This window comes from Apis florea, unplaced genomic scaffold (assembly GCF_048593485.1).
Source record: "Apis florea isolate Af1SG1 unplaced genomic scaffold, ASM4859348v1 contig_3496_pilon, whole genome shotgun sequence".
Taxonomy (NCBI): domain Eukaryota; kingdom Metazoa; phylum Arthropoda; class Insecta; order Hymenoptera; family Apidae; genus Apis; species Apis florea.
This window is the reverse complement of record NW_028256773.1, coordinates 8,543,711-8,615,799: the sequence shown is the minus strand read 5'-3', so window position 1 is coordinate 8,615,799 and position 72,089 is coordinate 8,543,711. Positions and strand designations below refer to the sequence as shown.

General features: G+C 44.7%; 1 long non-coding RNA gene across 1 annotated transcript; it reads left to right on the top strand.

The window, feature by feature from the left end:
* Positions 1 to 40,465: 40,465 nt before the first annotated feature.
* LOC147656879 (uncharacterized) lies at positions 40,466 to 54,357 on the top strand. The gene is made up of 5 exons (XR_015293747.1): positions 40,466 to 40,914; positions 40,987 to 41,306; positions 53,552 to 53,690; positions 53,825 to 54,024; positions 54,148 to 54,357. It is a non-coding gene; the product is annotated as an uncharacterized LOC147656879 (long non-coding RNA).
* Positions 54,358 to 72,089: the final 17,732 nt, after the last annotated feature.

Genomic DNA, 72,089 nt, shown 5'->3' with positions numbered 1-72,089 from the left:
TGGCCCGGGCTGTTACGAAAGGCTGTCTTCGTTCACGAGCTGCGATCGTTTTACCACGAATCGGTATCGGTTTCGGGAGAGAAAAAAAAAAAAAAAGAAAAAATTTGAAAGAGAAATTCCTTCGATGAGAGTATAAAATCGTGTCTATCGAACATTTACGACGTGTTAAGTTAAGGCGTAGTGTTGTATACGCGGTATGCGACGGAGTAAATCCTCTCGAGATTAAGCGCGCGTGAACGCGTCAGAATTTAAAATTCTCAGCTATTAAATCGTGTGATTTGATCCGCAACGAGTCGATGATAGATAGATAAAAATTCCATTTTAACGAGGAGGTTAACGATCGAACGGAACATATTTATACGTCGATATTGGACGTCGTTGGGGGAAGTGATACGCACGCGTAGACACGTCAGAATTGGCGCGGCGAAAAAGTGCGTAACTCGATCCGGGGAAAAAAAGGTAATAATAACCCGCTCATGAATTTTAATTTAAAATTAAAGCGATACCGCGCGGGGGAGGGACTCGCGATATATAGCTCGTCCGAGAGTGGTTTCGCAGGTAGCTGATACACAGACCCCTCACTACCGCTTCTTCTTCTTCTCCTTCTTCTTCTTCTTCTTCTTCTTCTTTGTCGTTATCGTCCCTTTCTTTTTCTTCTTTTGTCCCTTTACTCCGGAGCTGGTTCTCTCGTTCACACGCCTCCTTCATTTCCGAACATCATGCAGCAAGTCTGGCATTCTGAGGGAAGCCTCTACAATGTGCCAGCCGTAACTGTTATTCTTGTACCGGATAATGAAAAAAGTAGACGGAAAAAAGTAGGAGGAGAAACCTTTGAGACAACACCATTCGGCGACGAAATTATTTTTAACGCGAGTTTTTTCTTTCTTTTTTTTTTTTTTTTCGGAAACTGAATAAAATTTCGAGCGTCAATAACAATAATAATCTCGAGAAATCTCCACTCGACGAAGCGAAGAGTCTATTTTAATCGAGAATCTATCGTTTCCTCCGTAAACCAAACGTGACCAAACGAGATTCCGTGATTGGTGACGACGTGTTCGGTCGTGCCAAGCTGCGAATATACGCGCGCGGACGCGTAAGATTTGTAAGAAGGAGGATGCTACCAGGAATTCGAAACTGCTTGCGGATGAAAATTACGAAGAGCGTCCCAACAGCGTAAGCGCGTTCGTAAGATTCACGTTCGTAAAGCACGGTGGTTTATGAATACGCGAATTTACTGCTTAATCAACCGAGGCGGCGAGGCAGGGCAATTAAAACTCCATTAAATGGCCGCATAAAAATTCCCTGTAAAATTCGGTGATATCGCGTTACCTTCCCTCCCTCCCTCCCTCCGGCTTGTATACGATCTATAATTTCCAGTCCCACAATCTTGATCGCATTACATCGTATTCCGGATGTAGTAGAACACTTGAAAAGAAAGAAAAAAAATTCGATTTCTTCTACTTATCTTCTTCTTCTTTTTCCTCCTCCTCCTCTTCCAATTCTTTCTTTTCGAATTAATCGAAATAACGAAGATTGGATCTCGAAGATCATCGAAAATAATCCATCGATTTAACGCGATCGAGCCTCTCTAATTGGTCCCCTTTGATGTTGGGCGGCCATTACGCGCTCCCAAAAATTGTTTTCCACCCGTTAGAAGATGAAGGTGGCCCGAGGGCAAGCTTCTCTCTAACGGTACGTCAGTTCATCGGGAACAGGTGATTAATTATTCGGACGGGTAGGCGTGGGACGTTATCGACAAATTCACCTTGAAGAGCAAAGGTATCGTGGCGGGGGGAACGAGCTCCCTCTCTCCTCCTCACGCTTCTCGTTTTATCCGGCGCGCTGCCGTTGTTCCTTCGCCGCCACCTTCTCGTAAATGAATAAAAGAGAAGAAAAAGTCGCGAGTCGAGTCGAGTCGAGCTCGTGTAATTTTCGAGAGAAATTGCTTTTTCTCTTTTCTAGAATTTCATTTCATTTTTTACCCCTCGTTTCTATATCCCCGTGGATAACGCGGGGCTGAGTAAGAGATCTACAATGGGAAGAAGGGGGGAAATGGATGGAAAATTCACGTCGTTCGATCGAATAATCGAAGTTGTCTCGAGATAATTAAACGCGATTCTCGAGAAGATTTTATCACCGTGTTCCGCGCGATCAGACGTCGCAGATAGATTCGTTTGGCTTGGGCTAGCCGAGTTTCGTGGATAATTGAAGGGCAATTAAAATTCCTCTACCCGAGCAACGAAATTTCGCTTTTGGCCGGCCATCGTGATTTACACCGGCGTGTTAATAGTGGCTTAATTGCGCTTTTTATAGTTCAACGAACCGTGTCGGACGAACAGCGACTCCTTCTTGTCGCGGTTATTATATAAAAAGGAAAACACACGTTCGTTCGATGTTTCTTTTCGATTTTTTTTTTTTTTTCCCCTTCTTTCGCGCAAATTACAAACGAGGAAACACGTGCCACGCGATCGGTCACGCAAAGGATCCACGTCTAATGGAAACCCACTTTTCCTCGATAGCCTCCTCCTCTCCTCTCCTGCTCTCCTCTCCTCCTTTCCTCCCTTCCCCTTCTCCTGAGTCGATCGAGCACCCTCGAGGTCATCGACTCGCGCCACGTTCATCCTCCGCAGCAATCAACGTCATATCTTACGGTTGGAGGAAGAGGCGAGATGTAAGATTTCTACGACTGCACAAAGATTTCCCCGATAACCAATCGATCTCGAACGGTGGAACGAGAGAAATGGATATCCCGCCGATGATCAATTATGAGCTGCCTCTCGCTCTTTCCTCCTTTTTTTTTTTTATTTACTACGACGACGTTCCTTCCTGGATAAAAAATTCTTCACCGATTTTTCGTGGCAATTAATCGCTTTCGTGTTAATTAATCTTTGGAAACTTTCGATTATCTTACATTTTCGCTTGTTCAACCGTCTCAACTCAATGTATTGGAAGTCTCATGCGAGATAATCATCGTACCGATAACGTCAAACGCGAAACATATTTATTGCGTAATTAACGTCAAATCGAAACCTCTCGTGTCTTTCCTTCCCCGAGTACGAAAAGAGAAGAATCGAGTTTTTTTCCTCGTTCGTTAATCGAACGTCGCGAGCATAAATCATCCCTGGTCGAGGATTTTTCCAGCGGGACAGGCCTGCCTGCGCCTCCGATTCAATCCTAATCTCTGCCTCTTCTCCTCGGTTGATGAGCTTTTCCGCCTGTCTTGATTGTTCCTCCTCGGCCGGTAAGCGGCTGGTATATAACAAGTCTCACGTACCGGCGCGGTTCATCAGGGCTAGAAAGTAAAGTGGACGATACCGCAAAGAAAGGAAAGGGGATCCGCTGATGGCCGCCATTTTTCCCTCGCATTCCCCGCGAATCGTTATCGCGTCGCGTCGCGGCAAAAAGCCTCGCTATTCGTTAGAAGCCTCGCTTCGTTTAACGTCTTCCTTTTTCACGTAATTTTAACTGTAAAAAAAAAAAACAAAAAAAGAAAAAGGAAGAACGACAACACGCGGGAAACGTTTCGAGAACGTTCAACGAGTTCAATCTCTTTCCGTATTATGCAACGAGATTGACTCGTGATGAGGATTTTGGCCCAAATAATAAACGAATAAAATTCCAATCCAACGTGATCCTTGCCAAAGAAGATCACGATTTATTAATTTTATTTTTCGAATAAATATGAATGCGTCTAATGCAGGACTAATTTTTAGGATAAGTATGTTTAGATATTGACTCGAGATGAGCATTTCTTGTTTTATTATAATATACTATTTATTTTTAGTTATTTGTCAAAAAATAATAGATTTATAACACACGTATAAAAGCAAAAAGAATTATCGTTTACCTCCACAAGAATTGTACCGCGCAAAGCAAACGGCTGTATCACCTTTCTATATTTCTATATTTATGTGTTCGAGTACATCACTCTGCTCTGTTTACCGCGCGTTCAGTCGTACTTTGGGCGCGGATCGAGCTGGTTTAACGTCGTTTCGAGTCCGCCTCGATAGAAATTCGTTGCTAAAAATCGGAAACAAGTGTGACGCGAAACGCGAGGAAAATGAATCATAACGGCATTATTAAATTAATTAATTAAGTGGATTTTTAACCAGTCGGCAAAGATGTTCGGATCGACGCGTGGACCCAATAACTGATTTATACGACGTTCTCAATTGGTTGCAGCGTAACACGAACCACCGCGATATATGTTACGAGGATCTTATTAAATCGTTTGCACGCGGTTGCAGCGACGTTCGTTATTGCCGTGCCGGTAGCAATTTCCCTCTTCTACGACGTTCGTTAAACATTCTAGAAAAGGAGAAGTACGAATCACGAAGGTCTAATCACACGCTGCTCGAATTAGCGTTATTATTATCCCCCTGCTTTTTTCACCTGCAATCGAAAGTTGGATTTATCCCTGGATTTCGCGGCTCTAATCACCGCGGCTGATTAAATACACGGTCGTGTAAAATCGAGAAAGAAAAGTCCTTTATCGATGGACAAACGAGAGAGCTAATGAGGCTGGAAGTAAAAAGGGATCGGGGGGAGGGGAAAAACGTTTGGATTAAACGTGATAGGAGCACGTTGGAGCGTCTCGATAAAAACTACAATTATCGAAAGCTGTAATTGAACGCGATCAACGTTCAACGATAACGAACGCCAGTGTGTACACGCGCGACACACTGGTCCCTAGGTGATCGGGAACACGAATCGATCCATCTTTTTCCGCGCGTTCGTGCGCTGTTTGCATTCCACGCAGGATTATTCGATTAATCGCTTTCTTCCGTTCTTTCAAAAGTTCTCTCGAAAGGCACACTTTGATCAAATTTAACGCGGACACCGTCCTCAATTTACTCTTTGATTTACATTTAAAGAAGGGGAGGAGGGATTGAAGGATGAAAAGAGGGGAGAAGAGAAAAACGCGGGGAAGCGTCGGGATTTTCGCACGAATCGACAAATCGCGGTTCTAATTGGCGATAATGGTTTTTGCAAGGCTGGTGTTACAAGTGTTCGATCCGCCTCCTCCCCTGTTTCCAGAATCCGGCCGTGGTGAACTCTCCTTTGAAGGTCATGCGCTCCGTTTCGAGAAATGAAATCGCCCCTCCGCCGAGATTCTAAAGGAATCAAATCGCATTCCCCGCGTTTCCCCGGGGGGGAGCCCGGTTCTCTGCTTGTCCCCGGGCATACAACCTCGATTCCTGGTACAATGGATTCCGAGCTTCCTACACGTCGCTTTCCTACACCGCGTGGCATCGCTAATCAAGATGAAGATGTACCGCGCCGCTTCTTTTTCTCTTTTCCATAATTTCGTTTTCGCCGATGTCAAAATTAGTCGGCCTAATTTAAACCGGACGATGCCTTTTTTGGAAGCTGTGTCCCAACTCGCACGTGACTCGCAAATAGTTTCAAGTATCGCGTCCGACGGCCGGAGCACGATCTTACTCGACTCGTAAATTGACTGCGACACTTGCTCCCTAGTTGATTGCCCGAACAGTTGATCGATGGTGGTCGATAGTTCCTCGAATATTGGGCCAGGTATCCGCGGAAAAATTGTTGAGGTAAAATTGGATTCCTTCCTTTTGAATCTTCCTTTTTCAATACTAAATGTAGCATAAAGTATGCGTATAATCGCGAACGAGAGATTGAATATGTTAGAATTTATATTTCGAACGAAATGTAACAACGTGTCTTTTCGATCCATTCTTCTGCACGCTCGTCCGCGTTCTCCTTCGCGTCCGAGATCGAGGAAACACGTACGCGTTGGAATATAACATTTTTAAAAGGAAATATAACAAAAAAAACCCCGATTGAATCGCCAAAGATCGAATACGACATTCGCATTGGTGAGTGATTAGATCGGTTAATAAAGATTGAAATACAACAAAAAGGACCGATTCTCTCCCTCCGTTCGGGATCAACTCGTCCGACGTGTGGGATCATTAATTTGCCCGATAGAAAAATATATATAAAAACACATCTCTGTTCGTTTCATTCTTATACTTCGTATAAAAAGAAAAGGGGGGAGGGGGAAAAAGATTCTCCTCCTTCGTCTGAGATCAACGCCGACATCGACGATTCGGTTGCCGGCCATCTTTTTTTACTTCGATCGAAGAAATATGTACACGCGTTAGAATTTTGCAACAACGAAATAAACCTCTGTTTTTCGTTTCTCGGGCGAAAAGAAAGAAGGAAAAGGGGGAAAAAGAGCGATCTCTCTGCACACGTCCGCCTCGTCTAGGATCATTAATTTGCTCGATAGAAAAATACACACGCATTAGAACGTGCATCTGTGTGTTCCTTTCATACTTATACTTCATATAAAAAAAAAGATTCTCTTCCTTGGTCCGAGATCAACGCCGTGGCTCGACGATTCGGTTTACTTTGATCAGAAAGAAACGTGTACACGTTTTGCGACAACGAAATGCAACGTCTGTTTTTTTCGGGCGAAAAGAAAGAAAGAAAAGGGAAAAAAAGAGCGATCTCTCCGCACACGTCCGAGATCAACGTCACGTCCGACGCCGGGGATCGAATATCATTGCCGGTGGGTCATTAGTTTGCTTTGGACGGCGGAAGCTGTAATTACGCGGCGCGTTCGTGTAATGATGATGGTGCACGAGTGTGTGCGCGATCGGCGGAATGAATCGGCGGAAATCGGCGGAAAGACGGAGCCGAGGTTCGTTCGATCCCCTCCTCCTCCGTGAGAGGACTCGGCGTATTAATCGGCGGCTACTGGAAAACGCGTACAATTAGTCGATGATTTGTAAACGTTGTTGCGTGGAGGAGGATAAGCGGGGAGGCTCTTTAAGTGGCTCTTTAACGGAGAGGTTTATTTGTCGAATGTGCGAAGCTCGGTCGTCCGGCAGAATTTATTGGTTGTCCCGGCTAGCCGCGAGCTTCGAGCTTCGAGCTCTTCCAGCCTGTGTTCCAGCGTTGTTTAACGTGGCAAGCGTTAAATTTACAAATAGTGAGGTAAGTATACAGGTGGGGGGATGCAATTGAACGAGGTGAGAATATAAATAAATGGGATGAATGGAAGGCAAATAAACAGGGAGGGAATGAACGAATGTACGATAGAAAGAGCGTAAATTGGAAATCGAATCTCTTTCTTCCTTTTTTTTTTTTTTTTTTTATTCCTCGTAAAACGTTCGCCAAGAGTCTTAAGAATTTTCCGTGGAAATCGTGGAAAAGGTTGTGCCTTAGCGACGCGAAATACGCGTGATACGGCCGTCTCGGTTTCCCTTCGTGGTTCGCCGCGTAACTAAAGTTAAAACCCGTAGCCGTGGTTAGACGCGTAAAGTCTAGCCTTGAACGTCTTCCTCCTCCTCGCATCTACTTTTTTCGTATTCCATTTAACGGGGAAAAGCGCGAAAACCGCAACCTCTATCCTTTTCCTTTCAATCTCGACTTCTTCACCAGAGTTGGTGGCCACCATTCAATCCAACTGAAAAAGCCTTTAACCCTTTCGCTATGCGGCAAGCTCGAGAAAAATCGTTGCGATTTTCAATTCGAGTTGTTTCGACGGTGTTTATTGAATAGAAAAAAAAAAAGATTGATGCTCGATCGATAACTCGTACTCATATCGTACGACGCGCGCCATCTTATGCAGATCACGAAAGGGTTAAAATACTTAAAATATAAGCTTAATCATAATCGATACACAGGCAATTCCAATCGTTGCTACGATTTTAAACGAATAAATTATTAAACTTATTTACTTATTTTGTATACCTGTATATTGTTGCACCTGTGAACTTCGTAAAAATTCAGATTCTAATATCGATCGCTGGACAATGAGCAAAAGGAGAATCACGAATACCAGACCCCGTCATCAGCGCGCATTATTCATTTACGTTGTTCGAGTTATATGATAATCCATCTGTCACGCGAAGCTAATCACACCGATCCGATCCTCTTCCAAAACTTCGGGACAATAATTCGTACGAAGGAATTAAATACCCTCTTCCTTTTCTCACTCGAAATCATCCGATCCATCAAGTTCGAGCGCCTATAAATCCGCGCGAATAGACGTGGGAAGGGAGGAGTTAACGAGGAACAAGTTGCTCTAAACTCGAACGAAGCCGGTAAGACGGCTACCGAGTTACCGGTGTTCCAGGAATAATAACACAATATAAGGGGGGGGGGGAGGGGGGGAGGGTATCAACGTGGCGGCCTCCCTCCGCCTAGGGGCTTACGTTTTCATCGGGCTGCGTGATAAACGGCGACATAAATCCAGCAGCGGGCAGCGTTCGTTAGAATGCGCCTTCTCTTCTCTTCTCTTCTTCATCTTCGTTTTGATGCGAGAGGAAGCGCGGATACCAGAGCGATCGCGTGGGCGTTTTACACGTTCTCTCGTTACGGAGGGGCTCTCTCTCGTGAGCGTGGCGAGGATCCTCGCTTCGAATCGATTGCTGAGAGATAGATAGGCCTACGTGCCCACCTACGTGGCACCTCCTCGCCTCTCTGAGAATTTGCTCTCGAGAGAGGGTAAAAAAAAGGGGGTTTTCGTCGCGAGAGAAGAGGACCAAGGCGAGTGCACGCGCGAAATATTGCTGCGGCTTTCCGCGGATGGAGAAGGCGAATAAAGGATGGGTGGATTCTCTCGATACGCGTTATACTTTTGTTAACTCGAGGCGAAACGAAGGATGATCGATCGACGTGGAGGATTAATTTAAAAAAAAAGGAAGGAAAGAGGAAAGAAGAAGCGCGAGTACCGTTACGTTTCTAATGCGTCGTCCGCTTGGGCGCCCTCGTTCCAACGAATTGATATCGGGCCGACTTTTCATCGTTGCGTTTCCAGCTGGGGCAACTTTGTATATTTATTCGTTCGTTAACACCTAGCAACACCGGTGATCGTAGAAGGCCGCAGATATTGGACATTTGAGAATAAAAGGGGGAAAAAAGGAAAGGATCGTGTTGTATATATATTACGTGAAAAATGTGACGATTGAATTTCTAATGGAGTGGAATAATTAGTTTGGAAAAAAGGAAATATATATGTATACGTGTCACTTTGCCGCGATTCGAACGTAGCATAAAATTACGTTGCTTCAAATTGTCGATAAACTATGATAATTGAGATTTCTTGAGCGGTTGTATAAAAGATTGTATCCACTTTTTCGTGGAAGATTAGAGATTTTTTTTAGATTCGTGTCCGAGGGACAGGAAGTCGTACACGCGCGAATCTCTGACTTAACTGATTAAAGGTTAACTAAACCGCTGCGATAACTCGAGGTTATAATCTAAGAAGAGAATACGGCGGCTCTCCCCTCCACTTGATAAATAATTTAACGCGCTTCGACTTTTTACGTCATTCAGAGGGCGCTCGTCGATCCCTCTTGCTAATTAATTATTAATAAGTCTTAATTATCGATGGAACACGATACGATTACCATTCCTCGAAGCCCTCGTTTAAAAGCTTCACTTAATTTTTGCGTTCTTAGATTGAATCAAGGCAAAGTTTATCTTACGATGGATTTGAATAATCGTGTAGCCAATGATTGTAAGAAGATTGTCATACGAAAAACGGATTAACAGCTACGAGTAAATGTTGTTTTAATAAATAACTACTTTTCCAACTTTATTCGTAACTCTGAGTCAAAAAGAATCGTTCGAAGCGATCGAGAATGGCGAAGAATCTTTTTTTGAACAATCGGCTCGCGCCGAAATCTCCTCCTCCGCGTAGGCAGATAATTGTTGCAATAAATGGATGAGCGGGGTTCCACGTGGGAACCATCCGTTTCCATCCAAGCGCTCGAGCTTTACAGCCGCCGAGTCGGAAGAGAGCGCTTATCAGCCGGTGCAATTGCAGCTCTCGATGCCACTGTGTTCAGAGATAGACGCGCGATTAGAAACGTCTTGCCTGGATGTCAGCCGGTAATTAACCGTGCCCCAGTGTGGTCTGGTTTATGAGAAACGTGGTCGAGTCGAAACGGACAGGATGACGTCTGATGCGTTTCTCTGGCAACTAAAATTCTTTTCGGCATGGATCGGCGGAGCTAAAAACCGATTGACGGAAGGAAGAAAGGAATCCGGGTCTGATTGTTTCAACGTGCAACGTGACTGATCCAAAACGACGTGTTAGCATAGAATTCTAGATTACTCTAAAAAATTTTTATTTCTCATAATAATTAAGTATGATTTTATGTAACGATAAATGTAATTTTAATTATTCGAGTAGTAGTATCGAAACATTTCCAGCTCCTAGTAACTTCACGATTTCGAATTACAGCTCTTCTGTATTGTGCAATACAGCCGACATTTTTCACGAAAAACTTTCATGAAAACGAATCCATTCGCCGAATTTTGGGAATCGCGAGGAGGCACGAAGCGGGGAAAAAAGATGTCTCGAGTCCCTAAGATTCCTTTCTCGTCCCCATTATCCACGACTCCTGATGAAACTCGTTCGTTTGATCGGCACCGCTCACGAATCTCCAGCCACAGGACGATAATTGTCATCCTTGCGTAACCGCCCTCGAGGCGACAAACGAGAATAAATATTCGAGGGGGTAGGAAATGTCGCCAATCATTTGTTAATTAATTATACGGTAATCGAGTTTTTGTCTTGCGAATTGAAAAATACGATGAAACGATCGCTCGTCTGGAAAACCTGTCGCGGTGTCCGAACCGAAGCTATTATTATCCGAGGATAATAAACCTGTCCTTGTAGGATTGCACAATCGTTCGTTCACGAACGAATGCTGGCTCTACTGGAACGATATTGTATTCTCTATTTCTGACCTGGAACGTCTCTTGGCTTCCGTTGCTTTCGAAACTAAGAGAAGGTTAGAGGGGCAAACAGTCGCGAGAACCTTAAATTGTTAATCAAAATATTCTGTTGAAAATAAAATCCAGCCTTCACGAGGATTTCTTCGATTTGTGACGCGAGTAATTAAATAATTATCCAGGCTTAAAATTAAATTTAAGCGAAGCATTTGTATATACGAGATTCTCCTTTTTATGAAAATTCGTGGATGACGATACATTTTTGGAAAAAAGAGAAACAATTTATCGATGCCTGTTTTAACGAAATTTACGAATCGTTATAACCGCGATTGGCGGCTCGATCGGTGCGCTTATTGAACGATAAGTTTATCGGATACTGGCGCGCGTCCACCGAAGCGGATCAACGCTCTTGGATTTCCTGCTGTGGAGCATCGCGTATTCGCACGCGAAGGAACAAGGAAAAATAACGAGCTACTAAACGCGGTGTTCCGGGTCAGTTGGCGTAAAACCTGGAACAAGCTGATCTTAGCAGCCAGATGTTTCTATTCTCGTGATCTCTCGAGATTATAAGACGTATCTGCCGTGGTACTTCTCGACTGGCTTAAGAACGTAATTTCGTGGAAAAGAAATGTTATTTATTGTTCGAGGTTTAAGGTCGTTTTCATTTTTCTTTTTCTTTTCTTTTTTTCAGAGCATTGGATTTACGTGACGATAGGTAAACATGTCGGTATGCACCAAACGACGATAAAAGGAGGAGAGCTTCGTGATTCGCTTCATTCCGAACTACGCCTTCGAATTACCGTTCTTACGATGGAATTATCTTTACTTAATCCTCATCCGCCTTGCGCGTAGATATTAATTTGACACGTTTATACGAAAAGAGGAGCAGCAGCACATCCTCTGTATCGTTTCATCGTTTCTAATAACAATTTTACAAGGCGTAAAAGTTTCGTCTTTTCTTTTTATTTTCAACGTGGAGCGTATAATTTCGTTAATTTTTTATCATTACAACGATTCCTGCGAGGAAAAAGTCGAACTAGTCTCGTTTTTCATCCACTGCTATCTATCCGTCACTTCGCCGATCTTAAAAGAAAAAATATCTTAACGACTGAACGCGAAATTTAAATTTAGTTATTACTTTAATCAGAGTTGAAAATGTAAGCAAATTAAAAATTTTTCTACAATGTTTATATTCACTTGAAGTGATTACTTGTTGATGCTTATTCATTCGTAGCTTAATCATAGTCGATCCGCTTTTCGTATAACCTCGACTTTTTTGCCATTCCAATTATTTTCAATTGTAACCTATACCTCACTGTTCTTTATATATCATTTCGCTATAACGGCCTTCTCTGATTATTTTCGATTTACGGCCTACAACGTTTCGTTATACGGTCAAAAAAAAAAAAATGCTTTACGAACTAAAAATTATATTATTTTATAAAAAATTGGAACAGATCCAATTTGTATGAATTTAATGGGTATCAAAGTAATTGATAATCGTTATATGACCAAAAAAAAAAAGAATGCTAAAAACTATATTATTTTACAAAATATTGGAACAAATGCAATTAAATTTCTATGGGTTTGAACATCAAAATAATGATAATCGTTATATGGCCAAAAAAAAAAAAACTATATTATTTTACAAAATATTGGAACAAATGCAATTAAATTTCTATGGGTTTGAACATCAAAATAATCGTTTTATGGCGAAAAAAAGAATGCTAAAAACTATATTATTTTACAAAATATTGGAACAAATGCAATTAAATTTCTATGGGTTTGAACATCAAAATAACGATAATCGTTATATGGCGAAAAAAAGAATGCTGAAAACTATATTATTTTACAAAATATTGGAACAAATGCAATTAAATTTCTATGGGTTTGAACATCAAAATAATCGTTATATGGCGAAAAAAAGAATGCTGAAAACTATATTGTTTTACAAAATATTGGAACAGATCCAATTGAATTCGTATGAATATCAAGATAATTGATAATCGTTGTACGACTTTTCGCTTTACGGCCGACTTTTCCCGAACGCATCTAAAGCGAGTTATATATTTGGAACAAAAAAAAAAAATAAATTATCAAAGTAACTTATCCCCAAGCAACTTTATTCGTGACTCGGACTATTAAATTTTCCCCGTCGTAACGGTTGCAAAGCCGTGGTGCGGGAAAGAGTGGTTTTTCTCGTGGTGGTGGAAGAAATAGTGAGCATCAAAAGAGGCGAGTTTAAACGGTGGAACGGTGGCACGCAGCGATACCTGATGGCCTGAGGGCTGCCGGAAATGGGTGGTATCACCCGCTACCACCGCCACGTTTCCTCCTTTTTCGTCGCGGTGCACACGCGAGCCACGCCGTTCTTGCTCGTAAAAGCAAGGAAGCCGAGGAATACACCCAACGTGGAAAAAGGACCCCGAGGTGGAAGTGGTTTTCGTGGAAGCGTTCACAACGTTCAATCGTACAACTTTTCTTTTACTTTGGGAGCCGTTTCTCGCCGATTACTTTCCGCTCGTATTCTCCGAACAAGAAGAGAAATTCAGAAAAGAGTGGAACAACTGTGGTGGGCTTGGTGAAATCGAGAATATTTTTCGAAACGAATCGAAGCGACGAGGAAGATGAAATTCTGATAAGAATGTTTATTATCCAAATCTAAAAATCGTACGAACGATCGCTATAATCCTCGTACAAACACTAATGATTACTGTAATAATTATTGTAATCATCGTGAGTATATATATATATATATATATATATATATAGAGAGAGAGAGAGAGAGAGAGAGAGAGAGAGAGAGAAAGAGGAAAACGATGGCGTGCAATCAAAATATACGTTATCTAAATTCGTCGGCTAATAAAAATCTTGGATGATATACCGGTTACAACTAAATTACCCTAATTGCGTACAACCTATTAGTTAGCCCCTGATAAAAAGATTATCAGGATCGTTATATCCACGAAGCGGTGGAGGCGAGTCACGAATAACGTTCCTCGATATGGGCGCGTATATTTATTATTATTCTTTAATCGTCGCGATCGCAAGATTGCCTCTTTTTTCATCCAAATTTTTATCCATAACATTCCAACTTTCCTCTCGTTTCTTCCTTTCCTTTCTTTCGCAAGTAAAAATAAATAACGCTGTTGGAAGAGGGTTCGTTGCTCGTCGGACGAAGTGAAGATAATTAGATGGGGCGATATCGAAGAGGAGAGGAGAAAAACGTACGCTTAACGAAAGGAGAGTAGAGAGGAGGCGATTTGAAAGAAAAAGACGCTAGATAAAGGGATTCGTCTTCTCCTGTAATTGCCTAATGAGACGAGGACGGTGCATTTATCAAGAAAGCATAATCGAGTTCGGGGTTCGTTCACGCGCAATGCCTCAATCAATGGTTGATATCTGGTTGTGTGATTAATTTTTGAAAATGCGACGATCTTGCGATGATCATTTCTCAACCACTCTCTCAAAAATTTCCTTAAATCGAAGAAGTGGTTTTCGTGACATTTCATAATTTTATCCCGACGTAATGGAAAAAGGAGGAATTAAGCGTATAACGTTTGAAACGTATTTCACTCGATGTTGATGCCATTTGTCCGTCTGAAAAATAGTAAATTCAAATTGCGAAACCGTATTCTTAACGACGAGATTATATTTTTAGAATACAATCGAATTTCCTTAAGTTCATTCAATCCAACTTTAGAATACTTGGTACGATTGCTTGCACAATGATCATTTCACTCATCGCCTCGCAACAAAATATCGCATCGTCGTAAAAACAGGGTCTTAAATCGCATACAACGCGCGGGATTGAAGCTGCGTCGAAGCGTTTGAGGAAAGCGATAAAGAAGGAAGAAAGATCACGGCGTCGCACACTGGTTCGAATAATAGAAGCTAACTGGACAAAATTATGAGAAACAGATGTTATGAGAAAAAAGAAATTGTCCTATCTTATAAATTGTTCGATGGATACGGGCCAGATATGGGGTTAAATAAATTGAAAATTATAAAATGAAGAAAACAGTAATGTAAGAAAACATACCGATCAAATATTGAAAGGATTATATTATAAAAAATTGCCAATTAAAATTATGAATATTATTATTATTGCTTATTTAAAATGTAATGAATGAACAAATAAGATAAGCTAAGCTAAGATTAATCCATAAATATGACTAGATTAAAGAATCCGCCAGATCGTAAACATATTTTTCCAAAAAAAAGCTTCTACTTTTCATGCATTCGACTCTTATCGCGTGGAACGACGTGGAACGTCGACAAAAATTATCGACAAATCGTTACACCGTATATGAATTTCTAATACTTGAAGTAACAATTACTTGACTTTAAGTTTAATTTAAAAAACCAAAAATTCATATCGATAATTTGTAAACGATTTAAAGTAAATGCAATCGAGATATTATATCCGTTATAAGATTGAAATTTAAATGGTTCTTTTAAAAATTTACAGAATATTTCTCGTTTCTCAATTATTGATCAATTATCCGATTGAATTGTCTGCTTTTAAAAACGATTACTTTTTGATTAAAATTCAAAAATGAATTTTATCCGGTTAATACATAATATCCGAATCACAATAAAGAGATCGAGAGATCCTCTCCTCAGAGACAACAATATCTTCGTAAGCGAGTTTTCACATTTTATTCACATTATCGTCTCGTCGAGGAGGGCAATTAATTCGAGGCGAGCTTTGATCTGGCTCGTTGAATTAAGTCGACGATAAGCTAAGGACGAAACACGGTCTGAACGATGATAAGGAAGCATTTTAGAATTTTGTCTTGTCGTTACGGTTATCCGCACTCGTTAACGCATCGCCTGCGAAATACTTGGCTCCAGTTTGGTCTAGATTAATTTGTATCGAAGTAAGTAAGGGGATAAACGCGACAGGTAGAAGAATGCAGAAGATAAACGATTTAAAACTGTGCAAAAGAAAACGGAAGCAAGAAGAAAAGGAGTGGAAATTTAATAGGGAGCTTGGTGAAAGCGGCGAAGAAACGGCGAAGGAAGTAGAAGAAAACGCGATCGGACAAAAATTACAGCGGATTAAATATGAGCTAATAGGCTACATGAATTACAAGGGAGTTATCAACGAAACAAAACTGATTTCTTGGAAAATAGTTATAAATAGCCGTCTGTATGAAAGTATATAACGTCATTTTTCTCAAAATTTTTGCCACCTATACATTACGTGCGTGTAATTTGTAATATTCGTGGAATTTTCGAGGAAAAATCGAGAATGAAATTTCGAGATTAAAATCGTGGCAAGGATGGATTTTCGTGATAAAATCGTGGGCGCCCTGCGGAAGCAAAAGTGCTTCTCCCTCTATGTTTGCTGTCATAAATTTCGATATCTGTCTCGTGCACGTGCGTGAAATACGGCTAGCCTTGCTTCTGGATAACGCGAATCCGCCTTGGGCGTCGCGATACAACTTCCCTTCCCGCCAACCAAGCTCGAAGAGGCCCGATTCCACCCACGGAAAGCGTTAATAGGAATGTCTCCATTGGGCCGAGCGATATCGAGCGCGATAATGCGATACCAGGCTGGATATCCGGTAATGGCGTGGCCAGAGGAATCGGTGGTTTCTATAATACGGCCGTATAAACGCGTAATAATCCCGACGATCGAATTTTCTTATTCTCCACTCGATTCCTCTTCTATGTGTAATTTTGGGGGGAGGGGCGGGGGCGGAGGGAAAGGAGGAGATGAAAAAATAAATTACACATCGCTCGTGTCTACTTCATAAAATGACGAGTTCGTTATAAATAAAGGGAGATATTATTTAACTCGAAAGGTGTGCAATTTACGTATTCCCGATATATCGAAAAGAAACTCGAACGCGCCTTATTCGAAATTCCTTGAAACGTGAAATATAATTACATAACAAAGTTTTGAAACCTCGTTGGAAAATAAATCAATTTATGCGTAGCAACCGTTCGTACTTCCATTCTTTTTTTCAAAAGTTGCGAGAATGAGTTTCGCATCGTTCGAAACGAGATTTCTATTTCTACCTCGTAGAAGGGTAAAAATCCTTTTTGCAGAAGAAATGAATTCGTACACGAGAGCAAATTAAATCGGGATGGAAAAGTAGGTACAAAGTTGCAACTGGAAGAATAAAATTCCGATAAATTATACATACGCGCGCGTGTATACGCTGTAATTTTGCACCAGTTGTTCGCTTATTATACATAAGATAAGATTGAACCTCTGCTCGCGTGGTGCGCGGTCTCGAGGGGGATAATTAATTTACGACGTCTTAACGGTACCAGAAGATTGCACACGGTGTGCGCCTCGCTAGGACGAGGCGTGTCCCTCGTGCTTTAGCGGAAAATCTCGGCTATAACAAAAAGGTTGTTCGTTGCGCCTACTTTAAATTGCCGGCGATAATTCCGTTTCCACGCCAAACATCGCCTCTAACTTGCCCTAATGCTTTCTAATGGCCGACCACTTCCTTCGCGCCCTACCTCCTTCCGCGTCGTTTCCATGCTAATGATAATGGTAACAATACAGCGATCACCACGAGCCACTCCATTCTTCCGTATTGCATCTAAAAATATAGAGATTCCAATGATTCTTTCTTCGATGAAAAAAATTTTGAAAGCTCAGAACCGAAGAGTTATAGAATTTTACGCTCCCTTTATATCTACACGCGGTGGCCAGAGTTGGCTCAAGCCTGTGATATCACGGGCCCGTATTACGCGTAATGATAGGCCAGGATGGCTTCCATTAACGGGGCGAGCACCCGCGCGTTTCTACGCCTTCCATCTACCTAATTACGTGGGACAATGCGGGGGAAGGGGTGGAGTCTTCATCGTTTCCTTCACGATCTCTCCACTTTTCGATCGAACGAACGAACGAGGGCCTTGCCCCCCCCTCTCGTGAGATCGTTCGTTGGGGGGAGACGCTGATTCAACGAGACAGAACATTGAGAAATGTTGCGTTTTTCGAACGTATGGATTCCCTTGCGTGTTTATCGAGAATCGGTCGGTAATTGATCGGATATTTTAAGGATAGATCTTCGTGCACGTTTAACATTCTTTCTCGTCTCTTTGGTAATTCTAGATCTTTTCTAATAAATAACATCTCATCGATCGACGTACAATCAGTTAGTGGTGTAATAATTCTCGATCGACGATATCACTTGTCGCTTCCAATAATTATCGTCCACCTATTCCATTATTACCTTATACGTGTCTTATTATACGTAGTTATGCGTAATAACTGGAAATTAAACAGAATACTTTGATTACTTTACGATCAATAATGTAGATACTCTTGCGAAACATATATATATATACACGAATTAATGGAAATTCTCGAGGATTCGAGGGAAGAGATTCTTCTTCTTTTTCCTCTTTTTCCTCTCCAACTGCTCGTTTCTTTTTCCCCTCCCCTTATTTGTCGTATCGGATCTCGCGTAATTATCTCGTGCATATTCGGTGAACATCATAAATTACCGTGTTTAACTTAACGAATGAAGGAACGAAAGAGGAGAGACAATTCGAGCAAAAGTGGCACGATGTAATTTACCACGTTAAAACGAGTTAATTCCATTGTTCTTTACGGTTGATTATCGTGTTACGATCGTTAAGCGTTAACACCTTCGTCCATGATCGATGGTGTTCGACGACGATCGTGACGTAACAACAACCGAGGTGCTCCACGAACGACACGGTGAGCAGCTCGCATAATTTAATATGCGTTCGTCTCTTTGCAGAGGAATTAAGCGTTTCGATTGATATGCGCGAGATGGAAAAATGAAGAACAGCGGCTATTATTCGAATCGTGCGGCTGTAATAATAATAACACACGAGGAGGGGAATATTTCTTCGAGCTTAACGAGCGGCGTTTTCGAAGCGCGGGAAAAGATACACCGCACTTATATCTCGAATTCGAAAAGAGAAGGAAGGAACGATGTGTTTTGGAGGGAGGGGAGGCCGCTACCGGCCTCTCCATTCGCATGGTCATCATCATTATTATTATCCTTCCCTCCTTCCTTCTCCTTCTTCTTCTTCTTCTTCTTCTTCTTCTTCTTCTTCTTCTAGTTATAACAATTCATCTTCATCTTCCTAGTTAGTATACCGGATCCATTATTTTGCATACTTCGCGCGACTTGGAGGCAATCTATCAAACTGTTAATTAATCAAAGCCCCGGTATTATTATGCAACGCGAAATGACAATAACCACTCTTGAATCTCCGTCGAGAGAGTCGCCCTCTTCAATCTTCTCCGCGTTCCCCATTTTCATCCTTTGTTTCCTTTTCTCTTTCTCTACGTTTCTGACCACTTTGTTCCTCCTATTCCTTCTCGACGCGTTGCAATTTTCCAAAGAGAAATTATATTAAGATCGTCTCTTCGAAGAATGGTTAATTTTTCTTGGAAAAGATATATACGCGTATGTAAGACACAGTTGACAGACAAAAGGCCGACAGTGGAGAAATTCCTTCGACGCCTTTCGTAAGCGTAAGAATAGGGTATACTTTATCGAAGCATTTTTCGCCTATATACGAAAAATCGATACTTTATGCCCGATACACGAGCAGGCCGACTCGTTATACCGGACATTTCGATAGGCGAATTTACAACGGGACATATTTCACTTAAAATTCTCCCTTTATCTGGCTCAATAAATCTCTCGCGTCGCCCCGATGGAGTAACGCCTTTGAGCACGGTGAACGGTCTCCATCGATTTCAACCGTGCTCCCGCTTTTCCGCCGTTCCTTCCAACTGCAGAGGATCGATTAAACGAAGAAATTAAACGAAGAACCTGATCGAAATTAACGCCCCTCCACAAATCTTTTTCATGCTAACTTTTCAAATAATTGCTTATTTAAATGCTCGAATAACGTTTAGTCGAATAACTTTATTCATATTAAATTCCATCGTTTGAACGATCAAACCAATGACTTTCGAGTTTCTAATTGAATCGTGTCTTTGGCAAGGTTTTATTATTATTCGTTTCGAACAATAACACTATCGAAGCAAAATTTAAATTTTCTCCATGACTGGATACAGAAGTGTTGGACGTAAACGATCGAAGCAAAGGTTTCGATTATCGATCGATCGATTCTTTTCCACCGCACGCCTACGCGCGTTTCATTAATTTTCAACTGGCGTTCCCTCGCGCATGCGTGCACGCCTCGTTCGCGTCCCGAGCGGATAATTAATCGCGTATTATTACACGGTAGCCGATGGCAGTCGGCCGTTATCGGCGTTCCCACCCTTGATACTTCGCGCCCGCAAAAATCGCGCTTTATGCCCGATAATTGCACCCTCTCGCACTCTGTAATCCCTAACGATATCGCTTATTAATTCCTGCCCCCGTGATAAATGTCTCGCATGCGTCCCGGCCGCAATTAAACCCGCGAGAGACAAACCTCGAATTTCCTGCCCCGTTCGAGAACAGGATTCAACGTGGAAGAAACTCGACTCGACTACATTGTTCTAAATATGCGGTCGTTTGCCTTTTTTTTTTTTTAATTATAACTAGCTCGACTCGAGTTTATATTATTGTAGATATATCAAAAGAAGAATCGTTTGCTTTCCTTTCTTTCCAAAATCGACGAGGGAGTAAAATAAAGAAAGAAACTCGAGTTTAAATTGCAATAATACAATAAATATGATTATAAATATGTTATAATTACAAGAAATATCGAGGAGGACTACTACTTTCCTTTCTTTCCAAAATCGACGAGGGAATTAAAAATTAAGAAACAAACTCGATTCGACTTTATATTACAATAAATATCGAGGAGGACTATACTATATATTCCTTCCTTCCTAAATATCGACGAGGTAGAGACAAGCTCACCACCACCGAAGCATCATCGTTTTCCTTGGAAACAGGACAAGCACACTTTCCTTTTCTTCTCCATATCGACGAGGGAATAAGACTTTACGGGACGTAAGATCGGGCCGAAAAAAGTTTCGCAATAAATATAATGGTGGCGGGCCTAACGCGACAAAACGGGGGGGGGGGGGGGCGGGCTGCCCTAGCAGATAAGGATTCTCACGTTCGTGGCGGTGTCGACGCAGAGATATATCGACCAAGATTTTTGTCTCGCTTCACCAGCGACGCCAGCCACTCCGCCGAGGAGGGGAGGGGAGAACATCCTCCGCGGCCTGTCCGCCTGTCGCAAGACGAACGATCCCCGCGGCAAAACCGCAAGAACGAAGGCGGAAAACGGCCGCTTTGTCGCTTCCACCGCCGATCGACTTCGGAATGGACGTTCAACGCGTAAAAGGCCACGCTCCTCCTCTCCTCTCCCCCTCCCCCCATCCTCGTGTTTTCGATACGCGCGCTCCACGCTTATCCCATGCGACGCTGCTCTCGATGGGATCTCTGTTTCTGGGTAGAGCTCGGATAGACGCGCCGTGCCTGTGGAATTCTGGCCGAAGAAAACAAACACGGAGGAGGGATATGGCCTCGACGTGGAATAAAGATACGAGGGATTTCGTTTTTTACACCGGCCAACTATGTCGTCCCGGCGTTTTGTCAACTCGAAATTACCGTGGTAAGTGATTTCGCTCGACCACCCGTGCTCCGCTTATTTTATCGGGACGATAATGACATCGTTCGTGAATACAGGGAAGGCGAGGAGATTCAACGAGGGAGTGAGACGATTTTCGATGCACGAAATGTATAAGACTATATTATTCGTCGAACGTTAAAACGTTGCTATTCTTTACGAGTAGAAGCAATTTCGAGATAACGAAAAATCATACTCGGACTGTTACCACATTCTCAAAACTCAAAAACATTAAAAGTAATACTCTTATTGACTAAGATGCAATCCGATCACAATTTGAGATAGATAGGAAAATCCACCTGTTCGACAGTTATTCTTCAAAAAAAAAATCAAACGTAAAATAAATAATATCGTTCGAGAAAGGATTAAGTTTCTCGAATACATCGTGCGACCGATATTCTCCGGGAGTATTACATACGGGAACTAATCGTGTTTTATTGGATTCGATGGGAGAGGCGCGGAGCCAGCGTCACGGTCAACGGCGGCGGGTTTCGACTTCCGAGTTTAAAGCGGTGAAGCGTTTACAAACAACAGCTCTGGTGAACGAATTTCTCGCCTCGAACGCTCGATATCGATATCAAACTTTCTTTTTCGTAAGCGAGGAATAATAAGAAAGATGCAGAAGAAAATTATAAAAATGGCTCCTTTTTTGGGGAAAAAAGATGTCCATCTCTCTCTCTCTCTCTCTCTCTCTCGAGATTCGAGTCGGGCCGCGATGAAAGAAAAGGAAGAAAGAAAGGAGAGGGGGAAGAAGGGGACGATTTACTGGCACTCCGTGGCGAAGAGGGACACGAGGGAAAAGGCATAAGAGAGGCGGTCGAAAGGAAAGAAACTGGCGATACGCCAGCTGGAAGGGAGGATCGCGATCGTTCGATGCCATAGTCGGGCGTCAGATCGGTTGTACGCGTGGAAAATGGGACTGGTTTTTATCGGGATCGCCTGGTGCACCTCCTGCGGGAGGTATGCCTTAATGTTTAATGCAGGCCCCTATTGGAATTGCTCGTGTACCTTGTACACGAAACCCGGCTCGCCGATCCACGTCCTCCTCGCCCGTCCACGTCCGCGAGCCTGGCATACCTGAAACACCGCCGATCTCTCTCTCTTTCTCTTCGAGTTCCGAGTACGGGGACACTTTTACGGGGACGATCTAGCCGATATTTATTAATAGAATAAAATTTCCGGCCGGATAAGGACACGAAGCACACCCTTCTCCTCCCTCCCTTTAACAGAGGCAGATCGTTGGATGTAATGTTAGCTGTGCAAATAAATTCCTTCCCCTTTCTTTCCACCATCGTAACTTTTCACCGAATTCGAATCGCTGTTCTTTCGTTTTTAAGAAGAGTCGCGATGACCGCCTCCAAGAGTTTTTCCAATCCACTCTCCGGCGCTGTTTACCTTTTGCGTTCCAGTTAAGGAAAGCTATCGAAGCTATTGAAAAAATAGGGTAGCAAAGATTTAAATTTGGAAATTTTAATTTGGACGGTCGTTCGAGGACGATTCCTTCGACGAAAATCCGACTCAGACGCGGGAAAAATCGGCGGAAAGATCGCTTAATCGTTCCATGTCGAATGGAAAGAAGAAGCTTTTTGCCAAATTCGTTCGCGTAATTTTGAAAGGACACGATTTGCGTCCGTAAAGCGAAAGGAGGATCGGATATTAGCTTAGCTTCTTCTTCCGCCTTTTCCTTCTCGCGGCAACTCTGGTTGAAGAACCGTTGGAAAGATCGGGCGATAAGAGGCGCGGCGGCAGCCCCCTCGTTAATAAAAGCGGCGATCTTTTTTTCCCGCGAACGGGATCACCGAATCATCCGAGATCGAGCCGAGATATCCGCATCGCGGATTATTAATCCGTGCGGATCGAGGAGGGCCATCGATAATAATCGTTCCTTCTTTTTCCTCGAACCGCCGTTTTCTTCCGATTTCGCGTTGAACGCGTACCAGTTCGTCTTGTAAAGAAGAGAAAAAGAAAAGGGAAGAATCTCTTTATAACAGGACGCGTATCTTCTATCTTTTATCCTCGTCGAGATAATATTTTCCCTCTCACCGACGATCGAGAGAAAACGGTTTTTACTCTCGATGAGTAACGAGGCGAGATGTTGAAATTAAGATAATCCTCGCCGCAAATTTATAACGGCGCTCTCGATTATTTCCTTTTCCCCAGGAATCGCGAGATATATCTCCTTTGAACCCTCTTCTTCAAATTTTTCGAACCTAAACGAAACGAAAGAATTCACGGCGTGGACAAAGTAGCGTCCTGCCGGTTTCTGGATCCCGAGAGATCTCTCTCTCTCTCTCTCTCTCTCTCTCGGTGGAAAAGAAGGGGAGGCCATCAGCGGATGGAGCGGCTCGAAGGGAGGGGGGATCACATACTCGTTGGCCCACTACTTGTACCCCCGCGATACGCGTTCCGCATTGATATTATTTCATTAACTTTTTTGCCGGTCGCCTCGCTCGTTGGAATAGTGGTTCCGTCGGCCGGCAATCTCCTCCTACGGTTACTCCACCTTCCTCGGCCTCCCTCTGGCCCCCCGCTCCAAGAATCCAGCTCTCGATATCGCCGTTTCCTCTTTCATCGACCGAGAACACCTGCCTCGCCTAGACTCGCCCCCGAAACCCTTTCCACCCAGTTCGTAATTGCTCGCCACCCTCGTCGAGAGCATTTCGAGCATTCATACTTTTCCTTCTCCTTCTTTCGAAACGACAATTCGAGACGAGCGTCCTGGGATTTACGAGGATTCAAACGAATTTATGCGGGGACGCGATCCATCATCGTAAAAAGCCTCTTCGCTGAGTTAAGCTGGATCTGTGCCCGGTCACGAAGTTGACGCTTGGTCGATCGATCGATCGATCGTATACGTTCAGCTCGTCCTTTTGCCAATTCTAACTGTCCCGTGTCGAAGAATTAGGGGAAAGGAAAGAGCGAAACTCGTTGGAAAGTAAAGTAAATCTGCGGCTCGTGGTTGTCGTCTCTCCCGCGGTGTAGCGAATTGTAAACCCGTCAGCCCGATTCATCTATGGCGAGGGAGGGGGAGAGATCTATCGGCGGCGAGCGTGGCCCTTGAACGCGGGTGTCGTAAAACAGCCACCATCGAATGCTAATGGCGGGTAGCGTGATTTTTATAGGGGCGATAATTTGGCCGGGGTCGAGGGTCGAGACGTTGCCTTGCCTCGCGGGATATACAACCGAAAGCGAAATTTATCTTTAACCAACCCTCGCTCCTGTCGATTATTTATTCTCCCCCTCGCCTCTTCCACTCCTCCTTCGATGATATTTATAACCTAAACACTCGGAGAATCCGATAAATCGTCCGATCGATTGAAAAAATTTTATCATTATTATTATTATTATTATTAATTTCACGATAAGACAATCTTCCTACTCGTCTCGATCGATGCTTACCAACAATAAAATTCTCTATCGAAACAATAAAATTAATCCCAACGATGCTTGCTTAACTTAAAAAAAAAGGAAAAGAAAAATTGAAAAAGCATCATATCTCGAAAGAAAATTTCGAGTAGAGAGAGAGTAGATAGTCGAGGAAGGAAGAGGAGAGAGAGGGCAAGCCGGAAACGGGATGGTGCTCTTTCTCTCTCTCTCTCTCTCTCTCTCTGTCTCCGAATCGGTGGCTGGCCGACCAACATCGGGAACTCGCGAAACTGCGCAATTTGATTCGGGGTGGGCCTGCCTCTTTCGTGGCGTCGCGTCTCGTAACGGTACCACGCGGCGGCTCAACCTCGGCGGGTAATTGGGTAAACCGTCCATCCACTTCCGGTTCCAACCGGCTCGCCTCGAGTCGATCGTGTACGAGGATCACGTCCGCCTTTCTGCTCTCTCTTCCTCCGCACGACGATAGTGCAAACAATCTAAAGGGCGATCGAGTTGATAAAATCTCGAGAGGGAAAATATATACGTCGACGTTTTCAGTTTTAGATCGACCCTCCTCTTGCTCTCTCTCGTTTCGATCGAAAAGAGTGGGATCGTCGAGAAAAATTCGACGCGGATTGGGTAAAGAATTTAATCGAGAAGAATTTTCTTCGATTGTTTCGATCGAACGAACGTTTCGTGTATATTGGAGTGAGAGTACGGAAGCAGAAATTTATCGATCGCTTCCGGGGCCGAATATTTATAACGCGCGAAATTTATCAATGCGCGGGCACGATTTCGCTCCATTATCCAGAAACGTGATCGGTTTGGAAATAAAGCAAATATAAAGGAATCGGGGCGATCGGTGAATTAACCATTCCATCCCGTCCGAATATTAATTGAACGAAATTGCGCAAGCTGCCTCCTCGTATTATTTATAGCGCGGTAATTTGTTCCGGGGATAATTATCGAGCTTTCGCGCACCGGTCTCGATTAAAGGGGACGGGATGGAGGGATGAAGGGGAGGGGAGGGATCGGTGAAATAAAGAAGCAAGCTTTTGACCCCGCGCTTGTATTGTAAATAGTTGGATGTAATCGTGATCTCGAGGCGATTGTGACCGTTAAAAATCGTGTTTCGAAATGAATTTCACGACTCGTTCCAAATCTCTTCTCTTAATTGTTTGTTAGTGGAAGGGCAAAATCGAGAGGAGAAAAGAATACGTATCTTCGCGACAGCTCGTTTCATCGATCGCGTTTCTGACCCGCGTCCAACCAAATTTTGATTCAGAAATCAACAATCCTAAACTCAACTCTCTACAAAGTTCGACTTTTCTCGACTTGGTATTCCAACTCGCTCCTCGACTCGAGGAATCTCTCTCTCTCTCTCTCTCTCTCTCTCTTTCTCCTCCGCCATAAAACAAAAGTACCGTTTAACGCGAGTGCCTATACAGTTTCCACGTCGATATTCAAGCAATTTGTCGAGGCCTGCAATAACGCGTTGAGAGAAAAGATACGGCGCGAACGGACGTCGCAGAAAAGACGAAGGATTCGAGCGGATGATCCGCGAATAACGGGTCAATGCCGATTCACCTTATCGAAACGATCGATCGATTCGTCCTCGGTGTCTCGAAAAGGCGTTACACGTTTCGATCTCCCCCTCGAGGGATCCCTCCGCCGGTTGTGTCTAGAAATGGGAGAAACAGTATCGATCCCCGGCGCGATTCCTCGAAGAAGGAACGCGCGCGACGAACGCTCTTCTCTCCCTCGCTTTCGACCAGCTGCGGCAGGCGCGGTGGAAAAATGCCACGACACAATGCCGCCACTTCCCGGAAGGTAGCCAATGCCCGTAAGCATCGCATTAGAAAAATTGGCGGACATTGTTGTGACCGGTCATTCCGCTTCTAGGAATGCGTGTCTCGCAAATTGCCGACCTGTTGTCCCCTTACTGTCTTTCCCTCCTCCTCCTCCTCCTTCGACTATTGCTATCGCCTTTCATCTCCTGGGACTCGATCGAGTTTCTCCCAAACCTTTCCAACCGATCGACGAAGTCTACAAATTGAATTAACCCTTTCGCGTGTCGCCATTCCACATTTTATTTACCAATATATGTATAATATATTCTAGGGTCTCTCGTTAAATATAAATACGATAATACGCAAGAGCCAATTAAACGAGGGGAAAAAAGAATTAGAACGAAACGTATGTTATCTGGTAGCCTCTCGAGTGAACGTATTAGATCCATCTCTTCCGCCGAGCTAATAGGATCCCCCCCGATTCCTGTCCGATTTCGCGGCCGATCCAGGCGGAATAGAACACAGGTGACAGGACGAAAGGAGAGAGAGAGAGAGGAGGTTGGTGTCGGGCCACGATGCTCGTCGCGGATCGTAAATCGAGCGGGGACGGAGGGCTATATAGTGTCGCGGCTCGCTGGTAAGACGGTCTTGCTCGTCGTCGGCCAATCAGAGGGGGAGGGGAGCACCTCCTCGATAAGCGATAAATCACACGGGGGCCCTTTCGTTCCAACCGTTCCAGGCCTGGAACCACGCGTGTTTCACCAAGTGTTCCCCGCAATTAATGTCAGGCTCCCTTCTGATCGATCGTTCTCCACCGCGGCGGATTCTTCGCGGCGGCGACACGCGGGGGGGAGGGGAGGAGGGGAGGGGGAGGGGCGACGGCGGCATCCTGACCCACGCCAACTCTGACGACTTTGTTCCACGAACTCTTCACGAACTCGCCGCGTTTTCCACGATCGCGTCTGCGCCGTCTCGCTCGCTTCGCCTCTCCCCTCCACTCCCCCGATTATTCCTCTCTCGAACGAAATTCAATCTCGTTGGAAGGCGAGACAACGGCGGTAACAACAACGAGAGGACGCGACAACTTTTTTTCAAAGTATTTCTCGGTTATTGATGAGTGAGTCGAGAGGAGGATGAGTTATATTTACAAAGAAAAATATCCACGTATTTGCATCCACGGCCTTTTTGGGCCGTTTCGTTTCTCCTCTCTTCGACCGAGCGTGGAAAAAAAAAGTCAACAGGCGATACTATACGAGGCGACACGTCCGAGCGATAATATTTATACGCCTTTCCCCTTAGATCCCTGCGTAATTCCCCGGCCAGGAGGGGAGGATGGAGAGGGAGGAAGGGAGGGAGAGGCACGCGCGCATTTAAATCATTTAACGGCGGCAATTACTCTCGAATTTATCCCGATATCGATCTAACGATACACGATGTTTTACACTTCCATACTTTCCATGCTTCCCTTCCCCGGTTACGTAACGCGCATGCGCGCGCGCGCGCGCGTGTGTGTGTGTGCGTGTATTATACACGAAACGTGGCTCTCCTCCCCGCGCGCCGCTCCGCCCCGCCGTGAAATACACTTCGCGACGCTTGTGTTTCTATTTATTTACTACATTCGGCACGGTAATAGAATCGTAGGCCATTCACCGGGATCGGCGCGTGTTGCGCGTGTAACGTGAAACGGAGGAGAAGGATCGATCTAACGGGTGGTCGAATAATTGTTAAGGGAGCCGATAGGGGAAATGTACTACGGGAACGTGAACGTGATCAGCCTAATTCCCGTGTGTGTGTGTGTGTGTGTGTGTGTGTGTGTGTACTCGGATATACTCGAGACGGGACGATGGAACGTATCCATCACTATCCTATCCGTTGCGCGCCAGCTTCTTTCTCGTATCACGGGCCATCCATCCGTCTTGATCCATCGCGAACCGATCCGACGGAATTAGAAAGCATAAACTGGTAACTGGCGGTGGACGCCTGGCCTCCTCCTAATCGTGGACCTGTCCTCGATAAAATATCACTGGGAGGGGGCCCCTTCCTCCCCGAGTTATTAGTCGATCCAACGACCACCAAATACGCCTGTAAATCTCCCCGATCGGTGAAATTAAGTCATCGTTTGATAAATCGTATCGATCCCCCCTTCTATTTCGTCTTCTATTTTCGGCCCGAAATTCAATTCAATTCGTATTTTGTGTCCCGACGAAATCGCCTGATTTATATCGTTTCGAGTTGAATTGGTTTTAAAGAATATTACACGTCGCGTGGAAAATTCGCGGCGTTTTTATTTCATCTTTCTCTCTCGCGACAAAGGACACACTGACATGTACGCATGCGTCTACGAGTTTTTCCTTTTCTTCCTTCCTTCCTTCGTTCTTTCTTCGCCTTCCTTTTTTCCGTGCCTTGGGCGCAATATCTCACGAATTCACCGAAGGAAAAGGAAGCCCAACTGGAGTTCCTCTCGCGCCACTCCCACCGTATAATCAGGCTTCTTTCAGGGACCGCCACTGCGCGCTGATGATGGCCTGCGCCCTCTTTCTTTCTCGCGCTCCCCCTCCCTTCGTTTTTCTTTCCTTCCCCTCGCCCTATCTCTCCCCCATTCCGCCCCCCCCTCCGCATCTTCACGCGCGGCAACCGATAAAAGCGGTTTCGGGTAATGAGCGGGTTCCGATCCCTCGATCCCTCCGATAATTTCCGGCTCCCGAAAGTGAAATCGCGCTCGACGACAGCCGCCGCCACTCTCTCTCTCTCTCTCTCTCTCTCTCTCTCTCTCTCTCTCTCTCTTCTTCCATTCTTGTATTATTGCGCATAATCGCGCATAAGTTTATCCATCGTCGCGTAGATGGAACCACAATCGATGCGAGGCGAGGCGACACGAGTGGACGACATCGACGCGACGCGGCTCGATTGGATTACGATCCCCCGAGCGAAATTCCTTGCGGCGTCCGTTCTTCTTTTATTGACATTCCGCGGCTACGATTCGGGGATACTCGTACGAGGGGGAGGGAGGTGGAGGGGAGGGGGAGTCCAAGGGCGGTAATTCGAGAGGAGTAAGGTGTTTCGGGGGACAGCACGGAGGGGCATTCGATACCGGAGGGGGAGGTGCGGAGGCGGACCACGATATACTTTTCCCTCGTTGCGCCGCCGATATACGTCAAACCTGCCGCGTCGTCCTCCTCCTGCGTGGATTCCAGCGGGTAATCCGGCCGGATCGGATTACCGCGTCCATAATACGTGAATCGTGATACGCCCGCGATATTCCTCCCGACGAGGAGGGACTGATGAATCTTCCTTTTTCCTTATTTTTTTTTTTTTTATTTTTTCGGTAGACCTTTCGGTAGACCTTTTTTTTTTTTTTTTTTTATTTCGTGTACGCTTCGAGTCGATTCGAATCGATCGCGTATCGACTCGTATTCTCGTGTCGTAATTATCGACGACGAGAAGAAACTGATAGGTCGGGATAGATCGATGGGCAATCTTAAAATTTCTTTTCCAGGGTATTTAGGTCTGGGCGAATTAATTGGATAAATCTGCTGTTGGGATGAATCGAAGTTACTTTCACCCAGAAATCGTTTTCGACGAATCGACGGAACGCTGAGAAGGAAAAATTTCGTCGAGTTTGTTTTTGCGCGACGGAAAAAAGATATCGACTGCGTCGAGTGAAAATCGATTAAACGTCGTTTAATCGGACGGGAAAAACGAGAGGAGGAATTTAAAGGAAATTATGGTGGGAAGCGCGTGATAGAACGCGTGGATATTGTGAATAAAAAGTTAGGCTCGGTTGGGATATTAAAGGATGAATCCAATCTTTCCGAGGGGAAGAGTCCATTAGTCGGCGAATGGGAATGAATTTCGACGCGTGCCGACGCGTGTATTTAAAGCGGAAGGTAATATAAGGTAATATATCGGGATCCAGCAGGGGTCGAGCGGGGTTTGTATCGGTTGTATGCTAATCTAATCCCGATAGAAGCGAGTCGCTACGTCGTCCTACGCTCTCTCGACGCCCGGTCATTGAATTCCTTCTAGTGGTGTTTCTTCATTATCTCGTTGAATACTAACAGCTCGACGTTGGTGTTTCCTCATCGCCCGTCTCTTCCGCCTCCTTTGCATACACGCCATATCGACGTATCGTAAACGGCCTCTCTCGGTATTTACTCGTTAATTCTTCTTCTTCTTCTATGCAAAGGTGGTGCCACGCCTTGGAAAAATCGGGCCCGAAAGGTCAGGAACTGGCCCGGAACGACTTTCCTGTGTCTCGCGATTCAAAACTTTAACGCGTGGAAAATCGAAGGATATTTGCATACCAAGTGTGCGACCTCTCGCGGATACGTGCGAGCCAATGCAATTTGATGATTTATTTGAAAATCAATGAATCGATAATTAGATGCGTTTTAACGATTCCCCGTTCCTTTCTTCTCCTTATGTACCATTACGGCCACGTATCCGTGCACGCACCATTATACACTCCGTGTTTTTACGTTTTCTATTAACGGAGAAAGTTTTGTCGTTCCTTTTTTACGACAGAAATATATTATGACAAAATAAATAATCATTTGTAAAACATTTGACACACTAATCCGTGGAATCTAATTGGGAAAGTCGCGAATGGTTTTCTCTCTCTCTCTCTCTCTCAGGCTTAAAATTGCGCGTGATGGATCACATCTCGAACTTGCGCGTTCCTTCGCGTGTATTCCTGCTGCGAATTACAATTAGTGGTGAATTTCAGTGTGAAAAAAAGTTGCCGTGAAAAAAGATGAAACGGCGGATGAAAATTTCATTCTCTCGAGGCTTTCTTTCGAATTATTAATCTATCCTCTCGTTAGAAAGTAGAAAACCGACTCTTCGAAATACTAAAAATAGATAAATAAATTTGTAATTCGATCTTTTGCTGTACTTCTTTTCTTTCTTTCTTTCTTTTTTTTTTTTTCGTTGTGAAAAAAAAGAAAAAGAGAAATCGTATTTCGTATTGCGCAAACATCGAACGATTCGATATTAAAATCGCGCCGCGTTACATGCACTCGTCGATACGAGCGATCTAGGCATCTAGATATATTATTCCAATTATCGAGCGAAGCGTCGTAAACCTTAACGCAATTAAGTAATTGCTCTGGTTTGAAATCGTTAATACGCGTTCTTATTTCTCAATTAATCGAAACGCACCGCACGACAAATTAAATCTACATCGTGTATAAATATATTATTTGCACAACGATCATTTTAATCGATCAATTTAATCAAAATAAAATCGTGCGATAAATTGCGCCGATATATCAAAAGCACATAAAGTATTCCATCATTCGCTGAATGAACGTGTAATGCAATTAAAATAAACAATCGCCGAATATCGTGCAATTTGTCCAACGATCGCTACATGGATACAAAATACATGGAAAAGTATAATTGTTGAACGATCTGAAAATGCCAATAATAATAATAATAATAGGTAAAACGATTCAACGATTCGTGACAACGATGATACGAAATACATGGTCCATCTTCGAAATAATAAGACAACCTTTACATAAATTATACGATATATCGAATCACGTACATATACATAAATCGTTCGATCGCTCTCTAAAATATGATGGACATGGAATCACGTTCGTTGAAAGCGAATAATTGGCGAAAAATCGTGCAATTTTCCCAACGATCGTTACATGGATACAAAATACATTTTCGTATTATATAGATATATATCGAAAAGTATAATATAATTAAAATATTGAAATGAACAAGCGTACTCTGAAAATATCGATTCAACGATTTATATATATATATGATACAAAATACACGGTCTATCTTTAGAATAATAAAAAACGCAATCACGTTGAGAGCGAACAATTGGTGAAAATCGACAATGAAACGGAGAATGAAACGATGTAAACGATTGTTGAAAATCGTACTTTAAAGATATCAATAATAATAATAATAATAATAATAGGTAAAACGGTAGACGATTCGTGACAACGATTTATACATTTGATACAAAATACATGATCCATCTTCGGAATAATGAGAAAACGTATACATAAATTACACGACCGATATATCGAATTACGTAGAGATACATAAATCGTTCGACCGGCTTCTAAAATACCGGATGGAATCGCGTCGAGAGCGAACAATTGGTGAAAATCGTACGGCTCGACAAGGAAAAAAATAAAATACGACATAAAAACGAACGTTTGAACGACGTTTGCTCGTGACAATGGCGTCGTGTATCGCGCGAGGAGCGATGTCGTGGCGCGGCGAACACGTTGCCGCGATTCGTGACCGACCGTTACAACCACCTCGTGCGGCCGAGAGATGCACCCGGCTGCACGCGAGGGACTATAGTTTCTCAGGTGACCGTGGGTTCATTCATGCACGGACGGAGCCACTACTGGTCGAGGCTTTGCATACGTGTCAATGGGATACCTGCTTCCAATCCCTTCCCCCATTCCTTTTTTCACTGGCGCGGTATGCCCAAGAAAAATCCAATTTCCTCCCTCTTCTATCTCTTGCGAATATATTCTACTGTACTCCACCGCTGGAAACACGGACGAGTTACGATTCCAATCGTATTCAAAATCGTAAAAATTATATTTCATATAATTACGTTCATAAAAACTATCTAAACAAATTTTTCAGAATACTTGGAATTCCATTGCTACGCATCGAGATTTAGAAAGAGATTAAATTCGATCCTTGCAGAAGTAAATTTCGATCATTGGCCAGCAACGTCGATTCGATCCACGAATAGGGAATTGGTCTCTCGTCCATCCTGCGTATTCAAAAATTATATTTTCGTATACGCGAAATTACGTTCTAAACAAATTTTTCAGAATACTTGGAATTCCATTGCTACGCATCGAGATTTAGAAAGAGATTAAATTCGATCCTTGCAGAAGTAAATTTCGATCATTGGCCAGCAACGTCCATTCGATCCACGAATAGAGAATTGGTCGCCTGGTCTCTCGTCCATCCTGCGTATTCAAAAATTATATTTTCGTATACGCGAAATTACGTTCTAAACAAATTTTTCAGAATACTTGGAATTCCATTGCTACGCATCGAGATTTAGAAAGAGATTAAATTCGATCCTTGCAGAAGTAAATTTCGATCATTGGCCAGCAACGTCGATTCGATCCACGAATAGAGAATTGGTCTCTCGTCCATCCTGCGTATTCAAAAATTATATTTTCGTATACGCGAAATTACGTTCTAAACAAATTTTTCAGAATACTTGGAATTCCATTGCTACGCATCGAGATTTAGAAAGAGATTAAATTCGATGTTGCAGAAGTAAATTTCGATCGACGTCGATCCACGAATAGGGAATTGATCGAGCTGGTCTCGCCTGGTCTCTCGTCCATCCTGCCGCCGCTACTCGGAAAGCGGGGATAATTTCGCGAACTCGAATCGAGGGTGAATAGGACGGTTCCCCGGTTTCGTCGAACGCGAAGCCCGAGAAAACATCGGAATCTATACTTCGGGCGGACGTATTGGTACGTCAAGTTCAGGTTTTTTACGGGACGGTGGTTCGTTAGGGCGAGCCTTAACCGTAAAACCGATCCGGGGAGCGACAAGTGGTATGCAATAATCGATACAGACAGTGCGGATTAATTGAGAATGAGTGGACATTAATTGAAGGGGAAGAAGAACGAGGCACGCGCAAGTTTCCTTAAGCAGGCCTCGTTCGTGTGTGGATACACACGCCTTGGGGATATGTGCTCGCATCGGCACAGAGAATCGTAAGGCACGGCCTTAGATCGATCGACCAATCCCATCCACTCTTGGCAAAGAGGTGAAAAAGAAAAGAAAGAACTTTGGCGATACTTTCCTTTCCCTTTTCGAATCGAGCGCGAAATGGTGAGAAAAAAGAAAGGAAAGGGGAGAGAATTTCCACTTTTGAAATGGGAGGGAGGGTTGCGTCACTCGGGGCTACGTAAACAGCAGGTGACTGATTCGACGAATCGAGCGGCGGCCGTATTTTTACGAAGAGCGAGCCGACGAGCGAAATAATTCATCCCTGAAAAGGTTAATCGCAGCGGGACTCGAGCTTCTTTCGCTTCCGGCGAGAGGGTCCGCGAGTGGAAAAAACGAGGAGCGGGCAGGGAACAGAAGAAGGAGAAGAAGAAGAGGAGGAGGACGAAGCAAAGAGTTGGAAGTTTTCGGTATTTCGCTCACGCACGCAAGCGAGCGGGCAGGCACGCACTCGCTCACGCAACGAGAACTTCCTTTTTTTTTTTTTTTCAGCAAAAGGAGTACGCGATCGGTTAGGAAGGAAGGAATTGGTGTTGTTACGCCGCGCCAACTCCACGCGTATTCGACCCACTGCCTCACTATTCCCAGGATGAAACGGTTTCGATCGATTCCATTCCGTCTCGTACGGAATTCGAAGGAATAATTTTGCCGAGGAAGAGAGTCGAGGAGAAGAGTTACGATAGAGTTTGTCGATGGAAAATATCTTTATATGGCGGATCGTGTAACCACCACCACCACCATCACCATCGGGGGAACAGATTCATAGAAGTAATGGACGCGAAGCTGTAGCTTTCTTGTCCGCGGTTCTATATCGTTGGGGCACTTCATTAGTCAGTTTGTCCGGCTACTTTTTTAGATCGGGCCGGTAGATGAGCGTATTACAATTTATATATGATGGCAGGCAAGGTTAAGTAAGAACGAGACACTTCTACAAATGATCGCCCGACTACCCTTTTATAGAGCTCACCCTCGTGTAACCGTGGCATAACCAGACCGTTTAAATCCTTTCGGACATCTAATATCGTACCTTCTTAAAGCTTCTGCGTACGTCACGTTTATACATACCTTCATTCTTACCACGATAAATCGCACACTTTTTGCTATATCTTTAATAAACCACTCGATCCCTCGACCACGATTCAGGTTAGAAATCGTATCGTAGTTTATTACCCGCTCGATTTAGACTGCTTGAATTCGATCGAGTCGCAAATACTTGGCTCTCGAAGGAAAATTTCCAATTCCAAACAAGGACGAACTGTATTATAGAAAATTCGATTTTACTCTCTATACATCACAAAGTATCGTTAATCCAGTCGATTTACACTGTTGGAATTCTGTTCGAGTCGCAATTACTAGGCTCTCGAAGGAAAATTTCCAATTCCTTTCCAGCGGGAAACGGAACAGCCACGTTGCGTAAAATTCGACGATTTTATCCGTTATGTATCGTAAACTATTGTTAGTTCAGTCGATTAAACTGTTGAAATTCGTCACAATACTTGGCTCTCGAAGGAAAATTTCCAATTCAACGGAAAACGAACGAAGGAAAAGACCTCGAATTTTATTATCGTAAAGTTGACCCGCTCGATTTCCCAAAATTCCCAAAAATTCCTTTCCAGCGGACGAGCTAATGAATAAAATTACAATTAAAATTCGGTGAAAGGGTTTTGTTCGGTATGTAAAGTATGGTTACGATAACGGTGCATCGAGCAAATTAGCAGCGGGAGAGATACCCGGAACGGAGGGGAGGTGGGGTAATTTAGATTAGGCGCGGCGCGCAATTAAACGTAAAATACCGGCGCTCGGTGGAATTTCAAGGTAATAAGAGACGATAAGGGGGGGAGGGGGGGAGGTGCCGGCTCGTACATCAGATCGAACCCACGCACCGCGGTGCAATTTCATTTGCAACGCGCGGCACGTACGGCCAGATTATCGGAACGTTGCGGCCGGCATCTCTCTTTCCTCCTCGTGCACGCCCCATGCGGTATCCATCCGGAATAATCGTTTCGCGTGATACGACCAAACAAACGGTCACCTGTTGCGCCTCCGTGAAATCTAATTCGCGAAATTGAAATCGCGGCTCGGGTAAAAGCGGAGGGGAATTAATTCTCTCTTAGATTTCTTGCCTCGAAGGAAGGGTGTGTCCGGATTTGGGAGGAAAGAAATAAATTAATGGCCGAGAATTTTGTGAAGGGTGAGCTTGGAACAACGAAAAGGAAGAGAAGTCTCGAATTTTATGAAACGAGCTTCCTTCTTATCGGATAAATAACGGATCTGAAATCTGATTGGCCCTTCATACACCGATCTCACGAATTGCACGTCTCTTGGGTTTCATTCACCCAACAAAGAGAGGTATATACGAGTCGGCCAATTGGCAAAAGCAACGATTATTATTAATAAAAATCGTCTCGTATTATCGAACGTATGAATCCGCACACACCAGATTGCGAAGAACACGTCCACGCGAACCGATCCTCGGAATTTAATCGAAGAGAAATTCTCGATAAACGAGACCCCGGGATCAGACCCTCGCGTAGATTCGCGAGAACCGTTGCTATTTAAAGGAAAAAGAAAAAAAAACGAAGAAGAAGAAGAAGAAGAAGGAGAGGAAGAAAAAACAAACAAACAAATAAAGTGCAGCAGTACACGATACAGCTTTAGGGGCACACTCTCGGTAGTCTCTCACCTGTTGCGGTGTGCCCATCGTGGCACAGGTGGGGCCGTTGGTGGGAGTGCTCCAGGTAAGAGGCTGCAGTTCGATAAAGATACCCTTTCTCCTTCCTTCTTCAGAACGAACGGAAAAGAAAGAGAGAGAGAGAATGGAGAAGAGAGTCCGTTGTGGAGGCTGGCAGCCAGCCTGGCACGCTACGTGAGCGGCATGCACGCACATCCTCTCCTCTTCTTCATCCCCGGGTCGCTGCTCTCCTCCCTCCGCTGTTCGCCCTCCTCTCTCTCTCTCCTTACCTATCCTCATTCCATCCTCACCCACATCCTCGCTCCACGTGTTCCACCCAGAGAGAGAGAGAGAGAGAGAGAGTTTGGCCAGCGAGGAAAGAAAAAGGAAGACGAGATCCATCGAAGGAGAGTAATTAATTGGCAGGAGGTTAATACGGAACGCTATCTCGATTGACCCGTCTCCTCTCACGTGAGGAGGAGGCGTGGGTGAGGAAAAAATTCGAAAAAATTGCACGCACCGACCTCTCTCAACCCTTTTACTTTTTAGGTGGAGCGTGGTGAAAACGGATCGGTCGCCCTGTCGATTGAATTGAAACGAAGGTAGAGACGAAGGGTTCTCGCGAAATTCGCCGAGGAATTAATAACCTTGGCCGTTGCCGCCACCACCGTCAGAGGGGGAATTTATTAGTAGCCGCGGTCGTTGCTCGGTGTTCGAGCTCGAGATTACTAATAATAAAACTGCTAATGATATACTCACTGCGAGACAACCGGTACTTGTAGTCGGTCAAAGTACCACCGAACTTATAAACGGCACCGATCCATAACCATAAATAATACGAGGCAAGGGCTCACTGTGTTCGTGCGATCGGCGAAATAAATTGCGAGAGCACCGAGCGAGCGCACGCACGCACGCACGCACGCACGCACGCACGCCCTCACGCGTGTACTCGCGCACCTGCGCGATACTTTAAACTCGCCCGCTTCTTCTTGCCTCCCCAAGTACCAAAGTAGATAAATCGGAATAAGGTGTGTACGTATGTACGAGCCCTCTTCTGCTACCCGCGATTTAATCCCCTTGGAGACCGAGCTTTAACATCGCGAGAGGCGAGCAGAGAGAGAGAGAGAGAGAGTTAAGATCGCTTGTCAACGAAGAGGAACTTTTTCGAAACAATTCATTCGATGTTGTAAAATGTTGTTTTTTCCTCCTCCTCCTCCTCTTCTTCTTCTTTAGCTTCTTCACGAAGATAATGATCGGTGATATTTAACGGACGGTATCGGCCAGGTTGAAATTGAACCTGAGAGAAGGGAGATACCGGTGTTTTCATACTGCTCCAACAGGCTAACAAGATGTCGTAAACAAGTGTCGGCGCGTGAAACATTAACATGACAGCCTAAGACTTATATAATACGCCAACCGTGTTGTGGAAAAATGCTTCTCTGGCTGTGCTTCTCGCGTAAATACAAACCGAAGGGGGGAGGGGGGGGAGGGAGGCTGAGTAATACGGGCGGAAATGGCAAAGGCTTCGATTCGAGGGATCCTCGGACGAGCACTTTCCACTAATTACGCGAGGTATTAGTCCCATGTTGCGGGGCTCGTGATGAGTCACGCGTTTCTCGTGATTACCTGGAGCCCAGAGGCGATCGGGCAGGTTGGCAGCTCCTAAGTTACACGTCGCCTCCGGAGCCCTGCTCAATAAATCGAAGGAAATCACGAGCGCCGTGATACGTCACGCGTGCAAACGACAATACGACGATAATGCCTCCGTTGCATTAGGGCAGAATTCAGAGTATTTTATAAAAATTTTATCTCCTCAAAGTCTCGTCGAAACTTTCGTTCTTATTATTCCAACGAGCGCCGTTCTCGCCTCGAAAGGAAGATAATCGGATTTTCAAGCTGGAATCATCCGAGCTGAAAGATATCGTATATCGTTGTGCGATGAAGTTTTTAAAGGAGCGCGCGACGGGATCGATACATAATCGTGAATAAGGAAGGGAGGCGGAGGACAGGAGGCTTTTTGGTTGTCGCGGCTAATTACGAGAGAGAAGAAACGGGGCGCGCGAGTCGTGGCGCGACACGGGCGACACCTGCGGGCCGCATCTGCGCCCCTCCCTTCGAAAAGGGTCGCCGCGAGCAAAGTGGATAAATCGAGGGAGCGCGATCGCGGCCGAGCGATAAGCGTGGCGGGACACGCGAGTAGGGCGAGGCGGGCGAGGGGAAACGGGAGGTCGGCGCGAGACGCTTGCGCCCCTGCGGCGATGCGAGCGCCCCGCGGCCTAACCGACGAATGGACGGACGGGCGGGGAGGAAAGGGGGGAATTAATTCGAACGCGTCGATGTAATTAATAATTAGCCGAATGCTTAATTAGCGAAGCGAGCATTCCGGCCAATTAGGCGGAGAGTCGGATGAAGATGTGACCGCGTAGTCCCCGCTGGGAAAGAAGATCGTGGTGTGCTCGCCCCGCTCCCTCTCTTGACCAAAGACGTTGGAGACGTTGCTTCTTCTTCCTCTTCCCGCGCTCGCTCGCTCGCTCGCTCGCTCAATCTTCCCAACGTTCCGTGGCGCGTAATTGCTGCCTCTTAATTGCGCCGCTGCCAGAAGCTGGCATCCGTCCGCCGCCGCTCGTATAATCGGCGGCCCGGTGTGCATCTTCTTCCCCGCGCGTCTTCTTACGCGTCGCTTCGTGTCGGTGGTTCGCCTCTCCGCCGTGGATAGGCGTTGATTACGTTTGTGGCGCTGGCTTCGATCATGGACGACCGTCGGATGGAGGAGGAGAGTGGAAGAGGTGAAGGAGAGGTGGAAAGAGAGGTTATGTAAAGTAAAGCGGTGTCTCGGTGATGAATTTTCGAGTTTTCGACTCGAGGCGAGTGCAAATTGGTAATTCTAACGCGACTCTGTAACCGTTTATACCTCGGGGGGAGGGGAAAAAATCGCGTAATAAGTTTGAAATTGATTTAAATTTACTCCTCGTTGCAAATCTGTGGGGCAAAAGTGGTGGTTGGTGTGTATTGGAAGGCAAAGCGGAGAAAAAATCGAAGTTGATTGATAAATCGTTCGTTATGATATTGAAAGAAGAAGGGGGAAAAAAAAAATATTAATTACACGTCTTAACCGCGCGAGAGATCGTAAAAATTATTTCGGTAAGTCGACCAGCTTCGGTCGACTCGATTATCCCGCGCGATTATTCCGTGAAACCATCCGGAACAACGTCTACATCAACGTTCAACGTTCCGAGTATTATTGCTTAAAGATTGGAATTAAAATGTCAACGTTGTCGCTTGGAGCGTGGCCGAGATCGGGTATGCCACCCAACATGTTTCTCGCCGCCGAATTTTCGGATAAATCAGCGCCGCGACGAGGGACACGTGAGATTTGTGTAACATTCATCGTGGATCAGTCATCCGTGGATAATAACCCGTGAAGGGGTAGGGAGAAAAATCAATGGCCGATTGATTTATCGCGTGGCAGATCGAGTTGGAACCACCGCCTAGCGCGAGGTGCAATAGTTCGTATCGCGGACACGTAGGCAGCCGTGGACGAGGAGGTAAGGGTCGGTAGTCGAGTTTAAATTATGGTTTAAAACGCGGCGTATGCTAATCGAAATTGATAAAATGGCAGCCGACCGGCCGTAAATCCCGACCGGTGGTGGTGGAGGACCTTCCTCTCGCCATTTCGACCTCTTGCGAAACCTCTTGAAAGCCTTCGTATCTCGTCTCTTTTGCGCGATCGAGCGAAACGACGATGACGCGAGCAAAGTGGACGAAGAAAAATCGTATGCGTTATCCTCTAAGAGGAAGAATTTTATTCTAAGCTTGGGAAAAATCGCGTTCGAGGAATGGATACGATTTTTTTGACTCGAGCGGAGATGACGAGGCGAGGAAGAGGATTCGAAAGCGACTCGATGGTTTATCGGACAAGTTTCGGTTGGGATCGATGCGAGGAGGTGTTGTGGATACTTAAATTATCATTGGGAAACGCGTTCGTTAAAATTCCTTCGAGACGAGAATATCGTGGCTTCGAATTTCTCTCGACCGAGGAAGGAATTCGTGCTCACCAGTTAGATCGAGGTATTGTTAACCTATATCGATAAATTTAAACGGTTACTCTTGGACGGAATATTTACTTTCTTTGTTTTCAAGTTTTCGATAGTTCTCGAAAGTGAAAACGCGTAATAATTTTACGCCTTTTACTATTCGTTATGGATAAAAATATTTCGAAACGAAAGACGAGCAAGCTTATCGATCGAAGAGGAGAATCGGAAGAGATGGAAATACGCTTGCGAGAAAGAAACGTTCGATCTCTGTTTCTCAAGATATCCTTGAAAGGAGACGGCTGGTTGCACGAGGGTTACTGCACCGCGAGGGAAAGCGGGAGGACCGGACGTTGGTAGCCGAAGAGTAGCCCCTGTGGTAGCAGCGGAGTGGTAGCCCAAGGCTACTAGAAGATTGCCGGCAGACAGGTGGGTGAGGCGAAGGATGGCCGAGGTAAAAGGCGGAGGAGAGAGAGAGGATGGTGTTATATCCCTCCACTTTCCACTCCTCTCCTCTCCTCTCCTTTGTCCTCGTCTTCTTCATCATCATCATCATCATCTTCCTCCTCTTCTTCTTCCTCCTCCTCCTCCTCCTCCTGAGTGGTGGTGGTTCTCCTTTCGGGGCCCCTTTTCTCCAACTCCACTTAGCCGCACGCGAGACTTCCACCTCGAATAGAAGCATCCTCTCCTTCGTCCTTCCTCTTTTTCTTTTTCCTTCTCTCCTCCGCGCCGCGACTCGGGGGCCTGGGGGCGCGAGAAAACTATATACGAAGGCGCACAGGGTTGCGGAGGAGGAGGAGAAAAAGAAAGGGAGCATTAACCATGGATTTATTCGAACGGGAAGCTCCGAAATTGCCCGATTACGGTATTACGCGCGGAGGATAGAGAGAAGAAAGAGGATGGGGGGACGAAGGAAGGACGGATGATGGAGGCGAAAAAAGAGAGTGACGGGGGGGGGGGGGGGAAGGGCCCAGTTGTAAAACCGACGTTTGCGAGAGGGACGTAGGCGATGCACCGAGAGCAATCGACCGACTCCTCTCGGCGCGCTGGAGCCGTTCCTCTTTTGAGGGTGGCAATTTGCGGTAATATCGCGAACGACGAGGTAGCGCCCATAATGGGGCCCCAGGGCCCCCTCGCTCCAGCCTGTAACTCGGCCCCTCGTAACTCCCCGCCCCTCCTCCCCGCCCCTCCCGAGGGGAACCTGCTTTTCGATGACAACCGATCACGATCGCACCCGTTTTGCAAAAAGAAAAAAAAGAAAATATCCCTCCTGTCTTTTCACCTCGTTTCTCTTTTTCTTTTTTTTTTTTTTTTTTTTTTCGCCCATATACTTCACTAACTATCCAACAGTTTTACTCTCGCTTACTGTAGAATAGAAATTTTATTAAATCGTGGTTGTTGTTTATGATCGTGAAACGAGGAGATGGATTGGCGAGCGTTATAAAATATACGTCGTCACGAATTCGTGGTGGTTTAATAAGAAGCGATCGTTGGAGCGATCGACACGGTTGGATGGAGGAGGAGGCGGCGAACGGTGGACAGTGGCAATTATCGGGGTTCTCGCGAGAGAATTCTAATCGTTGCACGACGAAAGGAATCGTTTGTTTCTGCATCGCGGGCTCGTCCTGGAAGTCTCAACCTGTTCGCGTGAGACGGTATCGCGGGCAGCCTTGCCCTCAGCTATACCACGCTCCGTATATAAACTCTCCTTCGAACGGGTTCTTCTTCCCCTCTTCGCCTTCGTTGTTGCTCGCCGCGGAGAAGTCTTACTTTACCGTGTCCGACCCGGACTATCCGCATCGGGAATCGAGCGCATATACTCGTCCCTTTCATTCATGATCCTCTCTATACGCTTGCCCTCCTCCTCCTCCTCATAATTTATACGTCGTTAAACCTTCCTTTTTTTCTTCTTCCTCTTCTTCTTCTTCTTCTTCTTCTTCCTTAACATTTTTAATAGAATTTCTTCTTTTACGACGAAGAAACGAGAAACAAAATTTCTTCCTCTTCATTCTCGTAGAATTTTACGTTTTTGTTCGCGTATTGCATATAAAACGCATACCATGGCCTATTAGATGATCTGATTGTTTGGGTTAATTGAAAGGAGTCTTCTTTCTCCTCGTGAAAGCTCGATTTTATTTATAACCGTAACGAGCATTCGGGAAAAATCGAGATATGGAATAGGATGAGCGAGATAATCGAAGGAAGCGAAGCAGAGAAAATTGTTCTCGTATCACCAGTTTTACGATTGCTTAATTAATCGTGCATCCTAATAGGCCGCCGCCCATTAAGCTCCCGTCATTTTCGCTTCTTCTCGTCGTACGTAATGCCTGTCGTTGCTCTCTATCTATCTATCTCGAGGTTTAATTGCCGGCATAGAGCTCGTGCCTCGCGGCTACCGAGTACAAGTGAATCACCATCGTCGAAAGAGCAGCTCTCTTTCGTTTATCCATCGCTTCGAAACGAGAGATAGATAGAGAGAGAGAGAGAGAGGCTACTCTCGTACGGAACGAATAATCGGACCAGTTTCGATCACGATACGCCTCGATCGAGGAGGAAACGTATCGAGAGTCAGATAAACGTAACCGCAAGGATGGTATTGGAAAAAGGTATGAAAAAAAATGGTCGATCCTTTTCTGGCGGGGGATTCCTCGAAAATTTATTTCGAAAGAAACTTCCTTTCTCTTTTCTTCTTCGTCCAATATAAAATAATATTCGAAAAGTGGAGGAGGAAACGCGAGAGTTTCGAGGTCAAGGGTAAATTCCAGCGCGATATCCTGGAGATATCGGTGGCCCTTGCGGAAACCCCATACATAGGCGGAACACCCGGCGGCGAAAACATCTTGCTGAAGACATTACTTATGGCGGTAATCGGGCTCTCGGCCGCTAAGAGGTGATAAATTCAACGGGGCTCGCATCTGAGTGGCTCGCGTGAACGTACGGCAAGCAATGGTTAACTTATGGCTGGATTCCCTGACGGACGATTCGAACGTTCGTTCCGTCTTTCCACTTCTCTGCTTTGTTTTGATCGTGAATACGCACGGATGGATAAAATCGGTGCGCGAAAATTATTTGTTTGAATCGAATATTCCCGATATCGTTCGAGTTATTGCATTGGATTACAGTAGTTTTTCAAATACTGAGAAGAGAAGTTGAAAAGAAAACCCGATGAAAAGCCGGTTTATCAGAGGGAACCGGTATATAAGTGTAGATTGTACAATAACAGATGATATTAATATGTAAAACTGTTAAACGCTTTCCTTTTTTCTTTTCTTTTCTTTTTTTTTTTTTTTTTTTTTTTTTTCCACTCGTGATGTTGAAACTCGACACTTGCAAATCAACGGGTACAGTTTCGCGGGATTATTTTTTAATGCCATTAATGCATAGTTTTGCTGTACACACATTGCGAGCAGGCGGTCGTGAATATCTATAATTTGCCTCGTGTGTTTGAAATAGCTGCGAGACTGATTAATGAACCGTTTTATCGAAATTAAATTTCAGAAGTAGCGAAGTCGAAATCGGAATCGTGTGTTTCCCCATTCGAATGAATGTTAATTTATGCGCGTATTGAACGTATATCGATGAAAAGATAAAACATTGTAGGACGTTCGATTTCTTAACACCTTCACTTTCACTTTTTTCCCCTTTTTCCTTTTCGCAAAAAAAAAAAAAAAAAAAAGTAGTAACAAACGTTCGTTTCATTTCGTTCCAACTCGAAAATCTAATCAATTTCCATCCAACTTATTCACGCTCGTACACTCTGCTCGCGATGCACGCGAGGGGAAAGCGCAAGAAACGATTTCATCTAGCGGCCATGATCCATCCACCCCCGCAGTCGTGTATCCTAAAACGGGAGCTGTCCATCGTTGGCGCGATTAATCTTGGTCGTAAAGGCACGAGCGTTATCGAGCATCCAGCTAGGTAGCCGAGAGGTGTTTCGTGCCGATCCGCCGCTAAGATACAGCTCGCCACTGCCTAGACACGCGGTGGATATCTCCGGTAGGCGTGATAGACCGTGGCCGTTACGCTCTCGCCAGACGTTAGGGGCCCTCGGCTACCGGACGGCTCCCTGTCCCTGCGCTTCCGTGTTTCCAAGTTCCCGGAAAACGGCCAGTTTACGGCCGCGATTCCACGAGTTATTTCGCGGAGGGAAGACGATCCCGTTTCCTCGAAAAACTTCCTCTACTTCCCCTTCACGATTCTTATTAACTCGCCTCTGTATACATACCACTCGACCAACTTGTGCATATTCATATTGATCCCGAAAGCGGCGTCGAACGGAGAAGAAGAAGAAGAAGAAGAAGAAGAAGGCGTTCCTTTCTTGCGAGAGATAGAGAGAGAGATTCTCGCGTCGGAGAAGACATGATTGATAAGACGGGCACGTTGGAACGATGGACGGGCGGAAAAAGTGGCGGTGGGAAATTAAGCGAGAGGCGGAAGGAGAGGAAGAGAGAGAGAGAGAGCGGAAGGATGGAAACAGGTAGCGAGCCGCTTGCGCCTCGTATCGGGCCCCTTTGTCATTGTCAATATTGCCGGAGGAGGCAAAGATTATCTGGTGACTGATGGCCCATTCGCGTACCCGTTCGATCTATGGTGCATCCATGCGAATGGATCGGAACCGACGCGACGATCGATCGACCGATTCATCCTCCCTTCTTCCTTTTCCATACCTCCGCGAGGTATTCCCCTCCCGTATCACGGCGGTGGCCAACCCTTCCTCCCTCCATTCCCTTTTACGTACCCCGTCCATCTTATCTCCCAACCTAGCCCCCTTCCTCCTCCTCCTCCTCCTTCCCATCAACGTGTATCGTATTGTTTCGAGATTAAAGATAACGAGATGCCTCTCGAGCGAAGGGCCCAGAGTTATGGTGATTGTCGGATGCGCGGCGCGGCCCTTTTATTTTCGATCGATACACCGCGTGCGTGTGTCGATCGGGGACAGAGGAGGAGGAGGAGGAGACGCGTGAACGACCTCCGCCGGTATGATCGGATACTATTCCGTATCGAACGTTTTCTAATTTTCCTGCATTACGAAAGATTTCGATGTGTGTGTATATATATATATATACGATTAAACGAAAGTTCGTTTCTGCCTTCATTTTAGTCGGAATGATGGTGTTCGATCGGTTAGGATCGAGGAGGGATCGGTAAGTGTAAAAATACGCGAGTCACGGTGAGAAAGAATATATATGTATGGTTGCGCCAATGGGAAATGGGGGACGATAATTCGCCGTGAATCGAAGAAAATCGTCGTTCAATGCCGTCACGTAGAGTTCTCGGGGCGGCGATCTCGTACCGATTGCCAACGATTTGCCTCTCGTTTCGAGGGTCGAGGCCCCCGGCTCGTGACCCTTCGATTTCGCGGATTATTACGCTGCTCCTTTATCAAACGTGACGAACGTGATCGAATTCGATCCCTCCCTCCCTCTTCCCCCAAAATGGCTATCTCGCGCAACCACGTTCCCCTAGGATGATCCACCACGGCCTTTACAACTCGCGATGATTCCAGTGAACAAGGCCTTTACACGAGGATTAACGGTAGCCGAGTTTATTCGATCGATCAAAATCGAAGCGAAAAGGACCCCGAGAAGAGGAGAACATATATATATATAACACAGGATGTTTATAAAAAGAGAATGGATGAAAAAAGTTCATATACAGCATGTATCCGATAAGGCTCAATCAACGAGTTGTTGCAAGCATTTTAAGTTTGTAGTTAGATAGAGCGAGAAACACCTCGCGGGTTTGGATGCGTGGCAATATCTTATTGCACAAGTGGTTATTTTTTATTTTCAATGTAATTTAATATACCACGAATTTTTTTCATCGTCTGGAATCCACCCTCCAAAGATGTTCCGCATTTTTATAAACACCTTGTATATATATATATATATACGTCGAAGAGGCATCAGGAAGGAGCATCTATTCGTGGTGGGTCCCACGTTCCTGTCCAAATCGTCACGTCGCTAACGGTTACCCGTGTTACTAGTGTTACCGATTACCGATACGGATCTCCTGCTCCTCTCTCCCTCCTCCGCCTCTCGCACGAGCCCTATTCGGATATCTCCTCGTTCGCTCTTCTTCGGATCTGTGAGCCAGATGACATGTTGTAGCCGCATAATGGGCTACGTTAGGGGAATAAATTACACGATACACGGGTAAGGCCCCCTCGAGGAGCCTCCACGTTCTCCACGACCGGCCCCCCACTCCCTCCCCGTTTACAAATATATTTGTCCACCGTGACTGATGCTCGTCAATTAGAGCGAAACTCTCCTCTCCTCGTTCGTTCGATAGATAGACGGGGAACGGGCCATCTTCGTGATGCCATTTTCCTGTCCTCCTATCGAGGGATTATCGTCGAGATTTTACTTCGATTTGTCAAACAGTGACAGTGGGAAAAAAGGGGGAAGGTAAAACTCTTAACCTTAACTCTTTAACTATATAGTCGACTATAGTCGGTCTGCATAAGATGTATAAGAGATCGAACATCGATATTTTGTTTCTATCATCAATTTTTTTTCTTTTTAATAAGAATTGCGAGGCGATCTTTTTCGAGCACCGTGCGCATTTTTGGCGGAGAGGTAGCGAAAGGGTTAAATCGTTTCGAGGGTGGAAGAGGATCGGAGGAGCCATTTGAACGGAGGAATGCAAAGCGACGATTGACGGCGTTCTTTCGAAGGCTCCACCCTTGTTCCCTTTGCGCGCTGGTTTGGCGCCGGTTCAAACGGTCTCTTCGAGACCATTTGGAAACCCGATTCATTGTCTCGCCCACGTGCACAGCTACAATGTTTCTCTCCGCTTAAAATTCGACTCGATTTAATTACGAACCGGCCAATATTGTCGTTTATCACGTAACGAATAACCGGTTGATCGATTTGCAATAAAAGCTAACTGGTTAATTATCGAAGACGAGCGAACGAGCGACAGTTTACAAGCTCTTTTCTACGATATCAGCTTAAATTTCCATCCAATTTTGATTTTCAATTAAAAATAACACCTCGACACCTCTCTGTGTCCATCCTTGCCTCGTTGCAACTGGTTACCTGGATAAAATGACCAATCGCGAACGATTTAGAACGATCTCGCTCTTATCGCGATGGATCGATCCTGGAATTCGATCTTGGATCTAGGATCTAGGGAAGGAAGGAGAGGAAAAGTGGCGGGGATGGAAAAAAAAGATGAGGATAAAAATACTCTTATATAATTTCGCGCCGATCGACAGGTGGTGGACAATTGGCAGCGGGGAAGAGGCGTACGTATTACAGAAAGCAGGATTACGATCGGCCGCTACTTTTAACCGGTAATCGCTCCGGGGTAAGATCGCCTTTATCTGAGATGCGTGCGCACACTCCTCCTCGTCGTTTCGAAATTTCGATTATCACGTTAAATTTTTTTTTTGTCACGACGAGTCTCCAACTCGAATCGAGTCGATTCGAAAGCGAAAGAAAGAGGGGAGGTGAGAGGGGAATAGAGGAAGAAGTTAATTAAGCCGCGAAGGGAATTGAGACGGTGTTGGGTGTGTGGCGGAGGCTCGATTCGGGATGATGTATGAGCCTCGGCAGAGAGCTCGAGAGAGAGAGAGAGAGAGGAAAGAAGAAAAAGAAAGGGAGCGCGAAAGAAGAAGGCAGAAATGTCCTCCCGATTCGGTAAACTTTGACCCGCGAGCGAGCTCGATTCTCGACAGTGATGTATCGCATCCTGTCGTTGACCCGTATTCCTCGAGCGAGATTTCTTCTTCTTCTTCTTCTTCTTTCCTCCACCTCTTCTTCATCCTTGGACTCTCGTGGTGGAGAGAGTTCATTTTTGCCTTTTTCTTTTTGCTCTCGCCACTTCTCTCCTCGAGCCAGTGCGGAGAGTGCACTGACTCATTGTCAGAAGGAGCGTGTGTGCTTAGTCAGTGGCTGGCATGCGTGCACGAAGAAGACGAGGAGAACGGCGGAGAGGAAGAAACTATCATAATAGAGGGAGTCAGTGTGGCGAGGCGTAGGCGCTTGTTCCTCCGTTCTTCTCTCTCTCTCTCTCTCTCTCTCTCCCATCTTTCCGTCCTCCGTTGCTTCTTCATTCTTCTTCCATCCGTCTTCCTTCGTTTCGTTGTCGCCGCTAATCTCTCCCCTCCCCTCCTCTACTTCTTTGTTCGCTCGCCTCGTTTCGAAGGACGGTTGCGAGGGCGAAAATAACGGAGAAAAATAGAGAGAGAGAGAGAGAGAGGACTCGATTCCATCCGTTCACCGAAGTTGGATCGAGTCGAAATCGACTAAATATAAGCGAGCCCCTTTCGTTTTCTTCGCCGCGTTGCGATTACAGAGGAGAGAGAGAATTCGGGCGTCGTCGTGTTTGAAACGATTCGAGACGACACGTCACGCGTTCTTCCAATCCTTTAACGTTCTTTTTACGGGGAGCTTTTACGAGCTTTTCTTCTCTCGCCACGACACACTATTACATTTGACTGTCTGGAGATCGATCCTTCCTTTGCGACTCGATACAGATATTATTATTCCCTGATGATATGTATATATATATATATATTCAACAGGGTTTCTTTCCTCTCTCTCTTTTTCCAAGTTGGTCGATGATCGAACGGTTAAACGGTAGTAACGAGTGAGAAAGTGAGACGTTAAACGGTGGGGAGAGTGGAAGAGGTGCATTAAGAGGTTGCCGATACGCTTCCTGAGAAACAATGGCGCGATAACTCATAATAGCGTCGGGTATTATATGGTATTGATAGAACGGCCGGCCGCGCACCCCATGAATGCCAATGAGAACGATGGGGAACAATGGGCCGGGCGTAGGTAATACCTTCGTGATCCGTATTCTTTCCTTCGTTGATTTAAGCCGCCTTTTATAGAGTCGTGCTCCCGGCACCGCGATGCTACCATCCCACCTGTCATCAGTATTCATTGAAATTGTTTTCGCCAAGTTTGCTGCCCTTGGCGGCAAACGGGTGGATAACTCGCGGATGGAACGAGTCAAATTCGATACGCCCTCGTTCGCGCCATCTCTTGAAAAGGGAAGTACTACGGTCGAATCGGGGGGGGAGGGGGGGAAGTGAAAAGCGTTAACGCGTATGGTCGAGGCAACGTCGAGCGTGCGAGCGATGTCAGGGGAACCGCGACAACTCTAACAACGCGGAAATTACGTGAACCTTGGCCACCGAGGAGGGACGACGCATTATGCATAAACATCTGTCGTTATCTCGGCGAGCGAAACGAGTGATGTATAGGGGAGAGGGGAGAGGGAAAGATAGACGGTCGTAAGCGACAACCGAAGGGGGAAGAGTGGAGGGAGGGTGTGGAAAAATGGTCACGCACACTGTTCGAAACTACGCGGCACACGCAACGTGACTTTTTCAATCGTGCCAGTACACTTGTTACGTATCCTCCTCCGGTGGTGCTACCAGCGATGAAACACGGCGATTCGCAATTTTATATCAGCTCCGAGATAAAGAACACGTTCATGACGATGGATGAAAAGGGTGGTGATATCCATTCCAATGATGGAGGTCTTAGAATGATTATAAAATTATAAAATCGATTAAACGACGCACGGTGGTTCGAATGATGGGTATATATAACATTTGCATTAGAGTTTTAAATCCTCTTTTTAAACGTTTAAACAAAATTAAACAAAATACAGACAACTAGTCGGATAATGATTTGTCGATTATGATTTTTATACGTTTCACGCGATAAAAGTGAAATATTTGGTTCGCAGAACTATATTAAAATTAATTTGTTCGCCAACTAGAGGATTTTTTAATTGGTACTAATATACGCATTTCCATCATTCATTTCATTTATCATATTTTGGAGAAATATAACATTTTCGTTTTCTTCACTTTTCTCGCTATGTTTTCTTGCAATGCTAATTAAACGCAATCTTAATTTTTTTTTATATATTCAGCTAATCACAATAAGTTAAATCTATCCATATAAGCTGAAAAAAAATAATTTCCTCTTACCATTCGTGCGACGCGAGGAGGAGGATACGAAAAAATAAGTAAAAAAGAAAACTTACAGACTCGCCTACACGTGCGGTTATAGTTTATATAGCTCTCTCTCTCTCTCTCTCTCTCTGTCTCTCTTTCTCCCTCCCTCTATACGTTTAACGCGTCTTCCCGCGATCGCCCGTTTCGCCACTGCTCCTACCACTACACCACGAGCCGAGGACAATCGCGTTTGCGGTGTATCTTTATACACCGACGGCGGTAATACAATTTGCGACGCATACGACGCGGCGCTCGCATCGGCCACCGTTTCGCATTCGTGCCCTTTTCTTTTCCCCGTCTCGGCCACCGTTGCGGTTCGCTCGGATGGAAAACGCGCTTTTACCTCTCTCTCCCCCTCTTCTCTCCTCTTCCCCCGTGAGTTCTGGGACGTGACAAGCGTTGAGGAATCGTTGTCGTTCGTATGAGTATGTCCAAACGACTCTCTCGCGACGGGCGCAGAGCGACGAGCTGCTGCTGCTTCGCCTACGATGTCGCACGTGTCGAGGAGACGACGAGGTTCTCACGCGGCCGGTTGAGAAGAAGGCGGAGATTTCTTCATTCGCGTTGTTGTCTCTGACAACAACGGGGGAGTATATATTCCGAGGAGGTAATTTAGACGTTGGACTGTCGGACATTGTTTTCGCAGCGCCACCGCGCGGGGAATAACATTCTCAACGATCGTTAGTAGGGAAACGTATTTGTTGTGTCGTGTATCGCGTATCGAAGCACGTGTTAAATTAATATAGACGAGACAGACTAGTTCGAAGTTTTATTATCGTTATATAAAAAAAATACGGGAAGAGATTAAAATTTTCAGGTAAGAAGTGGATAAGGATTCAAGATACGCGTCCTTTCTACATTCTTCTAAATTGTATATGCTTTTCAAACAGCGATTCGATATACACAAGATACGAAGAATAGCATCTCTTATACACATATAGACTCAACTGAATTAAAAATTATTCCTTTCTTACATGGTCGTTCGAAATTATTTCGAAATTAAAATTTTTTCCTACTCTTACAATAAAGTTTGAACGAGTTTGTTATTCTGGAAGAACATCACGCTTACAAAGATCTAAATGACACATCTAAATTCATCTCAAAAATCTTTCTCGATCTTTCGTTTAACTTTAACAAACTTTAACTTTTATTTTCGATCGATCGAATAACGCGTATACACCGGAATATTCCACTTGGTTGGTGTAGCAATTTCGCTCATCCATCCTTCGAATCTTCATCTCAAGATCTCTGCTGCTTCCCTCCGATACGAGCGAGGGGAGAAAGAAGAAGAAAAGAAAGAATTGCCGCGGCATCGGGCGTGACTTTTCGCGGTTGCAGCTGAATTACACGCGGCACACGCGGCGGTTACAATTTTCCTATTACATAGTGGCCGGCGTCGCAGGAGCCCGCAGTGATAGATAGATCGGCCGATAAAGTGATTCGCGGATAAGTAAATTGATACGTGAGCGGGCAGATAAAGAAAAGATAATAAGGGATAGGTATTCGTACGCGCTCGGTAATGATCCCCAGTCTTCGGTGTAGTGGCGCTGTTGGCGGCGTAGAACGAAAATTATAAGCGGCCGCTAGGGTTCGATGCACCGTAACGCGTCGTTTTAACTTATTACCCCGAGACAAAGGGTGTTGTTGGACCGGTGACCGGCCGAGTATTTCGCGTCACGTGATTTATTGGATTTTATTATTAATTTCCATCGCGGGAGAGATACTCGTTGCTCTCGTCATCTAGGTATAATTGTACAGATGGTAGGAGGAAGATCTTCGGTGATAGTTCTCAGTATCTTTCGTATTTTCTAGTTGCAAAAAAAAATCTCCAACTTCGTTCAGTTTTGATTTAGATATCTAGAATAAGTTTGCGTGAGACAATTTACGTTAACCGAAAAAAAAATCATCCTTTTCCATTGGCTTTCATTGTCCATCTTAAATAACGTGTCTCACGGATAACATAAAATGACTTTATACACAAATTAATTTACAAAAACATATTTTAATAATTTATTTTTATCTTTAAAAATATGATTTTCTAATATTAATTTCTGTATTTTTTTTTTTGTATGTGTGACAATTTATAAAGCATTACAATAATAAATTGTGTTTCACGATTTCCACCTGGTTTCGGTAAAAATAAATCTTACGATCTTTCTCTGTTCCCTGTTACAATCACATCCATTTAATCGAATTTCATCATAATTAGTGATTGACGTCGAAGCTCGATCTCGCGATCGTTTAAAATCTTCTCAAGCGTTCTTTCGTTCTTCTGCAACATTTCCTATTCACAAATCAATATTGCGCTCTTAATTAAAGATAACGAAATCTACCATAAATAAAAATCGTCTCGCCACAAAAATTGCCGCGTGAAGTGGTGCCGCACAGTGTTCGAACAATGTATTAAAAATTCATTTTCAGCAACGTTAAAATTTTAAACGTTTACAGAGTAAAGAAGATATATTTCAATATTTCAATAATTGAGAAATAATTTTATTTTTCTTTTTATTTCATTTTAAGTTATATTATACGCTTCGTTTTTCTATACATACTATTTGCATATTTACATATTTTTTAATCTATCGATTACTCGCACTTACTTTTTTATTATTTAAACGATGTTAATTTTTATTATATACACGTTCAGTTATATTTATATACATCTTAACGAAATAACAAATTGTAATTGTAGAAAAATTTCGAGCCGTGATCGTGAGTCGCCTCTCGAGCGCGCAAAGGAAGTTTCAAAAAGTGAAAAGAGAGAAAGCATCGTACGACGATCTCGCGAATTCGTGCGAATAATAAGCAAACACGGAATTATTATCGAAAAGGTAGGAGGGGGGTCCCCTTGTAATTCTCTCGTTAATTTCGGATCGGCGCGGAACGCCCACGCCGAGAGGAGAGAAGCGGGGAGAGCCGACGCGGCGTCCCGCGGCGACTTTAACGAGACAATCGTTGCACACAGAGCAAAGTTCGACTCCTACGCGCTACATGGGAGCTACGTGGTTGCGGAGTCGGTGGTGGTGGCGTGTCGCGGCCGGCCGTGTACGCAATTTGTCTCGTCCTCGGATAATTACGCCATTATGCCAACCTTCCTGCCCCTCCTCGCCCCTACCTCCCTCGCTTGCACAGCGGTGATTCGCTCTACTCGTGGAGAGTAGCGTGGTAAGTAGCGTCGAAGAATTGGAAAAAAGAAAAGAAGTGGAAATAAATACCGTATTCTTTGCGATGCGAAAATCAACTTTTCCAATTACTTCTCGAGATATTTAGAAGATATTTCGCCAATAGATGGTACAAACACGTCGAAGAATTGGAAAAAAGAAAAGGAATGAAAATAAAAACCGTATTCGTCGCGTTGTAATTGTCTTTATTCTTTGCAATGCGAAAATCAACTTGTCCAATGCTTCTCGAATCACGAGATATTTAGAAGATATTTCGCCAATGAATAGAAGCGTGGATGGATTGGAAAGAATAAAAATAAAAACCATATTCGTCGCATTCGTTGTAATTATTTCAATGCGAAAATCAACTACGTTCAATTGCAGAAGATACTGGGTGGATCGAGATTAATCATTAGCGAGAGAATTACCTTATAGAAGCGAACCTGGCTTCCCTCGTGATCCCTCGTTCCTTCCTCCTTCTCCTCTTCTTCTCCTTTTCGTTCTCTTTGGCCGCTCGTGGTCCCAAGGATCACGAATTGTCGCGTGGTACGCGACGTGGCTATCTTAATTAATACGAGAACCACTTAACGTAGCGCTGATTTATACCATCCGGCTGGAATGGAAGGCTTCTCATCCTCCCCTCGTTCCTCGCTCTCCCCCGGAGGACAGCCACTTATCGGAGCCACGGGTCTCTTCTCACCTACGTGAGCTTATCTCGTGGGATGTTTCTCGCCCGCCATTTCGATCCCCGCATTTACCAGCCGCGTGCCAACGCTCGTCCAAATAGAGGAATCGGCGTCGCCGGTGGCTTCCAATCCTATTTTGATGGATCCTTCGCCCGCCTTTCTCGCGTAACGATAGCAGCGTGCATTATAGATGTACACCGGTTCCGGATAAACCGTTGAAAAATATTAAAATATATATATAATATATGATCGATAGATAAGAGATTAACACGTTCTCGAAATAATATCCTCTAAATCGACTTCGATCGAATAAGAATCGTTACGCTTCTATCCGAAATTCGTATTTTACAAGGCGGTGCAAGGAAGGATCAAACGCTTTGGCGGGATCAAAGGAAGCCGTTGTCACAGGATGCGCACAATGGCGAATCTCGTAACTCGCGATATCCTGCCACCATTAGGCCCCGGGGGTATCGGTCATAATTTTACGAGGTGTTAAAACCGGGTGCGCGAAGGGATATCGAGGCGATGGCGCGACGATGACAGGTAAACGTGATCGTAAAATCCGTCGGACAGAGTCGTATAAAATCGTGTAGGGACGTCTTTATTAGATGGGAGAAGAGGGGGTGTTGCGTGGGCCAGTTAGTAGAGGAGTATATATATATATATACATCTCTCTCTCTGTTTTCGTGTTCCCTCGCGGGTAAACAGCGAACGTAAAATTGGAGAAACAGGGACTATATCGATGTTCATCGTAACGACGTCGCTTGTCGTCCGGTTTGTCGGTGGATTTGTTAACAGACCGCTGACGTACGTGTATTTTATCCCGTTTACGAGTGGCTTTACTATCCGCTCCTGTAAACCGATTTATTGCGGTTTTCAATTTATACGGAATACGGCGGGCCGCGTCGAGTTGTCGTCCGAGTTTGCGGCCGACAAGCGGTCTCGCATAAATCAACGAGCCGTCGAATCTTGCTCTCCATCGTTCAAACGAGGCCGGTGGAGACGGCAGGGAAATTATCTCGGTTCGCGTTTCTTTTCTTTTCAACGTCTCTCTTTTTCCCTCGATCGATCAAATTAACAAAAATATCGACGAATTAGGAGATAATAACTCCTAACGTTTGAACGAGATCTCTCTTTCCAAAAGTAAAGGTAAGAAAAGTAAAGAAGAGATTCGAGTAATAACCTTGAACTTCCAGTTTAGTCGAAAATTATTCGAAAGGAGGTAATGATCTCTTACGAGGGTATCGATGATGAGAAATGTTTGTGGAAAAAGGCAAGACGGGTGAAAAGAGAGAGAATTGCGAGGATCGCTCGTAAATGCAGTTTTTGCAGGGAGCAATTACGCGAAAGAGGAGAACGTTAATTTCGCCGAGATTCGGCGCAATACGTCATGGCATTAGGCGCGGTATCTGGTGTAATTAGGGGATTACCACATTTCGCCAATTACCACGACCTGTGCGGCGAACCACCACGCCGGGATTTATAGTTCCCCTGGGACCGAACAAGGTTTCGGGGTCCGACGACTGGTCATACGGCGCGCGTCATCTCGTCCCCTTCGAGGAGAGATTCTTCCGCAGTGATATTGCACGCCTGTTGTCTTGTTATACGCGCTCCTTTCTTGGGCGCGAGCGATTTGAAAAATTGTGCAACGTTAGAAAAGGAAGAATCGAATTCCCCGAGGCTTATAAACACGTCGTTAATTAAACGAATTACCGAATTATTCCCCTTTTGAATAGTTGTTCAAACTTGCGGCTGTTTATTCCTCGAATCTGGTTCAATGTTACAAATTCGAAATGACCCATCCTCGAGCCTCTCTCTCTCTTTCGAGAGGATAAAATTTGACGAGCTAATTTCGAAGAATCTGGTGTATTCGGCATCGAGTAGCACCACTCGTGCCGTGGTTAATGGAAATTTACCATCCGACGTTTTGGCGCAATTTGTCAAAGGTGGGGGGGGGAGGGCGGTTGGCGAGATATATATATGGAAGGAAGGGGGGGTAGGCACGAAGGAGAGAGAGCGGTAACACGCGATTACTAATCGCGGTATCGCCTGTACCCCAGGGGTCGTGGGGATGACCAACGACGTATGTACATTATTCGTAGAGAGGGCCGAAATGCACGAAATCTCCCTCCCCAGCCGCGTGAGATACGAGCGGACGTTTCCACTTCTTGGAAGCGAGGGGTCGACGCGCCGCCCGGCGAACCGCGGGGATCCTCGCCCACGCGCCCGCCCCACAAACCTGAGAAATCGAAACGAGCAGAATCACGCAGCAACTGTATACTGTACAGTTGGAGCTGTACAGGTGGAGCCGCGATTTCGCTTTCGACGCGATCAAAAAAAAGTGATCCTCTCGCAAACGCGTCGTTTTGTGAACGAGTGAAAATTTCCTCCTCCCCGATGGTCGACTGGACAACACAATGGAACCGATCTTTGTTTAACGTTGCGCAATAAACTTTTATCGCGTATGTAATACAGCGGATAGCCGTGCCTCGCCTTTTAACACCGATTGTTTTATCGCGGGGAACCGGTTAGTTTATCCGGAGAGATAAAAATTATCCCCACGACTACTACCGGGGTGGGGTGGGGGGGGAAGGGGTAAAAAATTGATTCGTCGTTAACAACGAATGAAGAAAAGGAGAAGGGAGGAAGAGATGGAAAGGAGAGGAGAGGAAGGGAGGGGAGAAAGAGCGTAAAGTATATATATATACGTAGAACGATGTTACAATGTTCACGATCAATTTCGAAAATTAATTTACAACTTCCTGTGGCTTTTGTGGATTATACTGTGCGGGGAATCGGGGAAGAGAGTTTCGTGGCTTTGAATCGCGCAAATAGACACGTTTACTCGGGGCAGGCCTCGTTATTTGCGAAAACCCCTTATTAAAGGCTCTAAAGATCGGCGAGCACGCATTAAACCGGTGCCTCCGAACTGTTCCCGCGATTATCGTCTCGTCCTTCCGTCGAGAAAGCAGGCCTCACTTCCAGTTCCCTCTTCCCTGCGAAACTCCGGCAGCTCTGCCGGGGATCGAATCCTCGACCTCTCCACAAGATTAATTAAATACCAAAGTCTGTCTCGGCAAAGTTTTCCCGATAGCCTCGAACACAATTTCAAACAGGTTTTAACTCTAACCAAACTGGACGGATATTTAATATTTCTCATTACGAATTAGGCTTTATGAAACTCTAATAATCATCGGTAGCTAGCTTCTATTTCGACGAATCCATCGAATTTTCTTCCTACGAATTTTCTTTCTAGAAACCATCGCTCGCATCTTAATGTCGTCGATCTTTTTCGAAAAATTCACGATTCTTTCCTGAGAGGAAAGAGAATCCTTTAAAGAAAGGGGGGGGGGGGAGAAACAAATGGCGCGGATGCTCGTGGCGCGCGAAGAGCATCGGTTCGAAGGGATTCGAAGGGAAATTAAACGCGGCCAACGTAGAGGAACGTTTAACGGTGGATTCCTCCTCGAGGCGAACTCGAGGATCCGGCAAAAAATCGTTTGGATTTCATTCCCGCACCCGGAAGAGACGAGAGAGTTTCGTTAAGGTTAATATGGATGAGCTCCATCTGCGGGACGGGAAGAATTTATGCTCGATGGGTTTCATTGAAATTGAAATCAACGAAACGACATACGGTCACGGTCGGGAAGAGGATGGATTAAATTGAAACCACCCAGGCAGATCCAAAATTTACTTTCGTATGTACCACCTAATTTGATCCTTCTCGAGAGAATCTCTTCGAAAATTTGTGTCACACCGACGTGCTACGTGTCGAAGTATGTGGTGCACCACACAAATTCCTGGATCAAATTCCTTGAAGGGAAAAGGGGGGCAAGTCGTAAAGAAACGGATTGTTAACGTGGTTGCGATCCACGATATATTCCTCCTTTCGAAGGCAATTTTTCCACAAAGGAAAAGAGAGAGAGAGGGAGACTCTTTTTTAACGAGGGACGAAACGTATTTGATTGTATTTACGTTACGAGAATCCGCCAATTCCAATACTAACAGGATCCAACGAGAAGAAAGAGTCTCACCTCGCCAATTTATCAATTCGATCACGCGATATCTCTTAGCCGAGAAAGAAGATCCCTTAGGAAGAGAGACAGAGAGAGACTCAAGCGCGAGAAGGTGGCGAAGCCTTATTAAGGCGAGGGTGAGACTCGTGATGGGTGGAATGGAAGGCGCCAACAATGCCGAGCAACTGTCAAGAGGAGGAAAGCGTGGAGGACACCGCGTTAACGACTCGCCGCCATGTAGGGCCACGCGTCCATTTCCCTACTGCGAGAGAAAGAAAGAATCCCTCGAGGATTAAAGAAAGAAGAGAGGGAAGTAGACGGAAGAAGGAGAGAGAGAGAGAGAGAGAAGAAGAGGGGGAAGAGAAACGAGCCCTACGAAGTATCCTTCGTTGGAGCGAGCGTCGGCATGCAAAACGGGCGTTGCCGGGTCCGAGGCGAACGACAGAACAGTAGGTCCGTCCAGCACACGCTCCCAACACTGCTGCTGGAATTCCTCCAGTTTCCTTCTCTTTTAACCTGTAAACCTCTACTCTCCTCTAATAACCACCACCACCGTCGACAACTCGGTGGAGTCGTTCAACTCGTTGGAGAAACGGCCGATACGAATCTTTGGAAAGGAAGCAGTTGGCGTGTCACCGGGGGATCCGATCCCCCCTTCAGATACCATTCTCTCCGACGAAAATTAGAAGCCGCTTATCCAGCCTTGCCTAAACTATTCCCTTCCCACGATCGAAAATTATCGACCGGTCGTTTTAGGTAAGATTACGACGAAAAGAAATCCATCTTCTGCACACCCGGGATAGTTAATGCGTTAATGGCAAGTGTATGTACACCCGGGGCGAATAGACTCGGTGTCCCATAAGTCTTGGGTCGTACAAGAGGAACGGGCTCGGCGGTAAGTAATAACCATCGAGGCCACGAGTTTCCGGGGAGCCGAAATGCACGGAACGATCGTTATCTCGCCACGCGGAATCGATATCAACCGGACCGGTACCGTACGTTAACGTTGCGGTGCACGCCAAGGGTATACGCGGCCGGTGTATACCGGTGCCCAATAAATAATCGCGCGTGTATATACACGCCTGGATATACGCGTACAACGTACTCGAGTGCGTAATAATCGTCTTATATAACGGAGGGATAACCGCTCCCAACTAGAACGATCTTTTTCGATGGTAGCTGTTCCTCATCGTATGTATCCTCCTTTCTCTGTTTTTAGATTCGTTCTTTCGTGCGCACGGATCTAGACGTATATATGATAAAGAAAATTTAAAATCGTTTCATTAAAATGTTTCTTTCTTTCTACGAAATTGGATAATTGACGGGTAAAATCATTAATCTAAATAAAAATAATAAATCGTTTGAATCGAATAATTTGTCTTTTGAAGTAATTTTAAATTAGGATTGATCGTGATTGAATCTTGGTAAAAATAAATAATTGAACGATAAATAATTATCGAGCGAAAGATGAAATGTTTGAAAATTTAGTCAGAAATGAATCATTAAAATAAATAAAGAATCATTTGATCGATATTGTTTATGGAATCAATAGTTCGTTTCGATAGTTAAAACCAGATAAAACGTTCATAGACTCGCGCTTCCCTTCCAATTACCCAGAAGACCTCGAAATGCCGTCCCCTTTCAAATTCGAAACGAACCATCCCAACGACGAAACGACAAGTGGCGAGAGAGAAACACTCGATCCCTCGGCCCTCATTACCATAACAATCCTCTTGCAGACGTAGCAACCGACAAGGCAATTAATGCGCGTATCCCCTCCATCCAACCCCCGCTCGAGATGGTCCTCCCCCCTCTCCCTCCCCGCCTGAGTCGCCGCCCGCATAAATCTATGAACCAACCGCGCGTGATTCCGCGCGAGATTTATACGCGAGCCGATGCTAATCCCCCGTGCGTGTACCGCGCGCGCCTCGACAAGCTGCAACGCCGCCGAACGACGGACGAATGCTGAACTAAATGCCGTGGAGGAAGAGTAAGGGGAGGAAAAGTTGGCGGTCGTAAAGTGCGGCGATTTGAACCGAGAGGGCAGAAAGGAAAGGGAGGGGAGGGGATAGTAACGAAGGGGAATAATGAATTTCGCCAAACGATCTCGTAAACACTTGCTAGCCTAGCTTTCCAGCCGAGTAAGAAATCTTCTCCCGCTGGCGTGACAGCGACGAATTTGTCGCCGCTTGGAATCGAAGAGGATTGATTTGATAACAATGTATTCTGTTATTTTTCTTTTCCCTCCAATGATCCGTTATCCAGAAAGAAAAGCGGGAAGGATGAAATCTTGGGGAAGGGTTGGAGACGATGGTCGTTTTGGCGAAAGGCGAGGAGGAGCGCGTGCAGGTGCGCGATAAGATGATAAATTTGTGGAAACGTTGCCGCGTTTCTTATACCTCGGAAACCTCGTAAAGCTGGTATTTAGAGTTAGAACACCGGCGATGGGAAACGGCACGGATGCTCACCTCGACCGTTCGTTCCTCTGACCACCTGCAGTAGTGGTAAGGGCCCGGCTCTAAGTGGGCGGCGGTTGAAATATTATAAGCATAACCCCATAAATAAGATAAACCGTTGCGCTTATATAAAAGGTAGCAACGTAGCAGTAGCCTCTATAATAACTCGCGATAGATTAATCTTCTTTTATACATGGTCGTTTACCAATGTTACCATTATCGCGATACAACGATGCGTTGATAAACAAATCTACAACGTTCGAAGGAAGCGTGGAGATCCTGCTTTAAATCCGGATTTTCCACTCGCGTTTAACCGTCGCACCAACGATAACATCGTTTTCGAATAATATTGCATTCGACAATGTTTATTTGCGATTGATTTTTTTAGAATATCTTCGCGAATAGCTTCTCTAAACTCTTTACGTGATAATCTTGGGGAAGAATAATATACTGTCGAGTGGATTTTCGTGATCTTAGTCCGATGATTTGATGATCGTAATAATTCGGAACATTATTTTCAATTGAAGAAATTAATTACTTCTATTCGTAAAGAAATCGATGTTCGAAGAGGGAAGGAAAGCAGTGATGAAGATAGAGATGAAGCGAGAGGTGTGAAAACAAGAATAATAGTGAAAGACAATTCGCTATAGCACAAACCTAGGATACAAGAAACAACGACGTAGAGTTTAATATTCGACAAATTTTCTTTCTTTACACGTATAAATATATATCAAAATATAAAATATCATAATATAAAAGTTTTTAATCAAAACTATATTTGTATGTATGAAATCATTTTAGATTAAGATATTCATCGAACGTACGGGAAATCGTCTCGATTCGGCCGAGCCGAAAAATGTTCGAAAAATTCATATTTAACTTCTGTAGAATATCGCAAATTGAGTTGCATAAAGTGTTAAAAACGTAAAAGTTTTATATATTCGCCTGATCATCAATTCGTCTCGAGTTCTATCGAGCAAAAAAAGCGCGAATTAAGTCGACAAATTGGCGAGGAGGAAGTAACCTTCGCCTCTTTAACATGTGATAGAACGTGTTGGCTGGCGATTTTATCGAAAAATGCAGCATATCGACACGAGGGAACCGTCCGTTACTGGCATTCCATCCACGCGAATGGCCCCTAGTCGAGAAGTGAACGCGCCACCGGCAGGCGTTTTAAGGCCGTCGCGGCGTAGGAATGAATTCGTCTTGGGGGGAATTTCCTGGTAGGAGCGTAGGAGTCCGAGAATGGCGGTGAAAGTCCATCGGGTTACGCCGCCGCTTCTACATCCCGATTGATCGATTTCTAATCGATACTCCATAACACCGTCGTCGATATCGATCCCAATGGAATTCAGGGTGTATTAACTTTAACTCTCGGCCATCATTCCGTCCGCTATGACAACTCGAGATGTTTGGTTTTTTAAAATATCGCTTCATTAGAGTAGATTCCTAAATCTTGTAGAGCGTGGAATAATATACCGTCGAATGGTTAGATTTTTTTTATCTGAAATTAGATCGAACTATATTTTCGGCGTCGTTTTACAGTTTTTGTGGCGGTAGAAATGTTATTTTTAAAGTTTTTATAAGCATGGAATATGGTTACGAGAATTTATAATATAAATTAGTTCACAGTGAAGATGAGTTTGATTTTATTAAGTAACGAAATTATTTCTATTCGTTAAGAAATAGAGAGAAGGAGAATAGTGATAAAAGTAGAGACGTGGTATAAGAAGATGAAAAATAAGAATAATAGACGGTGAATGTGAGAGCCCGATTATTAAAATCACAAAACAACAATATAGACTCGACAATACTCGACAAATGTTCTTTCTTTACACGTAAAGATACGCAAAATATTAAAATGTAAAAGTTTCACACGCGTGAAATCATTTCAAGTTAGTTAAGAGATTCATCCTATCGCATTTCGAAAATTTGCAAAACGTTTCGCGAACATCTGTCCGAGAAAAGAAGAGACGAAACGATCTCATCCTGAAATTGTTGTCCTCGATTTCGATCCCTCGATCGCGAGAGGGGAAACGAAGGAACCTCGAAGCCCACTCGCGGATGAGAAGGCGGGCGTCGTAATTCGTGGCTAATCGCCACGTGCGCACGGTGTGGGTGGCGGCACACCGCGGGAGAATGTCAGTGAAAGTCTATCTCGCCGATAGTTCCTACGATGATTGCCGTCCCACGCGTGTTCTCGGTGTGTCGGCCGCCACGACGACCGCTTCCTGATGAAGCGAACGACCCATTCGACACCGAAGCAGGGAGGGGTGTTGGAAGGGGAGATACGATGACTTGAACGCGGTAAATGCCGCTTCGTAAATGTCCTATCTTGTGTCGCGAAACGTGCCTCGTAAATTTTTGATTTAGATGGGTTTCGTTTCTCTCTTACGATCGGTTAAATATTATCGATCTCCAAGCTTTATCGACGCAACGAAATGAAAGAGGGGATTCGCGGCCGAAGTCTTCTAGAGGGAAGAAGAGAAGAAGAAGAAGAAGAATCGATTGTAGAGAAAAAAAAAAAAAAAAAAAACTTTGCCCGATGATAGCGGTTGTCTTATGCGAATACATAATACAAGGCTTCGAAAAATTAGCAACAATGGGCCACAAAGCTTTTCTTCCTCCGCCTTATGTTCATTGTATATCCATCCACGGACGGATTACCATACGGACTTAAGAATGAGTTTGCCTCGAGTCAATTACATCTTGCTTCGACGAACGGATTGCTCTGTGGCCTACATATCGTGTACTACGATTCCCTCTTCGCCAATACGATTCGAAACGATCCATTTCTATCCAACTCGAGTTGTCTGTTATCTGTTCGAGTTTTAATTATTGTCGATTGCACCGATTTTCCTTCGATCAACTCTAAACTTTTCCTCAAAGCGTCGATAACTTGATACGTTTCAGTCGCGACATAACTCAACGAGACTCGGACGAGATCGTGTTCAAACTTTTTCATATATTTAAACACGTTTAAAATTCATCATATCGCTATCGAACTTACTTTACCTAAAAAAATACACGCAATATATTTTTCACTATTTATTTTTCTCCTTTCCAAGAAATATTTGACGCGGTAGGAATACAAGAACCATCTAGATAGGTTAAATGATGATCGAATTCGAAAGCAGGCCTCCCCCCCTGCGGGGGCGTGTTAAGGAATTAGCGCAATTGGCAAGGCTCGGTCGTATAAATAGACGCGTATCGGTAGATACAACAAAGGGATGCCATGCGAAACGGCCGTGCCCATGGCTGGAGCGGCGTGCACGCGTGCTCACGCCCGCGATTATGCTGGGGGGGTTGCACGGTTGGGCAGCAGTAGGCAGCGAAGGTGGGCAGGGTCAGGAATTCCTAGGCGTGCGAGAGTGTCTGCCCGGAAACGAGGGAGAGAGCTTTCTCGAGGCCGTTCACCAACGGCCGCAAGGACGTTGTTGCCTCTCGTTGAAGAGGACTCCCCGGCGAGAGGAGGCTGCCAACATCCTTTCTTCTCTCGTCCAATTGCACGGAGGGGGAGAAGGTAATTTTAGATCGTTAGGAGGAGGAATCTGTCTTATTCCCGATTATCCCGTTGGATGGATAGGTGGACGTGAAAATTACGAATAAAATTGCTGCCTTCGACATCCCGTTCCTTCGAAACCAACGTTGGCCGTTTAGTTTACAATTAATCTTTTGCATTCGAACGATGACGATGTTCGAGGCTTGATTTTTTTTTTTTTTTTTTGGAATATTCGTGAATAGCTTTCCTTTTTTATCGTGTTGTAATCTTGTAAAAGCGAATAGAATAATGTAATGTCGAATTTTTAAGCTAGATTTTCTCACTTCAAATTAGATCGCGGATCGCATCTTAGCCCGAGTCTTTTTAGAGTCTTGGCAATAGGAATGTTATTTTCAAAGCGTTCGAGTTTTCTAAGTGCGATGATCGAGCGAGGAATTTGATTTTTCGAAATTGCTTCTAGTCGTGAAGAAATTGTGTGATGAATATAGAGGCGAGAAACAAGAGTAATGGTGAAAGAACATATCGAACATAAACATCGAAATATAAGAGTTTTATATACGTTTAATTACGCGTGTGAAATCATTTTGATCTTGATGGGGAAAAAAGGCCTCTACTGGTCGTAATTTAAAAGTTTTATTGAAATTCCCTGCTCGAGTGGAATGTATTTCTCACGAGGCATCGATACGAAAAGGGCAATTGTTATTTTATACGAGATAAGAGGGGAGGGGAGTGAATTTCTGACGAAGGTTAACGAGTCTTTTGTCTAAGTTTCTAGATCCGGCGTTAGCTTGTAAAATATACATCGTGCGGTGGACATATTTTAGGGAAGCGTCGGAACGATGTCGAGAAAGCGAGGCGAGACCTTCGGGGCCCTTTTCTTCTCTACACGTGTAAGCGTATAACGTTATACCGTGAAGTCGCGCCGAGCGATAACGCGTCTCCGATACCAATCTAGCATGACGCATCGCGTCCTCCCGGAGAATTATGTTGCTCCCAGGTATTTATTGCCAACGGTATGTCCGCGGCAAATCCAAAGAGAACGCCGTCTCCGCGAAGGAACGAGAAAAGCCGAATTCTATCCAAATTTTTTTCTATCTCCCCTTCCCAGATTTATCACAGATTGAAATCTGTGATCCTTTACGCGCGATCAAATTGACGAATCAAATTCGTGAAGGATGGATCGACGATACTTTTGCTCGTTTCGTACAAATCTTGTCTTAAAAGAGAAAAGAAGCATTTGTGCGAATGAGAATATCGACAAATTCGAGGAAAAATTGGAGAATCGATTTGGGAAATGAGAAGTTTGGAAGAAGGAGCACGCAAAAGCGACGAAGGAGGTGCAAGGAATTCGAGGAACCCGCTTGTACACGTGAGCGAATCGGCGGAATAGCAAAGGGCCGTTCGAAAGCCCGTTCGTTCTCTTCCCCCGACTTTGCGAAAGAAGGGGCCGCCGTCCGCCACGTTTTTCCAAGCCGCGTTAGCCGCGGTTCACAAAAGCCGATGTCAGCTCCAAGCCGATAGAGAGATTCCATTGGCCGCTCTCTCTCTCTCTCCGCTCGCGTTGCCGGCCAATATCGACGAGCGGCCATCTACCCAATTAGTAACCATCGCGAATTCCCATTAGCCCATGCAAACTATCGTCCAATCTGCCTTGCCCCGATCCCCTCCCCTTCCCTCTCCCCGTACATTCGTCACCGAAAGTGCGCCGCACAAACTCCCATCGATTTCGCTCCCTCGGTAAATTAGGTGAAGCTTCGTTATTTCCGTGAGGGAGGGGCGATTTCTAATTTCGAAGAATTTCTTCGTTTACTTTGTCTCGCGAGAGAAGGGGAGAGGGTTTAAGAAATGGGCGAGCGATTCTTTCTTTTTCTTCGTTCGAATCTTTATATTATGGTAATAGTTGTAGGGATGTTTGAATAAATGATTGTACGCGATTGTACGTCGAAACGTTAATCGTCAATCACTTGTTCCATTCATCCCGGTTAAACTCATCTCTCCGTACTTTTGTTAACGAGTATACACAAGATCGTGACCGCGACAATCGGGCGAAACGTGCCGGGTTAGGGTATCTTCATAACGAGAATTAAATCAATCCTATTAGCACGTTGCGACGAAAAAATTATATATATAATCTTTTCTCCGTCGAGTCGCGAAATAATCAAAATTATTTGTCATGTATCATCGTGACGAGTGATGATAAAAGAAAAATTGTATCGCTGTCTAAATTATCAAGATTTCTTCTTTACCATCAGTGATCATCGAGTAGCGTGAAAAAAAGAATTCTATCCCTATAATGTTTCGTTGAGTTGCACGCAAAGAAGCAAGTCGTCCAACATTCTGTTAGAACGATCTTGTCCAAATAAAATGTGTGGAAGAATCAATGTGAAGGCGGCTTAATGCGGCCTCCCGGTCGGCAAAAAAGAGAGCTTTCCAGCGTAAGGCACTGTTCGGCAACGCATCCGTTGCAGATTGTTGACCATGATTGCAATTAGTAACCCGGCGGGGGCCCTGTGTGCCTCGGAAAGGCGCGTCGTCTCCTCCTCGTCGCCTTCCCCTTTCTCGTCCCCCTTCCCATCGACCGGCTAATGCCCCTCCCCCTCCTTCCTCCCTTTCGGCTTCCCTCACCGCCCCCGAACATGTCAACTCGGGCAAACGGCGAACGAGACGACCGTAATGGACATTTGTTAGGAGAGGAGATCGAAACTTGCCGGGTACAACGGGTCGGATTACCCGTCGCGCTTCTCGTCCCCCCTCCTCGAGGCCTCCACCAGACATCGAGATACCGAATCTATTCCGCGTAATTACCTGGAAAGACGCCGGCTACGCTTTCAGCCCGCGTAACGTCGCTCACGCATGCCGCCGCGGTGAGAAACTCTCTCTGCCTCGCGAATACGGCCGGTGTGTGTAACGTGCTTAAACGTTGTGCGTTTGCTAGCACAAGTTGGCAATTGGAAGGAATGCGGATCTGATTGGCCGGATTCGCGTAGCATTTCTCCAAGCTAAAACCTCTTTTCCGATGCACGAGATCCGACAAAAGTTCGCCTTTAAAATTTTTATTGGGAACGCGACGGCAGCGCCTCTACTCTTTCTTTCCGTGCGATATTCCGCACGGATCTATCTATCGATGCGTCCAAATGGACGCATGGACGTGAACGCGAAAGTGAGAATTATTGCAATTCTTTCGAAAAAGTAAAGTTGAAGTTAAAAAAATTTATTTGGGATAAAGTTACTTTAAGTAATTGTATCGAATAATATTTATTCGTAGATAATGTAAATCCGTATTTCACACGATCTTTGGCATTATGTTTATTTACAATTATTATTATTATTATTTTCGAACGATAAATCGTATATCGAGATATTCGTGACTATTCAACTATTAAATTTCGCCGATTCCCGTTCGCAGGAATGCAAACGTTCGAAGAAAAGGTATCGACGACGTTATTATCGTCGATATTAACGTACACGCGTAGAAATCGATTCGATCTCGATGGGTCTACCGCATACCCTATACCGATGAAATATCGGAACGGCCTTTTATACGGATCGTTCCGCGGTAGTTAGCCTCAGCCGGGTCGAACACGCGTGTATACAAGGGCAGGTGCACACACGCACCGTGCGTAGGCAGTAACGAACAATCAACGGCGCCCGTTACAACCGTGATTTTATGTTCCAATTTGCAAACGCGACGTTTAAAGGCCCGCTCGACCGTTCCCAACAACCACCACCGCCGTACCCATCGTCATCCTCGTCATCGAGTTCGTCGTTGTCCTTACGTCTCCTCCCTCCTCGTCCTTCTTTCTTTCTTTTCGCGGCGTGCACGGCCGTGAGAAGAGATTACCAGAGTTTAAAGCCAGCTTTCTGCCCGCGCAAAAAAACGTCGTAACGTTGCCTTCGTTGCCGAGGTGAATTAACGAGTTTATGGAACGTGCTCCCGATATTGATATGAAAACTCGTTTTTAGAAAGATCGTATAATAGGAAAGGCGTGTAATTGAAAATATTTCGAGAAAATTATTACGTTATACACGTTATAAGCAGGGTGTTTATTAATCCTTCGCGAAACACGAGCACGAGAAAAATGGGTTCGGTTAAATGGGTGATCATGTCGATAGATCCGTAATACTTTTTTTTTTTTTTTCCTTATAAATATTACGTGGAAATTTAAATTGACGAGAATCGAGTTCGAAATAATACTTTTGATGATGTTATGACCGTATTCGTTGTTTCGTGCGCACGGAATATCCTTTTGGTAATAAGATTTCGCGAACAGGATATGATTTGCATAAACTATAAAGATCAGGATCGAACAATAAACGTAAATAATTAGCTGTATTCTTAAACTGTCGTGATAAATATTGCCCGTTCCCTCTCTCTCTCGTCATCCATTCTCTCGCCTCGGTTAGCTAAATTATATATTTTTTTTCGATCGTGTCTCGATTACGACGCGAGTTATCGCCACTTAATAACGCAACGACGTACGAAATCGACTGGAGAAACAAGATCAAGACGGAAGAGCTAAGCTCTCTAACTTCTTTACCATCATCGAAACGAGTAACGAACGATATATTTAAATCCCTAGGATCGAAATGAAATCGAAATTGAACGTTTATGGCGTGAATGAAAAATTTCCTTTGAAAACGCGTACGCGTGCGAGAAATATCGGTTTTTCATCGATTTTCAATTAATCTATCCTGTCCAATCGACAAGACGTTGATTGGAAGGCGTAAAGGGGCACCGGACGAGGATCACCCTGCCTCGGATCACGTACAACGATCTGGAACGCACGAGGATCTAGGAATTCGAGAAAGAAACATTGAAATGTTGCACGACTGGATCCCCTCGTACATGCGTACGTGGATATTCGTCGTGGATCAAAGGACGAATCCTTCGAATCGAGGAGGAGGAAACCAGGACGAATAAAAAAATTACGATAACGATGATTTACTCCCGTTCGAAGATCGAGTTATCGTTCCTGCCACGACCACTCTCTTTCTCTCTCTCTCTCTCTCGTTGCCAGATCTCGAACGTCTCCACGAGGAAATTCTCGTGGTCCATTTGCAATTCGAAATTGTTTTGGAAACTAATTTCTACGGGGAGAAGCAGTGTGAGAATGCGTGTGCACCGCGGTGTCGTGTACAGAGGCTTCCGGTAAATTAGATTAGTTCTCGGATGTTCGTTACAACGGAGTTGCGTGTTACTTCGTTGACCACGCGTCAATCTCACCTTGGGGATTGTCCCACCACGAGTTTCCCAATTTTTACTTATTCCTGCAAGTTATCGGCCGGCGATGAAGTTTAGATTGCGAGAGAAAAAAAAAGGAACACCCTCCGTTACAAGTTAAATTGTCCGTCCTTCCAGTGATCGAATCGAGGGGAAGGGGATGAGATCGAACGAGATCGAATTATTCGTATGTATGTTCGCGCAATGCGAAATAAAATGTTGGATATTTTTAAAACGTTCGAATCGATGGATATTTTTCATAAATTTTCTTGCAATTCATCCGAATTCTAGTTTTATATTATAGAAAAAAAAAAAAAATTAAAACTCTAAACTCGTCGAACGGAGAATCGACTTGGCTCGAATCAAGGCGCCGAAACTAATCCCATTCGGAGGATGTTCCACGAGGATGTAATCAAACTTCCGCGAGGTGGAACTCTACGGAAACCACGAATACTGGGGATTCAACTATCCATCCGTGTTCGACGAGCTAGCTGACAACAACTAGCTAACAATTTAACAAACTTTTCCCTTTGTGTACGTCTCGCGCAATATATCGATCGAACGAAACGAAAACTTTGAAAAATCCAACGAATGAAGGAAAAGATCCAGATATCATAAAAAAAAAAAAACCTAACGAACCCGATTCTGCCCTTCGTTTTGAAAATATACGTAATCCGAAAATTGAAGAAAAGCAAAAAAAAAAAAAGAAGAAGAAGACGAAAAAGAAAAACAGACCTCTTATTCTTCGAACAGCTCCCTCCCCTGTCTCGACTGCGTCTCGAGCGAATGGAAGGAAGGAAGAGGGAAGAAAGAGAAGGAAGGAAGAAGAAAGGGAGAAAAAAGGAGAAGAAAGAGGGGAGGGAGAGAGATTCTCGCGACAGCTCGGGCCACTCGCCGCACGATTTACTGGCCCGCTGGTTTCGTGGCCAACCATTAATCGATTAATCAATTAAGCGACCGATTAATTATCGAAGCGGTGTGAAGGCAGAGGAAGGAGAGGGAGAGGAGGGGCGGGTGGTAATTAAATCGTCGCGTCGGGACCAATCGGACGCGGTCGAGGGGAGCCGGACGAGAGGCCACAAATGATTTTGTCGTAACGACGTGGAGAGCAGCAGCACCCCGGACCCAACCCTGCCCGGCTAATTAAGTCTTAGTCGTGCTCCTCCTCGTTTCTTTCTTTTCTCTTCCACGATGATCGCGTTCGTTCGTACGTAGGTTGCTCCTCCAGCCGGCCCCTCGCTTCCAGCCTCGATCCAACCCCCTCTCCTCCGCCAACGTTATGCCGCTAGCGTCGAAATGTTATCGCGCTACGGTATCTCGCGTATTCCATTCGCGAGGGTTCCTCATCTCGCGGCTCTACGCCCGTGTTTTTATTCGTTCTTTTTTTCCCAAATTTTAAATAAAGCGGATAATAAAGTTCCTCGTGGATCGATGGTATATTCGAAGGTTTTGGTTTCTTTTTCTTTCTAAATTTTCCGAAACGAACGTTCATTTTTCTTATTTTACAGCTAGGTTGATGGTATATTCGAAGTTCGATTTTTTTTTTTAATTCTTTCTAAATTTTCGAAAACAGACGTTCATTTCTCGTTTCACAGCTACGTCAATGATATCGAATTCAAGGTTCGATTTTTTTTAATGGCGTACTCGAGGCTCGATTTTTTTTAATTCTTTCTAAAATTTTGAAAACAGGCATTCGTCATCTGTGCGTTTCTCATTTCACGGCTACGTCGATGGTACATTCGATTTTTTCTAAATCTTGTGTTTCTCGTTTCACAGCTACATCGAGATTCGATTTTCTCAATTTTTCCAAATTTTTCGTACATATTTCTCATATCGATGGTATATTCGAGATTCAATTTTCTCAATTTTTCTAAATTTTCCGTATTCTCGTTTCACAGCTACGTCGACGGTATATTCGATTTTCTCAATTTTTCTAAATTTTTTGTCATTTCACAGCTGCATCGAGATTCGATTTTCTCAATTTTTCTAAATTTTCCATACGTTTCTCGTTTCACAGCTACGTCGACGGTATATCCGATTTTTTAAATTTAATCTAAATCTTCCGTATACATTTCTCATTTCACAGCTGCATTTTTCGTGTCTCTGAATTTTTCCAAATTTTCCGTATAGCCACATCGAGTCGAGCTTGGATTCGTTTAAAAATCTTTTCTAAATTTTCGAAAGGAAA